Source organism: Amblyomma americanum, unplaced genomic scaffold (assembly GCF_052857255.1).
Source record: "Amblyomma americanum isolate KBUSLIRL-KWMA unplaced genomic scaffold, ASM5285725v1 scaffold_12, whole genome shotgun sequence".
NCBI classification, from domain to species: domain Eukaryota; kingdom Metazoa; phylum Arthropoda; class Arachnida; order Ixodida; family Ixodidae; genus Amblyomma; species Amblyomma americanum.
The window spans coordinates 2,673,661-2,742,974 of NW_027526484.1; the positions used below are offsets into that span (position 1 = coordinate 2,673,661).

Sequence of the window (69,314 nt, forward strand, 5' to 3'; positions counted from 1 at the left end):
AAGCTAAATTGTGAAAGTCTTGATATTGCATCGGTAGCTCAATGGGGACTTTCTGTGGCGTAAGCGGCGTTGGTGTTGCCCATCCGTAGCTTGCGGTGACCAAACACGCTTGCGACTAGGAACGCTATCCTAGTAATCCCATGTTATCCTGATCGTGCGCGAAGTCTGCTGTCTCGAGAATATGTCCTGATTATTCATGGGACATATGTGTGCTTTCGAGTGGGCGCTGTCGTGGCCAAAAAGGGAGGGGGAGAAACGGCGAACCGGGCGCTGTGAGACCTTTCGCCTTGATAAAGGCGGGAAAACAGTTGCTTTTTGGAGAAGGTGCCCAAAATTGCGGGGACAAAATGGTACATCCCTAGGGTGCCTGCTGTTGACAACCCGTTATAGTCGCCATTTTGTATGCTGCCATTCTTAAAGATTTTTTTGTTTATGGGGGTTTAACGTCCCAAAGCGACTCAGGCTATGAGAGACGCCGTAGTGAAGGGCTCCGGAAATTTCGACCACCTGGGGTTCTTTAACGTGCACTGACATCGCACAGTACACGGGCCTCTCGAATTTCGCCTCCATCGAAATTCAACCGCCGCGGCCGGGATCGAACCCGCGTCTTTCGGGCCAGCAGCCGAGCGCCATAACCACTCAGCCACCGCCATTCTTAAAGACGAGTTGCGCACACATAAAAGACAGACACAGGAAGAACACAAGAAGACGGAAAGTGCTCAAACTTTCAACTGATTTTGTTAACAGCACAAAGGCTTATATAGGCAGTGTGCACTCGTGCCTAAAAGGAGGAAAACGAGAGAAGGAAGGCAAATGAAGCCTGTGCACAGGTCAAAAAAAGATGCGTAGGAGCTTCTTTCCCGTATTGTACTGCATTACGGAAGTATCACTGATAAAGTCATCGCTTTTTCATTTCATGTGGTGCGCTTATAAAAGCTCACGCGCTAATTTTTCTCTGCTGCTGCCCAGAATCTTAACGCTCTTGCGCTGTGGCTCACACCCTGTACATGCAATGGAATGAGCGGGCAAGTTCGCTCCTTCTCTAGCCCGAATTGACCGAGCATGCTAAAGTGATGTTTCATTAGGCGTGGAGTTCATGAGGACAGGGAGGCAGACTATCCGTACTGGCGATCGTTAATGTTTATTTACATGTGCTCACAACACACCGATTGCAGCTAACGCAAGATTGAGCTTTCTTGTCAGAATGAGAAGAAGAATCGGTGAGAAGAGTAGTTGAAGAGTAGACGTATTTAAGAAAAATGGGAGGATGTTTCAGCTTCGTCTTTAAGAGTGGAACGCTACAGCGTGTTGCAGCGCTGCCAGGGAGTGCACGGAACGCCATCGCCTTGCCCGTTGGACAAATTTCTCGGAGTCTCTAAGAGGCCTCTAAAAAGAACACAGACGCTGCTCCAAATTAGCACACGTAGACGGCTGTAGTTCCATGACACCTGTTCAGAAACGAACGACACTACTCCGACACAGAAAGATAGCCTACGCGCGGGCCATCTGCCGGGCCAGCGCCGTGTCATGGCGAAGGGGTTTTCAGGGGGTGTCATATGATGGCGCTACTACTGCATGCCAAGCACGGAGGAAATTTGCCGGAAACGCATGACATTCGCCTGATTCCGACAACTGTAATTTACATGCTCATAATTACTCATTTATATCTCAGTATAGATCTCGAACGTACTTTTCCAGGAAACCCGTGCATTCACTAGACGCGCCTTCATTCTTGTTCAAACGTAGAGCTGTCATGGCGGAATGGAAGCGTCCCCGTTTCGAACGCCAAAGGCCCCGGCTAGATTCCCGGCCTTGACCAAGTTATTTTATTCATTGAATATAAGTGCATTTTTACGCAGCTCCGAATATTTCCGACGCATGGTGTGCACAACAAATTCTATAACGCCGACAGCTTTTCGATCAAACGAGCTGTATTCGCGCTCGCAAGAAATTGAGATCGGCTTGTGTGCCCACTGTCACCAGGATCAACGCGATCATTCTCCCTCGGCGCCTTAACTGGTCTGTTTTAAGGCGATCGGCCTTTAGAAACACACTCCAACCGGCGTTGCGTTCGGAAGTAGTGATATCATGCATGCTTGGAGGGAGCGCGTTGAGGATGACTGGAGGGCAGCACCGTCAAATGTAGACGAAGGGATCGCGACGGCCTGAAACGGACGGTGCAGTCGGTACGTGCCGAAGATAATAGCATGGGAGGAGTGAGGGCACGCTGCGGTCTCTGATAAGCTCAAACAAACGTCCCGTTAGTTTATGCCATATTGGGTGCGCCGCACTACACGTGTGGTGTGGCTATAGCTTACTTTTAAATCGTTGGATTTGGCATGGTGAAGAATGTGACAGTTTTCGGCTATGGTAGGTATATTGACGGGGAGGTCGCCTTCAGTTGTGCCAGGAAAGCTTCCTTATATCACTATCGCATAAATGCTGGCGGAATCCGGTCAGTGCACGTGCTGGGGATATCACCGATTTAACCGCGGATACCGCCCGTGATGCCTGTTGTTGTTGTTCCCCTGATAGTAATTATATGATGCGCTCTGCGCAGTCAACGCTTAATGTCCAGTACGTAAACACAAGTGGCAGCCCCCACCGTCGCAAGGTGCGAGGGCATATTAGTTTTGCAGCAGCAAAAAATCGCTGCAACTATTTTGAATTATTATGTTCTCAGCTTGTCTCTATGACTGTATATTGCTGAAGAAACCGCGCGTGTCTTACTCAAAAGGCATTTTTGAAACTTTTATGGCACCACACCAAACGTGCGTCCATCTAGCCCAACCACACAGGAAAATTACTCACTCATCACCTCGGACAATAATTCAGCGGTCACAAAATTTGCCAGCCTTTCAAGCGGCCTGATTTGTCGAGTACAACACCTGACTACGTGGTGACTACACCAACATTGCATGAATTATATTGCAGGAGTTTCTCCCATACATCGGCATGCGTCACCATTACCAACTTCACGCACTGCAATCTCTGCCATGTTTCGATTCGGTAGCGGCACCCTTCTGCTTCGTGTTATCGCGCCTGTACGAGGTGAAACACGCTGCCAGGATTGACCTTTTTTTGGAATGGCGGATAATCAGGCGATTCCTACTCAATACACTTCGGCGTTGTACATAATACTACTCGCATGTTATGGTGCGACAGCGTTGGAGTATTAAGTAGGTTGTGGGCGGATAATGAACGTGGCTATTACCTAGCACGCGAGAGATCTTCAAAAATTTAATGCACTTCTCGTTAAAATGTGAAGAGAAACGTATTAATCTGAAGTGATAGGAAGTAAAGTAGCTATATGACTTTGTCTAAGTAGAGGTGCCTCTATTTAGTTAGCGCAGCATAAAGACTTTGCCACTTTGCTGATCCTCGAGCGGCATTCTTTGCGTGTTTAACTTGTACTATTATTCAGTAATCGGTGATTATTAGTGTTCGCAGGTGCCTATTTTGTGTGCACTGCAATCACCCCGCGCATTCGGCATTTTTCATGACAGAATTACGCTTAGCATGATTTCCTCCAAGGAACCCTCAATGATATTAGTAGTCTTCCTCATTGTCCTAGACTCCTTTATTTTCCTTTTCATTTTCCTGAAATGAAGAAACATGCTCATAATATCTCGTGTGCACAAATCCAGGAATTCTAGCATGCAACTCTCAAGTGGAAGTAAACACAAAGGATTATTAGAATGTTTTATATATCTTATTTCCGTCGGCTGGCTATTGGTGTATAATATAGTGCAAAAAATTGACTTCTTTTTTCCAGCGTGTCACCTGGGGAATGAAATCCCCAGCATTTTTTTTTAACTCACGTTATTGACTCTGTCAATGGAAAGATAAATGGCGTCATCTCGTTGCCGGCCACTTGCCATGTTGCCACGGAACAGCCTACGAGGGACAGCACCACGAAGGCAGCCACTGCTAGCCTTAGACTTCATCGTGAAAAAAAAGAAATCTAAATGCTTCTCAGGAGCCGGGCATGCGCCTCGCTCACACTGGACAACAATATTTGGCCCCTTTTATGGCACCAGTATATTGATGACTTTCAAAAAATTCCTAGATCTGCGTGTAACATCTGCACGCATTTACATCTGCATGTAAGCGCCGCTGCAATACTTCTTGATGCACATTCTGGTGTTTCTTGTTTATTTATTCAGGATCCCTGGTGGCCAAAGTCGCGCGTTGTAATAAAATGTCACAGGTACCGCTGTTCTTGTTAACAAGCCATTTACAAAATTTTGCCCCCCCCCCTTGAAATCTGAACTCGGCCGATTTGAAATAAAATCAATATCCATCCATAATGGACCGTGCCCAACACGATGGTTACTTCCAAAAATGGCCTGGGTCATTTTCGAAATTAAGTAAAGCCAAAAATCAGTGCTTTCGCACTATAATACGTTTAACCAAGTTAAAACCCTGGCAACTTTGTTTCTTTGGTACCGTGACGAAACTCTAAACCGAACCTGCCTTTCTCCACCGAACCCTCTCTTCTCACTGGAATGATAAAGGGGCAAGCACTGGGCTTCCTTTCATCCCATGCGCAGCGTTAGTAGGTAGGTTTCTGTGTGTTACCGCACCACAGGCTACGCATATTCCAAAATGAGTGGAATAGGGTATGAGCGGCAATAGGGAATCAAACGTTTCTTACCTCTTCAGCAGCAGCAGAATAGGTAAACTGACAAGGAAGAACTGGAAGTCCATAGACAGGTACCATAAGTGTCCAAAAAGAGGCTGCAATCAAAACAAAACGATTATAGGTTCGCAGCCCATTGAGATCTGGCATATTTTGGTACGCTTAATCTATTCCTGTCTGAAGCGGCCGCTTTAGTTTCACAATATATGATAATTACTAAATTATTTCGCATTTCTAACGTGGAGTTCCTTAGTTGTAGAAACTGAGGCTCACTTTTGTGAATCTTACCGGCGTTTCCAACATTCTTGGAAAAAAATGCTGAATATTGAAAAATTGCAAGGCAGTGTTATGGAAATATTGAGGATAAATATCGATTCTTCCTATGTCCAGCAAAATTTTTCTTTTACAATTTTTCTATCTCTCGCATGGAGCAGTTAAGACTGCCATAAAAACCAATGGGGAACGCTTTTTACGATCGCAAAATACGCTAATAGGAAAGAAAAACTAGTTTATAGGAGTTTGCGTATATATTGATTAGTATGGCGAAATGGTACAATATATGAAAAAACTGCGTTCATAAACTCTTTCCTGTTTAAAAAAGCTTTTGCCCAGAATGATTGGGTATGCCTTGGAAACGTGTCAGACCATTTAGAGATTTAAGCATGTGATTTCGTGGTAAGCACAAGCACTGCGGGAGTGAGAGGTCAAACTTAGTATCATAGAACATTACTGGCAATGCACTGGTGGTTTTCTGCACTCTACGATAAATTCGTGAATCAGCCGACGCACTCACAGAGGTAATGAGACTGGCTCGAAGAGTTGTGAGGGAAACGATAGGCCGCAGCTCAAACTTTGATCTATATGTCTACTTTCTGCGGCATGCATATATCATTTTCTAATATGTGCAGCGGCCGGTATAAATTATGTTTCATGGTACAGAGAGGAAAATTACAGCATCTGCAGTGACCTTAAAGTCGTAATTTTTCACTTGTAGAAGCAGATACAGCCACTGTCTCTGAAATTCGTCCTTGAACTTGTGGAAGTACCCCTTATCGTCTGGTCCGGAGGTGATAAGAGGCATCAGGAAAATACACATGAGGACGAAGAACAGCGGAGCCATGGTTCTGCAAAAGAATTCGTTTTGTAATAACTTGCTGAAGCACATTCGAGAATGAAGATGCTCAAAGTGAGACGTTGCAATCGGCTAATGCTATGGGTGAGCTGAATCGGAACCGAACTCAGGCCTCTGCCTTTTTTCCCCATAGAACAACGGGGATGACCCGTCTGCGAAGCGACACAGATTGCTTAATATTTTGGTGAATTAAATCTTGGTATCAATAGCCGCGGCTGTTTGGCAGAAATTAAAGCGACGATCTGGGGCCGCGGGCCGTGTCAACGCCTGAGTGAACGGCGGGAACCTGAACCATCCAACAAGCGAAAAAGAGCACAGGAGATAACTAAAGTAGTAGGGCGCAATACAATATTTATAGGATAGAACTTATGAGGATAAAGAGCAGATGTGCAGAGACACAAGTATGCAAACGGCTGAAAAACATCACCAAAGGCTCATTCACACTCGGCCATCCGGAGGCGAGAGTGAGCGAAATCCGTCGGCTACAGCGTCGCCGCTCGCGGCGTACGGAGATATGGTTAGCGAAGATCATAAATCGACGCTGTCGACTTACCATGCGTACGCACGCTCACGTACGCTAAAAGCAGGTATTTTGCCGGGCGTCACGCCGTTTATCGTAGTCCGACATTTAGTTCAGCGTATGCAGAGACGCAACGATAAGATCAGCCTAGTGGCGCCCTCTGGTTCTGGGGATGGGAACAATTTGTCAACAAACGGACGCTCCTCTTAAGTGGCAGAAGCGTCACTCTGAATAAAAAATAAAGCAAATGTATAAATTATACGTTTTCTTATAGGTGAGATGAGACGAAGCGGAAGATCGGTGCCCCATTTATGGCCACCCAACGCACTGAAAACAGCAGTAACAGCGACGAATTAAGTCCGAAGTGAGGGATACTGCTTCGAAGGGCACCGCCATGTTTCTCGCCGCGGGAATGCAACTGCCTACTCACATACCTATTGGCCGATGGGAATCGGCGGAATTTTTCCGGCAACAGAAATCGGTCTTGGGCCGACTGATCTTGCCGTGCTGCTATTCTTTCCTGTTGGCGCCAAAAGCGTCCGAATTAGCTTCGCTCGCCGAGTTTTTGGACAAGTGTGAGCGGGCCTTAAAGAGACACTAAGGAGAAATTGAATTTGGCTTGTATCGATAGAAAACCACCTCCTCAACACAAAAACATCACTCTATCTGAAAACAAAGCTCTCGTAAGTTAGAAAAGAGCAAGAACTAAAATACAAGTATCGCCCCCAAAGGCCAATCTCGCAAGTACAAGCGTGATCATGAAGTAAAACAAAAGCTCCACAGACCTCCGAGGCTGACAAACTTGCATGAAATGTATATGCTTGATAAATGTTGAAGTATAGAAGTCTTGTTTTGAAAACACGAGTGCACTTTGAGCACGCGAGGAAGACGGGAAAAAAAAGACAACCTCAATGTTGGAAATCAAAGAACACCTGCCACTGACGGCCAGCTGAGTTTCCGTACGCTTTGGGGTGCTTCGCGGCTATGCGTGTTGCGTGCCCGCACGGTTTCGTTATGCGCGTCGATACACAATGGCGGAGCAGCAGAGCACCTCCAAGTGCCTGTCTAAGTGCTCCTCGGACGAAGTTCGTGCAATGGCACGCAACTGCGACAAGGAAATAGAGCTGCGCGTAACCAGTGTTGAACGTGTATTTACGTTAGCAAACGCACCGCTTGGAGTGTTCACTTCGTCAACGCACCAAGACGCAGGGCTGCAGAACCAGTCCTACGAGGAATATTATTACAGAATTTAAATATGCCCTCACGTACCAGTCACTACACATCAGTCGAGACGGTGGCTCAGCGGTGACAGCGACGCCGCCGACTCCTCTGCGCGAGGACTTTCTTGCCAGACCCGCCGCCTCAGTGCTCAAAAGCATCGCGTGCAGTGTCGGGTTGAGATCGCTGGAAGCAGGCCGCAGAACATCGTTGTTGGAATCGGGAACTGGATCTATCGTAATGTTGGTGGAAACGTGAACGAAGCGGTGATAGCTGAAAGAGGCCTTCACCGTTCGGCCGGCAGTATATTTAATTTCGGCTGCTGCTAAGCAGGAGCTCAGCGCTCGCCGTCAGCAATCACAGAGTACTCGTTTCCTTTTCCGCCGTTTTACGTCCTTCTTCTCATACATTTCTTCATCAGAGAGTACCGAGTTTGAATCGTAGCGGAAGAAAAAAGTTTTCAACATCCAATTCTAATCTCTTAGCAATAATTGCAGCTTTCGCTGCCGGACAAGCGGCAAAAAAGTCACAATTTGCCGAACTATCAAATTTTAGTAAGAAAAAAAACATCGATAGCGTTACCCTCAGTAACTCCAAGGCGAGGGCGGAGCCATGCGTTGGAATGAAAGAAGCACGGCGTTCTTAGCGCTGTCTGAAATACTGGTACGAAACGGGACACCCTGGCAAGCGCTAACGTCACTCATACTCCGACTACCGCTGATGGAGCTACGTAGCCGTTGAGAAAAGCACAGGTGCATCCAGCGACCTCACAGGTAGAGCAGATTGAAGCAAAACGTTCAACAAAATACAGGATGGGAGAGACACGCGGGGAAGCGCTGGGGTGCTCTGCAAGGACCAGTGTCCACTGTCTCAGCACTCGTGGCAACACGCGCCAGCAACGGTACGGCAAGGCACGCGCCGTCGTTTCGAATCTAAGATCACTTTCCTTGAGATAAGGATGCTGTCTTGGCTAAAACCTTGAAGACATTTCATTTAAATATGCTCCCCGCACTCCGCTCGATCTTAATATGCTCTATGCTTTTATAAAATTAATAAGAAGCTAGTAAGAGCCTCTGTTTACTATCTCTGAATTAAGCATTACTATTTCTTCAATTACTTTGACTGCTTGTTGCTTTACCTACCTGGAAAATCTTTGCTACCTCCGTGAAGGCAGAGCTTCCGCCTTCCTGCCTTGTTTCTACCTCACTAATAAATCTTTACTACGAGCTCAAAGAAGGGCACTGACGGCGCTGACGGCACTGACTCTTGTTGCTCCTTATTACCTTGCTAGTAATTGGTAGAGAGAGGTTAGTCAGATAGTCCTCACAAAGTGAACAAGGCTGGGCAAATCTCAGTGTTTTGTTTAAACAAATCATGCACATGGTAAGAGCACTTACTAGCACTTCATACCGCCGATTAATCGCTTCTTTCACTCTACCCTTCCGCCCCGACCTGTCCTTTACCCCTCCAATGACAATTTTGTTCAATTTAAATTTATCTTTTGCCCTGCTTCTCTTCCCATCACTTCTCAGGATCACGTGTCTTCCGCATTCCTTTCTACTCACCCCCCCCCCATTTTGCTTTCATGCTTTATCTGCTTGCTCTTTTTCCTTTATTGTAAGTTTTTCCCGGGTATTTCGTTCTGCCAAGCTGACTAATCCTTTATAAGTTTTTCAGATCAAAGCAGCCAGTCAATCAACGCCACATGTGGCAGCTGGACATTGCCTTTCAAGCCCACGCTCGCTATCTCTCCACGCTCTACTCCCAGGGATTCCTTTCTGCTGAGCTGGAATTTTTCTTTTCACAGTCTTGCAGGTCAACCGGGTAATCAAATTTATAAGCCATCATGCCTGGACAAGATTTGTCCTTCCCGTCATAACAACATTAACACTTCATACTCTCCTCCCCCTCACGGTACCTTCCTCCTCGGAGGCATGACCCTATTTAAACCCCGCCAATAATGAACGCTTTGCCCAGATAAAGACAAGTCCTCTTGTCGAAACGTTGGAAAGCACCCCGAGGTTTTCGCTCCCTTGTTCACTTTGTCTAGTAATTGTTCGTTTCACCCTTCTAAAAAAGGTTAAGATAAATGGCAAAGACGGTAGTGTGAATAACATGGTTTTTTAATGGAACGTTCTTGCAGCCTAATGTGGTTGGACACATTTTCCCATTTTTCATTCGCAGGTTGAAAATCAAGCGCAGTAACTTAGCTCAACAGGTATATGTAAAAGCCTTTCGAGGGTCAGTTTGTCGAGGCGTAGAAGTGAAGATGGGATTATTCAGTGCCTGTGCAATGAATTTGTTGCGTTTGTGACTGCCTTTCAGATCTTAGTTTATTTTTGCGCAGCTTTGCCTGTACCTCGTACTGATTTTCACTTGATGTCATTGCCTCTCATTGCCTCTCTCTTTCAATGTTTTAAGCTAAAATGATTTGTACTATAGCCGCACCGCGTCTCTACTTGACACTTTCACCACGGGAGCAATTTTCGAAGCCATAAATGCTGTGCATCATGGACCACCGGTGGGCCACCTTTAATTTTCTTGGATGCGTCTCGACAATTCACAGGCAGCGGCGGTTATGCGAAATTCTTGGAACCGCCAACAGATGGCAATGTAGACCTATTTGAAAAATCAGAGCTGTACCACGGCTGCATCGTGCGTCTCAATATTCGTGGCCGCACAGCATACTCACGACTTGTGTCAACGGCGACTCGAGACGCAGTAAATGTGTTAAGCACGTAAGCTGCTGTCACCATAGAGGCGGTAGCTCTCGTTGATTTTGAGCACTTATCCCAATTATTGCGTGACTCTTATGTTTTTGAGCACTGCGAAATTAGTACGTACCTGCAGCTGACTATACCAGGAACAATATACGCAGAAAGCAGTTACTAGGTTTTAATTCCTGAGGGTCACTACCTTTATTTAAAAGGGTACAATGCGAAATCGCCGGAATAAAATTGCCTTTGGTACACACACCGAGTACTTTTATACATTAACTTCTCCAAGGTCGTAGCAGATAGGTGTTTGTATTAATGCATATTTGGTTGGGGCTGTAATGTGAACAGTGCTTTCGCACACACGTTGGTATCGGTTACTATGATTTTTTCACAGTCATTCAGTAGGAGTTGATATATAGTTTTGCTGATATGGCTATTTCTTGTTATTTTCAAGGGTTACTAAATTTTACCACCACGCACCTTACTTTCACTAACTTGCATGGCAGTAGCAAACTGGGCGAAGAGTTACCAGCTTTTTGTTAATAAGCACTACGACATTTTTTTAAGGATCTAGTGTCACGGTTTTGCAGGCAGAAACAACATTTCAAGAACACTAATAATATTGTATAGCGTTACTTTCACAAATTCTCTCTCACTTAGTTACTTACTTTCACTACTTTGTAAGTTATTATCGTTTGGCTTGGAATAGTTTATCGGGTGTTTAACGTCAGAAAGCGACTCAGGCAATGATGGACGCCGTAGTGAAGAGCTCCGGAAATTTCGACCGCCTGGGTGTCGCGAATTCGTAACGCGTCCCCGACTTTCCAAAGCGGAACGCCATTGCGTGCAGATTCGAGCAAGAGAACAAACAGATCAAACAAAACAAAACGAAGCCGTATTTATAATTTAAAGGAAAAGAGCCAATAAGAAAAGCAAACAACAATAAAACACACTATACACGCGTACAAAACTGCAGGTCCAAGGAAAGCATTCACCAGATATTGAGCGTCCCGGGTGAAGTGGGGATGCCTTGCCGACGGGATGGACCGCGGGTTGATGAACTGCGACGCGTCGCTGGCGTTGCGTCGACGGAAGCGGCGAAAAAGAGCCAGGTGGTACTAGCAGCGGAGAGGATCGACTCCAGGAAGACGCCGGTGGTCTCCCGTCAACAGCCCGAGGAACTTGGCATCAGCAGGAAAAGCGTAGCCAGGACCCGTCGACGGTGTCTCGAAACACCGGAGGTTTAATGCAGGCAGGGGTGCCTTTCGGCAACACGGACCCTCAGTTCATCGGCTGCCACCTCGATGGTTGCAAGGAACGCAGTAGGCTTGCGTCGGTGATCGAAGGGAGGGCACGGCAGCACGGATCCAACGTCTGACGGCTGCCACCTCCACGCTTGAATGACACGATCTCCGCTGCTGTCTCTCTTCACACCTCGGTATCTGACACGTCAGCTCTCCGCTGCTCGTGCTCGCCACGCTCTTCGTCGCCGTCACCTCGCACAAACTATTCGCACGCGCACACGCGCAACTGTGGGCTGGCACGTGCAGCGCTTCGCTATTGACGCACCACTGTGGACGCACCGCGTTCGAAAATCCCCCGACGATCTCATGGGCACATTGCAAATGCCCCCCCCCTCTCCCTTCGGAAAAGTTTTTCACATAGAAAGAACTGCCGTTGGTGCACACAAGGCTTATGTTCATGTGGTAAACGGACAAGTTAGATGCTGCCGGTCACCGAAGGCACTTTTGACAGTGACACATGGAGGCACATGGAAACGCGCACAGAAGGAAGATGGGGTCAAACCTTATACATCTGGCAAAAGAGAAAATAAAATCAGTAGAAAAATATCAGACACAAACTTTAAACATGTCTGTGCGATGAAGGTGAATATGTACCCACTAAACAATCCATAATTGGAGAACGAAGGAAGAAGAAAGAAAAACAAGCCACAAACACTACCACACTGCATTTGCACAGGTAACCATTGCAAGCACCGGATAGTAGCACTGTACATTGGGCATTACCCTCCGGCAATTTGAAAACGACTCATGCAATCGGCGCCTACGTTTTCGGAGTCCTTGATGTACTTTACACTAACGGTATATACTCTTGTAATGTTAAGCTCCAACGCAGTGTACTGCTGTTCAATTGATTTGCCTTTGTTAAGTATTGCAAGAGTTGATGGTCAGTGTGAATGATGAAGAACGTCCTGTGCAAGAATATGTGGAATTTCTCAACCGCCCAGACTATCGCCAAACACTCGCATTCAATTGCTGAGTAGAGAGATTTGCAAGGTAACTGTCAAATCGCATATGATAATGGGTGGAGGATTCCATCATGCTCCTGCAAAAGACCGGCGCCTATGCTGACCTCGGAAGCATCTCTGCGAAGCATGAACTACACACTGAGAATTGGAGCTCTTAATACGGGCCTGGAGGTTAATACGTTCTTGAGCTCGTCAAAAGCGGTTTGCCGTTGTGGTGTCCAAGAGACAAGGTTGCGTACATTTTTGCGTGTCATCTTCACGAGCGGTTGGACTTTGTCGGCATAGCCTGGGATGAACTCGTGGTAGTATCCGGCAGGCCCAAGTAAGGAATGCACTTGCTTCTTCGTCTTTGGAAGCAGTATGTTGACAAGCTTTTCCACCACCGTTTCCAACGGTCGGATGGTTCCTTCTCCAAGCTGGTGTCCAAGAAAAGAGATGCTAGTGGCTCTGATTTCACTCTTCTGCGGCTTTATCGTGAGGCCGGCCTCGCACACCCTGCTAAAGAGTCTGTTTAAAGTCCAAAGAGCTTCTTCCCAGGTAGAGGTCGCTACAATAACATCGTCGATGTAATGAACGACATTGTCTATGCCTTGTAAATGAATGCGCATCAGGCGCGTAAATGTAGCCGATGTTGTCTTAATGCCGAAGGTCATATAGACAAAGTGATAGTGACCAGATTGGGTAGATAACGCTGTTTTTGGTCTCGAAGCTTCCTCCAAGGGTACTTGCCAGTAGCCTTTAGCAAGGTCAAATTTTGAAAAGTACACCTTGGTTCTAACCTCACTAAATATTACATCTCTCCTTGTAGTGGGGTCTGCATCAAACAGAAGAACTTCAATGATGCGTCGAAAGTTGATGCAAGTCCGATAGGTGTTGTCTTTTTAATCAGAACGAGGGGGAATTGTATGGAGATATTGAACGTTCATTGACCCATAATTTGATCATCTCATCTAGCTCCTTTTCGACCACATCCTTCATGGTAAAAGGCAACGGGTATTGCGGGGTATTCACGAATTCAGAAATCGAGAGCCTGAGTTGACACTCCACTATATTAGTCTTCCCGGGAATCTCGGAAAAGATGTCTGCATACGTCTTAAGTAAGCTGCGAATCTCCTGATGTTGGTCATCGTCGAGCTTGATGGAGATTTGCACGGCTTCAATTTCTTTACTGTGGTCCGTGCTAAGGGTAGGCAGTTGTTCGTCAGAGTCACCTTCTTCGAATACGACGTAAGATTACGCCTGCACGGTCTCTTCGGACGCACGCTCTTCTTACCATTTGAGAATATTGATGTAAATTGGTTCTGAGTGTGGCCCAAGTCGATCCAATAATCCACGTCGTTCTTTTTGCCAGAAACCACGAATGAACCTTTCCACTGCATCAAGAGTTTATTTTGGCTACTCGGCAAAAGAATGAGGACATGATCTCCAACCCTTAACTGCCGCGTCTTGCTGTTCCTCTCATAGTATCTCTTCGGAGAGTGTTTGACACGCAACAAATTTTAATGTGCCGCCCTCACAGTTTGATCGACACGTTCTCTTAGATCGAGAATGTAACCGTATGTCGTCTTCGTGTCTGCTCCAAGCTCTTCCCTTGTCCAGAACTTTCTGAGGACTGTGAGCGGTCCTCGCACATGTCGTCCAAATATCAACTCAAACGAAGAAAGCCCAGACTCGCTAGCGGCACCTCTCTGCATGCGAACAGAAACGGAGCCATATAATGATCCCATGTTTTGGGCTGCTCATGACTGTGCTTCTGCAGCATCTGCTTGAGTGTGCCGTTAAATTTCTCTACCATTCTAATGCACATTGGATGGTAAGAAGCGTGCTGAGATGTTTCACCGCCAAGAGATCATTCAGCACTCTCATCATTTCAGAAGTGAAGCAGGAGCCCTGGTCGCAAAGGATCTCTCTCGGCAAACCTATTCGTGAAAACATCTCCACCAAACCCTCTGCCACGGTAGTTGAATCTATATTTGGCCGAGCCACGGCGTCGGGATACCGCGTGGCAAAATATACGAGAGTGAGAATATATTTATTCCATTTCACCGATGTGGGCGACAAGTGACCGACAATATCGACAGAGACCCGATCAAAAGGAGTGTAGATAAGAGGCATGCGTTAAAACGGAGCTTTCCCTACTTTGCCTTTCGGGCACGTCCTTTGGCACGAGTCGCACGACATGACATACCTCTTAATCTCCTCCTTCAATCCTGGCCGGTAGAATTCTTTCAGAACTCGATCTGTAGTCTTCTTATTGCTCTGATGCCCCGCCAACAGGTTTTTGTGGGCAAGCCTTAAAACCTGCGATCTGCAATACTTTGGAAGAACTACCTGTCGAGCCTATCTGCCAGAGGCTAGATGATAGAGGCGGTACAACAAACCCTTTTCGACAGAATACGAGTGCGAAGTGCCGTGCTTGCCGTGGAACACCTTTTTTACTTTCACCCAACACGCCTTCAATGACCCATCCTCTCTTTGCTTTTTTTCTAACATCCCATTGGTAAACCTCATGGGACGAACGCTTAAAGCAATATTTTCCCTCCTTCGTCCGGAAACTTCCTTTCCAGCCAACAGCACTTTTGGTCCTGGCCTTCACCACTTGCACTGGCAGCCTCGTCATTCACTATGCGAGGACATAATTTACCAACGCCCTCCGATCTCTTCTAATTAATGTCTGGATTTGACGGCTCACGGGCCTTTGGTAAATTTCAAATTATGACATCGATCGTACAATGGTGTCTCCATGCACTTTATCAGGGCCGTGCCAGTGAAATAGGGCGAAACGATATGAACTGCTGCCTCGGGCACTTCCAGATTGCTGCCGTCCACAATGAACACCGTATATCTCGAGCCGGTGAGCTGAGTCAGGAACTAGGGCTCTCCGCACAACCACGGTATTGCTCCCCGTGTGCGGTTAAACACGTACGGGTAGGCCTCGGAGCCCTCCCTCTGCAGGCATGTGTTGTGCGTCTGCAGGCTTTTTCAGGACAAGTCTGACCACCACCTTACCCTCAGCTACTTAAAGTCTACCTGCTCTTGAAGACACCGTTTCACGCGCAACACACACTGGCTGAACACAACAGGACGACTGCTTCGGGTTTTCGTGCTTACTTAAACAGGAACTTACTTCATGCCCTGTTTTTTGGCAATAAATGCAATAAAGCTGTTTTCGTTTAAAGCGATAGTCGACAGCCTTATGTCTATGTCGGTTACAAATGATGCACCTTCCTAACTTTGTACTTGACGGGATAGCCTGTTATACGTAGTGGCACAGACAGGGGCTTAATTGTTTACATTCTTTTTAGGCTGCCCCACAATACTTTCTGTCTACTTGATGGAAAATTCTTCCCTCTTGGGATGCCCACTTCGAACGAGTCTTTGAACGAAGACAAGTTTCTTTGCCGCTGGGCCTCTAGAAAGGTTGTCTGCTGCCTCAACCATTTTGTCCTGCGTCTTGCACTCTTTTTCTCGAAGGAAAATCACCAGACGCCTATGACAGTTCCTCATGAACTGTTCAACCACTACCAAGTCACGTAAATCATTGTACGTTGTGGCCGTTCCCGGCATCTCGACCCATCTGTCGAAAAAAGTGAACAAGCGTACCGCGTTTTGCTTGCCTGTTTCTTTCTAGCGGCTTACTTTCACGAAACCTTTTGCGGTACCCCTCTGCTGCGAACCGAAAATGTTGGAGCAGGGCTAGTTTTGCCTTATCATAACCCATTGCATCTGCTGGGGACAGTCGACTGAACACACGAAGAGTCTCCCAGTCAAAGACATACTCAGTGCTGTAGCTCATTTCTCCTAGGGCTAGCTGTGCCCTTCTGCGATACGCTCAAAACATTTAAGGTAAGCATCCAAATCATGCCTACGATCATCGAACGGCGGAATCAGCTTGTGTGGGCCAACCACTACTGACGGCCCCGGTGCGGGTTCTCGATTACCCTCACCGGCTTCTGTGAGCCTAAACTTGGAGCTGCAATATACGCTCTTCAGCCTCTGCTAGCGACTCTGCATGCTCGCATTCGGCTTCTGCTAGCGCCTTTTCATGCTTGTGTTGAGCATCGCGTTCGGCTTCATGTGCTGCACGTTCCTTCTCTTGCTCGGCAGCCAACCACGTGCGCAGCTCGGCGTCTTTCAACCCCAACTCTCTCCCTAACTCAATTAACTCATTTAGCGTGCTCATTGTTTCCATATTCTTAAAAGTATCTCTCAATATAAGTTAAATGGCTTCGCCCTGTCGCGCGGACGCCAATTGCCGCGAATTGTCGCGTCCCCGAATTTCCGAAGGGGAACGCTATCGTGAGCAGGTTGGAACAAGAGAACAAACAGATCAAGCAAAACAAAACGAAGCCGTATTTATAATTTAAAGGAAAAGAGCCAATAAGAAAAACAAACAACAATAAAACACACTCAACACGTGTACAAAACTGCAGGTCAAAGGAAAGCGTTCACCAGATATTGAGCGTCCCAGGTGAAGTGGGGATGTCTTGCAGACAGGATGGAACGCGGGTTGATGAACTGCGACACGTCGCTGGCGTTGCGTCGACGGAAGTGGCAAAAAAGAGTCAGGTGGTACTAGCAGCGGAGAGGATTGACTGCAGGAAGACGCCGATGGTCTCCCGTCAACAGCCCGAAGAACTTGGCAGCAGCAGGAGAAGCGTAGCCTGGACCCGTCGATGTCGTGCCGAAACTACGGAGTTTTAATGCAGGCAAGGGTGCCTTTCGGCAGCACGGACCCTCAGTCGGTCGGCTGCCACCCCCACGGTTGCAAGGAACGCAGGAGGCGTGCGTCGGTGATCCAAGGGAGGTCCACGGCAGCACGACCCAACGTCCAAAGGCTACCACCTCCACGCTTGAATGACACGATATCCGCTGCTCTGTGTCCCTTCACCCCTCGGTTTTCTGACACGTCAGCTCTCCGCTGCTCGTGCTCGCTACGCTCTTCATCGCCTCACAAACACCTTTCTCACGCGCACAGGCGCAACGCTGGGCTGGAACGCGCAGAGCTCCGCTGTTCGATACACCACGGTCGACGCACCGCGTTCGAAAATCACCCGGTGTTTTCATGTGCACATCACACTGGGGTTCTTTAACATGCACTGACATCGCGGAGTACACGGGGCTCTAGAAATTTGCCGCCATCGAAATTCGACCGCCGCGGTCAGAATCGAGACCGCGTCCTTCATCTCAGCAGCCGAGTGCCATAACCATTGAGACACTGCGGCGGAGTTACTATAGTTTCATGCCAGTACAGCTTTACTGTTGGGCTCTTGTCTTTTGCACCGAACTGGTAACACCTACCGTGAGTGTGTAGGCTCATGAAGTGCTTTATTCTGAATGGGAATTTTTTAGCCACCAATATTTTTTTTTGTTCCCGAATCATGTACGTGCACAAGTTTGCCAACGCAGTTTCTTAGGTTGTGGCGTGGCAAGACGACCTACTTTGCCACACAGCACTGCTGACGCCGCTCATTCACACGTCTCTGTCACGGCTAAAGATTTTAGTCAGTTATTAAAAAAATGAAATAATTGTTTCATAACACAGCTCCTATCTAAGAGCAAAGAAAATAAAAAGTTTGGGCCTAAAATAAGTATCGTAAAATGCACAGCCTGCATTCAGGGCCTTATCTTAACTGCGGGTGCATGCAAGATTACGCTTACCTGATTACCCTTCTGACTATGGCAAGCAGGAAGACGATCACCCCATTCCTTTCTTGCTTGTACACAATGAAAGCTAAGAGAAATCCGCTGAAAGAAAGCATTGAGAATATAAGTACAATGGTGACTGGCTATACAAGAGGGAAGTATTTCTTCAGCACAAATTGCTGCAAACCACGTCTTCTGTACTGTATACACTTTGTTCACTGATAGGTCACTGCGTGGACGGGAAGACTACTTAAAGGAAATGTTACTGTTGTCTTCTACGCACAGAACGTGTAACTGTGTCGCTACTACCACGTTGTCATCTGCTGTTCAGCGATACAGACTTGTTAACTGAAAACTGCATTACGCGCGGCAACTCATAATTCTGGCTCGAGACGTGGGTCTGCCTCTCTGATACCCTGCAGCACGGTTAAAGCTACAGCTGCGTGGTGTCGGCTAACCGGGTGGAGGTAGCCATGCTAGCAAAGTTAACCTTGGGAAAAGCTACTGCTGACGTAAAAATGGTACCTATTAATCTTGACACTCTTTTAAGAGGGAATTGTAAAAATGTAAAGGCTCCGGGCAGGCACGACCGGCTATTACACTTGATAAACGCTTTGCGGCATAAAACCCAAAATTAACCTGGTGATTCGTTAGCTTCTGTGTGCAAGATCGGCGAGTTATTGCTCACCGCAAAACTTTCTTTGGTGGCTGTCGAAATCACAGGACTTCACAATACCCGGCTCAGCAGTGATTCCCCTGGCTACCGTGATTGGACAGCGGATCGCCGCCGGCCAGTCTGAGGGCAAAATTATTTACGAGGATGCGCGAACGCTTTTATAAGGCCCGCCCAAAAGACCTAAATTCATGAGGTTGTTCGTACGTGAGAAAAGCTCATGATTTCTCAGTGCGGGTTCACCCTGGGAATCCCGACAGGAATCACAGATACGGCGGAAGCATCGGGAAATCACCAACTTTTATTTCAAAACAGCTGAGTGAACTTGACCCCTCACTGCATGATAGTTAGCAGCCGCTTCGATATTGCTATACAGCTTTATAACGGCTTCAGTAGAAGGCGTGCGAGGGCCTTCTCGCACAAGCTGGCATAAGTGCGGATGGCATATGTGTTGAATTAGGTGACTGACTGGGCCAGGCTATTGTACAATTTGATATAGATGGCGGGCCGCCTTGAGAAAAAGATGAAAAAGGGGCTGACTGAAATCAGCCCCCCATACGAAGCCCCAGCTCCCACACTATCAAACTGTGATGTTCAAAAATAAAAAAAATCGTCCATGTATTCAAATCGCGGTGTTAAAGAAAACTTCCAAAAATCGTCCATGTATTCGGCCTTCCTGCCGATTTCCAGCTCTCAAGAAAAATAATTTGATGACGGCAGTGATCGGCTGTGTTAAGGACTTGCCAACGACTGCTTTTCATTAATTTTTGCGTATGTGCGTGCACAGTTACTAAACACAACTTTTCTCGCGTTTAGTGGGTTCCATTGCAAGTAATCCGGAGCGGTACTAAGGCGCTGTGCTTCCGCAGTGGCTAGGCTCCTTCTCTAACTGCATTTTGTTGTCACCTATTTCAATTTTCTCCTTGCGCGAGCTCGCACGACCGTTTCGTATACCACTGATGCGGCAACGTTGCTCGCCGAACATGCCTGCGCTCATGACTGTCAAGTTGTTACAAATCCATATACATCTTGCAATGACATACGGTAGAACTCGCGCTTATGCTCTGGTGGCGGATGAATCGCAATTAGTCGCCTCCATGGCTTGGCTGACGGACATGGCTGGACTTGCAGCCTGCCCATTCGACTGCCACAACGAGGCGACGCAGTCATGCGATGTTCCGGCGTCTGATAGAATCTCCCTCGCAGTTTCTGGTGTGATTGAGAAACCGCGGGGCTGTCGAAGGGATAGTGCACTAGCCAAGGAGAAAGTGGGAGGGCCAGGAGCGGAAGCAGTAGATACTGCAGGAAGATAAAATAGAGTGTGCGATGTGTGCATGCGCGGCGCTTGCGGCTGTAGGCTATTCTGATTAAGCCCGTTGTAACACGTACCTCAAGAAGAAGAAGAAGCAGTCGACGCTCTTAAATCCCACCATTGTAAATATGTTCTGCCAGTTGTTGATATACACTACGGCGTTCACCATGTGGGCTGATGAAGAGAAAATGGGTATAAGTAAAGCTGAAGCTTTACGCTGTGCTGCGCTATGAGTAAAAACACAGTTAAATGCATCACCGCTACAAATTTGGACCACGCCATTCTTTAATACACGCTGACAACGCACAGCACGTAGGTCCTTTTCAATGGCGCCTGCATCGAAAGGCGGAAGCCGCAGTCGCCGCGGATAAATAAGAGTAAGAATTTTCTTGTCTTTTTCAACGCACATGACCACGCCAAAAGATACTTGCAGAGCGGAAAACCAATTCGCGCAGTCTGAGCAGTGTATGCTCGCTATTTTTTCCACTGCACATTAGCTTTCCCTCGGGCCTTAGTGTCGTTGCCTTTACTGTCGTTGCCTTACGTGGTATTGTGTCTTAGGCAAGTAATTTTATAGGTGCTTGAAGCTAAAGATATGTACAACGCATATTTCTTTTATCCCTTGTTAGCGGAGCGCAAAAGTTATTGATTTCTGTATTTTACCCTTATAACAACATATAAAAGTATGCAAACTCTTCGCTTTAAAGCTGCATTGTTATTAATGGCACTGACACGCAAGCATTTATGGCTCCGAAGCATTTATGACACTTATCTGGCGTAGAGTGTCATGAGCCGAAATCCTCGTATTATACAGCCGCCAAGGCTCCCGCGGCAACAAGGCTGAGGAGCAGGTTTCGAAGCGTTACGTTTCCCACAGCCCCGGGCTAGAAATAAGTCCTCTGGTCACATGTCGACGAATTCAACGAGAATAAGACGGAAAGCGTGCTGATATTTGACTTCACGTTGACTAGCGCAAGATATTGGGAATTTATTCGGAGCATATAGTGCATCATGCGCACGGCGTTGTTCTGGCACATGAAATATCATTAACCATCGTTTGTATTTTTTGCATTTAATGCTTTTAGTCGCAGTGGTCCACGCGCAGCTGCAGGAACAGAGGAAGAACACAAAAGCGAACCTAAACGAACTTTGGCGAAACTTTCAGTGACCCCATGCTGCCTACGTGCTGCGCTGCCGCCGGAGCAGCGCATGCGTCAACAACACCATCTATATCATGTGCCCCGCCGTTTACTGAGCACGCGCGGGTCACGCAGCTCATCGCAGCGTCGGAATGAATACATATCCGAGTCGCAGCAACCATGTTAGCTCAAGGGATTGCTCTAGCCACAGATACCTCCTCCCCGAACCTCACTCTAACCTGGCATGCAAGTCGTTGAAGCTAATGCCAAGTGAATTTGCTTATAGACTACTTATCTTGCAGTAAGTGTGGCAATAACAATAATACGGTCGCTTACGACAGTATGAAGGTTCATACGCAGCAAAGCACTAAGATGAAAGAAAATAATTATAAAAATTTATGGCACACTTTCGATGTCAATCAGCTTTCGCTGATTACTTTGGCTTCGCTTTTCTTACTTTTGATTCGTCCCAACTGCACCGCGAAAAATTAGCTTTGAGACAAGGAAAAGTGCAGTATATTTATACTATCTCACTTCTATTTGACTAAAAAAAGCGGCTGATGGCTTCCCAAAACTCGACTGCACCTACCATGATATTTGAGACGTTCTGGAATGTGGTGCGCCCTTTCTGCGGTGCATTTCATGCTTACATCTACTCTCGACGGTGAGATATGGAGTCCATTTTTGTTTCTGTAATGAAGCGCAGCATAAGAGGTGCCTTGCAAACCGGCGTGCTTCCCTTACACTGCGTTTTGGTAAGCGGACGGCTTTTTAGTCTCACTTTAAATTATAGATTCTTACGCCACCTGATCATTGCTAACGACAATGGCCCTCATGAGTAAAGAGCTAAACGCAGAAAAATAAAAAAGCAGCTCCGATGAAAGCTCGAGCAGCATAGCCCCCTTTGACGCTGTCGAGTGCGTCTTCTCATTAGCTGCGGCATTACAAGGGACGTACAGGCCGCTGCTGCGAAGATGACAGGCTATAAACCTATAAAGTCTATATAATCTATATATACATTCTATATAAAGACTATATATCTGAGCAGGATCTTGTAATCGTTTGGTTTAGAGGCCAAAGGCTCACGCACTCCAAATTTCCGTAGGGGCACCGTAGCTGTGTCCAACAAGGATATAGACAATGCTGAAGAACCGGATGCCGTGCAGGAACCTCATGTTGTAGGCGTCAGAGCTCTTGTTTTTCGCAATTTGAAGCATCATGCGCGTATTAGACATCACAGAGAATGATTTCAGAATCGATATAAGAACACCTGCAATAAAGTAAGAAGTGAAGGAGACCTAGTTGAAAAATATTCATATGCGGCTTAAAGCTGTTCAAGAAAATATATGCTTTTTTTCGAATCAAAGTGCCGATAGAGAGTTTATAAACTTGGCTTTCCTTCTTTTTCTCTCTTGAGTTAAAATCAAATGAAGAATGCTTGCCCACGTTTCGGAAAGCATTACTCTTAATGTCCAGCATGGTAATATAACAGTATGAATAAAAGCAAATAATTTTTAAGTGGCCGTAATAATGATTACAGAGTTAATAATAGAGCGCTGATAAATAAGGAAGGTAACAGGCTCTAGAATTAAACGCGCGGCGCAGAAAGTGCGCATAATGTAACAGTGTGCAAAAATCGGAGATTGTTCACGCCCTTGTGCAAGAGCTCACAACTTCACTCCTCGGTAGTTATTTCCTTTGTCAGTCGTAACAATCGCTTCACAATTCGTAATACGGTACCTAAAATTTATCTTTGAAGGTTATATACTTCAAAAATTGATGTCAATAAATATTCAAAGATATTTATCCTTGCTTCTCTTTCTCGTTTCTTCGTGAGCTGTACAAATCGACGGCATTTCCAAGCACGATCACAAGGCCTAGAGTGCCAAGGAATGCTCTGCAGAAAGAAAGGAGCATTAGGTAACTTGCTGCTCTTCGCAGATTAAATCGGGCGAATTGCGGAGCTATTCTCAACGTTCCTGTGCAGTTCGTTCAACATACTTACAGGATAGTAACCTGAGCTGTTGTGATGCGTGGAGACAGGCCGGTGATGCAGTTCTTGATGGTAGCGTCTAGAGTTTCAGGAAGCACTGAGAAGACAACGTCAGGCGCATCAAAAATACAGATCTTGATCATACGGGTAGTCACTGTACTATTATTTTTCGTTCACATAATGCTGTCATTCGTTGCAGCAGCCAAATGAGAGATTTTCGCCCGAAGAAATAAAAACTGCTGATCATCACATTGGAGCGGGCAATGAATTTCGGAGAACCTTGCACAGGTTTAATGCTGCGGTGGCGTACCTGATTTTGCCATTTCACTGTAGTTCCTCCTGACTGCAGACATCGAGCACACAAATACCTAATCGCATGATTAGAATCGTCTGCTCATAGATATGCCCTCGAAATCTGGTAACCTGCCGAGAGAAAAATATCTGTCAAAGGCACCCGAGCTTTCGCTTACCTGATCTTTGTGTCTATGTTTCTTGCTACACGGGACATTGACACTAAAACCGGAGGCTGCAGGTGGTTTTACGAAAAACCAGCTGGCTGCCCGGCATGCAGTGGTCGAGAATGAAAATTCTCGACGACAACAAAATCAGGAGCGCCGTTTTTTATCTGCCTAGGCAGCTGCAAACCGGCTTTCTTGAATGATACTGGTCTTTTCGAAGTAATCTTGCAACATTAAACAAGATAGGGCTCTAGTGGTCGTTTCGGGCATTTTCTTTGTTACAGCGAAGGCCATGGGCTCGGCCTGTTGCCTCAGTAGTCTGTACTGTCTGGTAGAATGTTACTAGCAAGCATCCGGCTTCCTGTATTCGTTTGACTCAGAAGAGAAAGTTGGCTCCGATACGCATGACAACAGTTTATTGTTTTCTTGACTAGTCTTATTTGCTATCTTAGAGTGACAGACATTAATCAGTTATGGGAAATAAAGGGCGTGTCGAACGTTCAATTATTCGTTTCATTCACTTTCCGGAAGTTTGTTTCCCTTGACATTTATTACGCACCACAATATTTACTCATGCCAGAAACTAATCATTGGCCTGCAGGCAATACACTGAGAGCATATTTGTAATCAAGGCTCCAAGGTATCTGATCCCACCGCTTTATTACGGCGCAGCACTTCATGAAGCCATGCCTCGTTCCCTGCGGATATCAGCAGGAAATCTTAATTGCGGGCCAGTTTAAGATGTCTATTTATTTCCTTGCTTTTGTATTCACACTCATGCGAGCGCTCGATTTAACTCATGCTCCTTGTCATGCCAAATGGGTTAGCAGGTATATGCAAGCCGGTATTGTGCGCGTCTACGAAGTGAGCGGCACTACTGCCTATTCGGTATGTGTACATCATACAGGAACATTTGGACGCACGTATGTTTGCTTACTCTTGTGCCTACAACGCCCAGATTGAAATTATTACGTCAGAATTAACACTCAGGAAAGAAACATTTGCTAAGAATGTTTTACAGAATCAGTACTAACCATCTCTACAGCTGGTTTTCAGCAAACTCAAACCCATAAAGGGGAGCTTTTACAACCGTCCTGTTTCTCTCGTACCCCGAACAGTGCTTCTGGGTGGGGCGAGTACGCGATACATGAGCTTTTCGGCGAAATAAATGAACGTGATGCAGAGTATGGTGCAAATAATAGTTCGTTTATTACTTAAAATGTATTTAAGATGGCAAAAGTATAGAGAACTATTATGACCATGATTAAGGACAATTACGGCAGAATTTAATTCGTAATCCCTCAGAATTTTCTTACGAAGATGCGTATCGGTAGAAACGTGCAGGCTGTCAATATGAGCCGCTAGAGTTCTAACTGCAACAGTTGCTATTAGGGCCATTCATTCAAAGGATATAAAAATGCAAAATACTTCTAAGAGGTTGTCCTGTTAGATTTCTGCACGAGGAAGTTAAGCGAATGCTTTACTACGCCAACCAGAGAGCCATTTCGGCTCGTCGCGCACTTCAGCCGTATACCGTATGCCGTATGCCATGTGCCGTATGCCGTACGCCGTGTGCCATTTGCCGTGGCCGCCGAACGAGCTTGAGCCGCCGTTGGCTAGCAACACCGCAGGCGCTCTCCAACAGATGGCGCCGCCGTCGACGCCGCTGCCGTCGCCGTTCACTCCACCAGATGTGTATATATATATATATATATATATATATATATATATATATATATATATATATATATATATATATATGCGCTTCGCCTCAATCACGGAGGAAGACTATACAGGAGTGAAAACACCGCTGTCTGCCGCCACCAGATAAGGTCAGAAGCCCGCGGCGCCACTATCATGCTGGCGGCGCCTAGCGGCCGTTTCGGTTGCCAAGGCAACCGGTCGAACGCGTTGCTCCCGTTCGGCCGCGAGTGCCCGACTTCTATTGAGAGCACTCACGCGTGCTTTTTTACCGCTGGTAGCCCGAAGATAAACTGGTGCTAGGCTTCAACCATTTGAGCACAGTAAAAAATAAAACGTGTTCTTTTCCATGACCGCTATAAGATGACCTGTAGCTTCTGGTTTTAAGCAGGGATTTTGTTTGACACCGGCGCGATGACTTTGATTGGATGGGTGTAAGCGCTGTTGGCATTCGTCGAAGGCAAACATGCCTTCATGTTCGTCGAGTATGTGACCACGCTAAGTTTCATCTACCGAAGGAGAACGCGGGCGTCGTACGGCGCAGCGTTTATGACTACACGCCAGTCGAGAAGGAAACAAGCGGCTACAACTTCTCACCTCGCTCACCTTCTCCCTGACACACTTGTAACCGCTTTTGCAATTTCGAACAGAACACCTGCCTCCCATCTTATTCTAGCAAATTCCGAAGGAGGCCGCACTGCGCGTAGCAACGCTGTTAGTATTACGGACCTTAAACAGACACCGACAAGAACTGTTGCTGTATGACTTAAGGGCTCAGAAATACAACGTCATGGCGTGCCCGCTGAAGCAAACACCCGTGTCGTCTGCTTGTCGTCTGCTTTGAGCATGCACTGCCGGAGAGCGCGCCGGAGCTGCCAGCCCGGGCGCTGCATTTTTGTTTCGCTGCGGCTTCAACAAGGTGCCGCATGGCGCCACTGCATGCGGTCCCGTCGGCGCATACAATTGTGACTTTAGAGAGTTTTAGTTTCATGTACGTAGAGGCTTCACGTACGTAGAGCTCTTACGGGTGACCAGTGCGCATGCGCAGAACGCAAAGGGTATGCGCGAGTCTCACGTACGTACGTGAGATTCGGATTTTTACGTTGCGGTCTTTGCGTTCCTTGCGTACGTAGCGTTGACAAACATGGCGGCGCCCTGTCCGCCGCTTCACAGCAATAACAGCTTCGTCGCTAGTCCCTCGAAGCGATATCGTGTTCTAAACTGTTGTATTCGCCTTCGATTTGTCCATTCTTACCCTAGCAAAAGGTTTCAAGCGTCAACTAGCTTTTGTTTTTCAGACAGAAGGGCGATTTTTCAGCTCTTAAGCCTGACGGAGTAGCGTTGGTCGTCGTCATAGCAACGGTCTCGCGAAATCACGAACTGAGGGAGCCCCAAACCAGCCAAACATAGCCAAACTGCCAAACACGAGGACAGACCGAATGGCCTGGCTTAAAGACCTGTCTTGGATGATTTAGGCTACAACCAGTGTCTGTGTTTTCTAGTAGATGGCGATAGGAATAACGCGCGGCGTGTGTCGCGTAAGTGTAACTATAAGGGTTTCAAACGACCTGCGTGCAGGCTACGTAGACTTCTCACATTTGCGTACGTGAACCCTCTACGTACGTGAAACTAAAACTCTCTTTTATCTGGTCGCCTGCGCTCGCTCGCGCTGACGGGAGTTTAACCTCCTATATAGTCTTGCTCCGTGGCCTCAGTGCATTGTAGTCGTTATGGAGAGCGCGAAAGAGAGACAAGAACGAAAGAACGAAGCGAGGAAGAGACAACGTGCTGAGGAGACGGCAGAAGAACGCGCCGCACGACTCGAGAAGCGTCGTAACGAAGATGCGGCCTGAAGAAGTCGTGCCACGTCCGGAGTGACTCTTCAACTGCGGAAGAGACCGGTTTGAATTCTCGAGAGCGTCGGAATGAGACGCTGTGTGGACGACGTGCCGAGGAAACGAAGCTTTCGCAATTCAACATGGGTTTACCAGAACTAAACCACAGACAATTTTTTAAACTTTTTTTCCGTACCTGGGTAATGAATGACGATTTAGTGGAGCGACCATATAACCTCCGAATAATTTCGAACTATCTAGCAGGCGTACTTCTCACCCGTGTATGTGTAATAGACATAGCTGCTGCGATGAGGTCGTCTAGGTCGGTTTTGTTTCCGCCGTATGCCACCACGTTGCAGTACTGGCCCCGCGCTGTCTTCTGACCGAATTCATTGTGCCCCACAGTCTCTACGCATTTGTCGAAGGCACCCAAGTTTGCCCGGGCAGACGTCAGAAGTCCGCTAGGGTACTTTCCGGTGGCGTCAATCACTGCGCATAACAGAAGAATTTCTCAGATCAAGTGGAAAATCTTTTCCCCGTAGTCCTACTGCTGTACCCTGCTGAGAGAAATAACGCACAAATTTTGGCTGCGAAGTCTGTTTTACACCTTTACCAGGCACAGGAAAAGTGGTCAAGTCATTTTTTTTTCGAATTCTTTAGAACCCAAAGAAGGAAGCTATAGAAAAGTTTGAATACAGTTTTTCGAGATGTGCCAAGCGATTGTTTCACAAATGTCTCAATCCTGTGGCACAAAACTTGTGACATTGCTCAGACGCATCAGTGCATTAACTCTGTGTGTCCTCTGAATAACGATTACCGCTACTAAAGATGTTCACCTAGCGTACCACTGTATGTGCCGCGTCGCTCCATATTTCGTTCTTTTGGGAGAGACGCGCGAAATCCGTGAAATCCTCTAGGTTGTGATACATTTCGGTTTCTGCATTACTTAATTAATTACAAATATCTGTAGCATTTGCAGGCAGTCTTCTTTCTATAGTAACAAGTTTTGATCCATCTTGCACAAACTTAAATCGCTCTGACAACCCATTAATACTGCGAGAAGGGGTAAAAATATGACTTTCGTTCTGAACTACGTACCAATGCGGATATTTACGCGGGTTCTCACCTGCCAGTATACTTAATGATGACTTTATAGGTACTGGAGCTCACCATGGCTCCATTTGAGCTCCGGGGCCAGAACAGAAGCTCCATATTTTTTTCCAGCTGCGGATTATATATTTTTGTCGCCTGCTTCAATAGATGAAGTGGTTTCCATAATAAATGCTCTTAAAAACACGCTTTTCTCTGATGATGAAGAAACTGCTGTTCTTCCTACTAAGTGAGCTGTTATTAGTGCATAGAAAACATAAAACAGCAGCAACAACGTATGAAAAGATCGTTGATTTCCGTAGTTACGCCAAATACAAATTAATTGCGCTAGCACTTCGGTTTTCACTTCAGTTCCGTTGTTCAGATCTAGTGTTCACGGAAAGCATTGTAAGGTTAGCGATAAAGGATTAATGCCCATCTATGCGCAATAGGTCATTCTCTCCTTAACATTATAGATCCGTGGGAGTCCTCATACCACAGCTGGTGCAGTGGTGAAGTGGTTAAGCGATGCGCCACTGCCCTTCTTTGGCATGTGCTGGCCTGATGGAACTTTGGTTGTTTATTGGCTTGAGTTGAATCCCAGGTTGCTACTCCTGAGCAACATCTCGCGTTTAACTGAGCTACCACATGCCCCGGCAGGTAGGCAGGTATAAACGAGCCCCTCATTTCCTTTACCTTTTCTGCTAATATATATATATATATATATATATATATATATATATATATATTAGCAGAAAAGGTAAAGGAAATGAGGGGCTCGTTTGACAAGCATATTAAGGAAGCCAACAGTCACGGAAACCAAGGGGCATGGGGGAATGTTTTTAATCTTTTTTTTATTTGTAGTGCGAATCAATCGGTTTAAAGAAAATTACTTATAAAGCAGCAGAAAAAACAACCATGCCGCCGGTGGGATCCGAACCCACGACCTCCGAATATCGCGTCCGGTGCTCTTACCAACTGAGCTACGGCCCCCTGAGTGTACTTTCCCGCGAGGCACCGTGCAGCGGCAGTCTCACCTCGAGGCTGAGCGCATGCCCTTGTCAGTTACATTAACTGGCAAAAGAGGGCGCCAGCATCGCTGCGCGCGAGACTGCCAAAGCCCGCGCGCGGGAGAGGGGGCATGGGGCGCTTCGGCTGGAATCGTCGGCGTGATCGGACGTGTCTCTCGCGGCTCCGCTCTTCGCCGGCGGGGCGAGGAAGCGACGTGGAGACAGGCTCCCGTACTTGTCCCGTACGGCCTTCGGAGTATATATCCCTTGCCCTAGCGCGGGCGAACATTCGCTCGGAACCTTGCTGGTGAGTCGGACGACCTTGATTCATTAGCATACCTTGTTGCTAGCTGGCGTTATTGTTTCTGTAGCAATAAATGCCTGTTTGTGTCCACTAATGTGTCGTACTTTTGTTCCCCCAGAGCAAGGCCCGCCGTGGTCGGCGAGCGCGCGGTAGCGTACGCGATTACGGGGTGGGTTCGGGCGCCTTTGAACCGTGTCAGCCGCGATTGAGTGGGGAGAACGTACTTGTCTCCCAAAATCAAACCCCCACATCTGGCAGCACAACGTGGGGCCTGTTCTTAGAACATTGGACGACTGTCGGTTCGGTTCGAGGAACGTTCTTTGTCCGGACTTGACAAGTGCTAGGCCTAGAGTGAATTTTGATCGCTAGGACCTGCGGCATGCTTTCTTTAGTGCGAGGTGTATTGCGCTGCAGCATGTTTGAACTTTTCGACATGCTCAGCACATTTTTAATTAAGATTTCCCTGGAGTTTCTTCATGAGAATCACTTGGTCCGCATCGAGGGAGCGCGAGGCCTAGCGCCCGCGGAGTCGCCGAGCCCGAAGCGAGTGAGTACGGAAGCCGCGTGGGTGGTCCGAGCTTCTGTATATACTTTGTCTTCTGTCTCTTTTTCGGCTATGCGAGTCGCGGCTCCGGGTGCCGGGTGGCCTGAGGCCACGGGTGCCTCTACGAGCTCGCTGGTATTGCAGCTCGGCACCGGGCGCTCCGACCCCGTCCGATGCGGTGGGCGCCGACCGCTCAGAAGCTGCTTTGTGCAGTGAGCGGGGTAGGACCACCCCACAAAGCTGACGTCTCCTCGCGGCTGCGCGCACATAACCCGTTTCGGGTCTTTGTTGTGGTCACGATCGTTGTCGGAGTGGTAGTTAGGCCTGAGGCTTTTCGGAGCTGCCTGCACCACGTTAAAAGAGACACGACCACCGGACCGTGTCGTTGAGAGGGGGCACATTATGCTGCCCGTCTGTTTTTTTTGTAACCTCGCACGAACTGAGCAGTCTCGTTCAACTCAAGAAAGGGCTTTGTTCACTCGAACTTTGCGCTTGCACAGCCACCGACACGTTTTGCTAGCGAGTTAGGCATTGTGCCACGAGGCCCTTGCGGATGCCACTTCCCCTCCCGTGACCTACGTTAAAGGCACGCCGAGAGCGTTTCGGCAATTTTGCAGATCCGGTGGAGCCACCCAGGCTTGCTGTCCGGTGCACATCGTCTCGCTGCCACCTGCTGCGACGGAGCGGATTGTATACTGTTCGCCGCATCCATCCGGGGCAGCTGTGGCGAGACCAGTCAGCAGTCACCTCCGGCTGCTGCTGCCCTAACGACTACTGCAGGATCCTGGCCTGCAGTTTTCCCACCGGCCTTCGATTCGCGGGCCTGCGGACACGGTAGTCCGCGGGCCATACGAGTCGTCCCAGCGGAGACCTTCACGCCGCCTTCGGAACACCGCGGAAGTCGGCGTGACCTCCGCTGCAAGACGTGCCTCAAGGACATGAAGACCAGGAGACTCCTCCATAGCATGTACTTTCAGGCGCGTGGGTCTATTTAAGTTTGGGGGGAAGTGGGGACCTGCCCTGCTGCCCCCTGAGTTTGCTTTCTCGCGAGGCACCGTGCAGCGGCAGTCTCACCTTGAGGCAAAGCGCATTCCCTTGTCAGTTACATTAACTGGCAAGAGAGGGCGCCAGCATCCTGCGCGCGAGGCTGCCAAAGCCCGCGCGAGGGAAAGGGGGCATGGGGCGCTTCGGCTGGGATCGTCGGCGCGATCGGACGTGTCGCTCGCGGCTCCGTTCTTCGCCGGCGGGGCGAGGAAGCGACGGGGAGACAGGCTCCCCTACTCGTCCCGTCCGGCCTTCGGAGTATATATCCCTTGCTCTAGCGCGGGCGAACATTCGCTCGGAATCTTGCTGGTGAGTCGGACGACCTTGATTCATTAGCGTACCTTGTTGCTAGCTGGCATTGTTTCTGTAGCAATAAATGTCTGTGTCAGCCAATGTGTCATTCCTTTACTCCCCCAGAGCAAGGCCCGCAGTGTTCGGCGAGCGCTCGGTAGCGTACGCGATCACGGGGTGGGGTGCGGGCGGCTTTGAACAGTGTCAGCCGCGATTGAGTGGGGAGAACGTACTTATCTCCCTAATTCAACCCTACAATATATATATTCTCTCTGAACAAGAATGGTCCCCAATCGATCGAAACGTCAGTTCTTAAGCGTGCGTCAGTATACTTAAACACACATATGTATATATATATATATATATATATATATATATATATATATATATATATATATATATATATATTGTCACGCGTGAATGCGGTGATCCCTGAAGACAGGAACGCAGGATCCGACGAACGTCTGCACCACAGCTCAAGATCGCTGACACCTCCGCTTCCTCTTCTTCGAGACGGCGCGTGATTCAGGTCAGCGCTAAGTGAAAATGCGGAATGCACTGTGTCACTGGCCCCCGGAAAAAAAGAGCATCGTCCCGATGCGTAGCCGGCGTGTTGAAAAAAAAAAGTTCACCAAGGGAAGTTCACGTGTTGTGCGGCCGTATGTCCAGCTCTAGCGCTACCGCTCGTGGTAAGGCTTGAGGCGGACAACGTGTACCACCTCAGGGTGCTGGGAGTGCCGAGTCTTCTGAAAGCCGTCAGGAACGACCTCATAGTTCAGGTCTCCAAGTGGCCTGATGATTTTGTAAGGTTAAAATACCGGCAGAGGAGCTTTTCGCTAAGTACGCGTCGGCGAATGGGAAACCAGACCCACACACGGTCTCCTGATGGGTACCGAGCATCACGGCGTCGGAGGTTATAGTGTTGGGCATCTCGGCATTGTTGGTCGAGAATCCTCACCCTGGCCAGCTGACGAGCCTCTTCAGCGAGGTGCAGGAAGGTGTGAAGATCCGCATTCGGGTCGATGTCGTCCACATGCGGTAACATGGCGTCTAGCATCGTGGTCACGTCGCGGCCGTAAACGAAACGGAACGGTGGCATGGTTGTCGTTTCCTGAACGGCCATATTGTATGCAAAGGTGACGTATGGGAGCACTTCGTCCCAAGTTTTGTGCTTAACGTCGACATACATGGAGAACATGTCACCTAGCGTTTCGTTTAAGCGTTCCGTTAAACCGTTCGTCTGAGGGTGGTAGGATGTCGTCCTTCGGTGGTCTGTATGGCTGTGGAGTAAAATCTGCTGCAGGAGGTCAGCCATGAAAGCTGTACCCCTGTCGGTGATTAGGGTCTCCGGGGCACCGTGTCGCAAAACGATCTGATGGATGAAAAATTTTGCTACGTCAAGGGCTGTGGCACTTGGCAGAGCTGATGTTTCTGCGTATCGGGTCAGATAGTCAGTTGCCACGATGACCCACTTGATTCCCGATTGAGAAAGGGAATGGGCCCAGCATGTCCATCCCGATCTGCTGGAAAGGCCGCGATGGTGGTGCTATAGGCTTTAAGAATCCAGCAGGTTTTGTTGAGGGCGCTTTGCGACGCTGACAGCCTCGGCACGTTCTGACGTAGTGTGTAACGTCCGAATGAAGGCGGGGCCAGTAATACTTCTCTTTGATTCTTTCAAGCGTGCGGGCTACACCCAAATGTCCAGAAGTCGGTTCATCGTGTGAAGCTTGAAGGATTTCGTCCCTTAGGCTCGTCGGTATAACAATAAGGTATTGCTGATTGTTTGCGACGAAATTTTTCTTTACGAGGACACCATGGCGAACGCAGAGAGACCCTACCGAGCGCTTGAAAGCCTTCGGGGCAGTCGGGCGGGTCCCGTTAAGAAACTCAATGAGGTCGCGAAGTTCTGGGTCGGCGTATTGTTTGTCAGCAAGGCTCGTTGCACTGATCGCCTTTAAGGTGATGTCGTCGTCGTAGTTTCCGTCCTCCGTTGGGGATTCGACGGGGGCACGCGAGAGGCAATCGGCATCCGAGTGTTTCCGGCCCGACTTGTACGCCACTGTCATGTCGTATTCTTGGAGGCGCAGACTCCATCTGACAAGGCGGGCTGATGGATCTTTGAGGGTCGCAAGCCAACACAAGGCATGATGGTCCGTAACTACAGTAAAACGTTTTCCATAAAGGTAGGGTCGAAATTTCGACGTCGCCCGCACGATCGCTAAACACTCTTTCTTAGTTGCTGAGTAGTTAGCTTCAGCGCGAGACAAAAAGAGGCTGGCGTAAGCGATGACTCGCTCTCGACTGCTGTGGATTTGAACCAGAACGGCACCCAGGACTACGTTGCTTGCGTCAGTATGAAGCTCCGTATCTGCGTTTTCGTCGAAGTGAGCCAGAACTGGAGGTCATTGCAGGTGGCGTTGAAGAGTTTCAAATGCTTGTGCTTGAGGGGCATCCCACGTGAAAGGCGTGTCTGTCCTTGTCAAACGCGTCAGGGGCTCGGCGATTTGAGCGAAATCTTTCACAAAGCGACAGTAGTAGGCACATAATCCTAGAAAGCGGCGGACTTCCTTTTGGTCCTGCGGTGGAGGGAAATTGGCAATAGCATTGGTTTTGTCCGGGTCCGGCCGAACTCCCTCGCAACTGACGACGTGACCAAAGAACTTTAGCTCAGTGTAAGCAAAGCGGCATTTCTCATTTTTTAACGTTAGCCCAGAAGACTTCATGGCTTGCAGCACAACTTCAAGGCGCCGAAGGTGCTCCTCGAAAGTTGGGGCGAACACACAACGTCATCAAGGTAGACGAGGCATGTCTGCCACTTCAGGTCTGCCAGAACTGTGTCCATCAGCCGTTGGAACGTCGCCGGTGCAGAGAACAAACCAAATGGCATTGCCTTAAACTCATAGAGCCCCTCCGTAGTAAACAATGCGGTTTTTTCTCGGTCCCGTTCATCTACTTCGATTTGCCAATATCCTGATTTGAGGTCCATGGATGAGAAATATTTTGCATAGCAGAGGCGATCGACAGCATCGTCGATTCGAGGAAGGGGATAAACATCTTTTTTAGTTACTTTGTTTAGGCGACGGTAGACCACACAAAACCGCAGTGTACCATCTTTTTTCTTCACGAGGACGACAAGTGCCGCCCAGGGACTGCGAGAGGGCTGAATGACGTCGTCTCGAAGCATCTTCTTAACTTTACGGCTGATTGCGGCGCGTTCCGTGGAAGACACGCGGTAAGGTGACTGTCTGAGAGGGTGCACGGCGTCATCCGTAATTATCCGATGCTTGGCCAAGTGTGTTCTGCCGACGCGGGAAAAAGTCTAGAAGGTATCGCCGTACCCCTGGAGAAGAGTTTCTACTTGGCCTCCCTGCTGCGGCGAAAGTGCGGGGTTAATGTCGTACTGGAAGTCGGGAACCCCGGTGTGAACTTCTGTTGACGACACCATGGCAAGACTGGGAGCTCGTCGAATGTCGGCGATACCATGAACGTGGGCCACAGTAGTCCGAAGGCTAAGATGTTGGTGCTCACTGCCAAAATTCGTAAGCAGGACTTTGGTTTCTCCGTTTTCGAGGTAAACGACCCCTCTGGCGACCGCAAGGCACCGGTCGAAAAGCATAATTGGTTTGCTTTCGACGACACCTTCAAACTTTCGCAGCGTCTTCACGCCGACAGAGACCACAACGCTCGAACGGGGTGGAATGGTGACGTCATCAAGGATGGAAAGAGCCGCGGGACGTTCGAAAGCACTGTGGGTTACGTTGTCGGTGGAGAACGTCACTGACTTCGATTTAAGGTCAATGACCGTGCCATTTTCTGTCAAAAAATCCATTCCGAGGGTTACGTCCCGGGAACACTGGTCGAGTACGACGAAGGTGGCCAGGTACGTGTCCTCTTCGATGGTTAATCGTGATGTGCACGTGCCAGCTGGGGCGATCAAATGACCCCCGGCAGTACGAAGCTGTGGGCCCGTCCAAGGTGTGGTCACCTTTTTCAGAGTCGCGGCAAAAGGTCCACTGATTACCGAGTAGTCGGCGCCGGTGTCCACAAGTGCGGTAACGTCGGTACCGTCGATTGAAATGTTCAGATCAGCAGTTGTAGTCGTGGGTGTACGGGAACGTCGTGGAGTCCGCTCACGGCTGCGGTGCGGCACCAGGCGGTTTCGTTGCGGCGAAGAATTGATGCGGCGAGGCGTGTTATCGGTCTGGTGATCGTCGGTTCGTCGTATAAGCGGTCGGTCATGTTTGTGCAGCAGTGGAGGATCTTGGACATGTCGCAGGTGAGCAACCTTGCCCCCAAAGGTTGCCGCTTCTAGTTTTCCCGACGGGGACTAGGAGACCTTCCACGCGAAATTTCGGCGGAAAAACGTCGCGGAGACGAGAAACGACGTGGAGACGGCGACCGGGCATAGCAGTGTGGTGCTTCGGGTGTCGCGGCCAGGTAATCGCTTATTTCTGGAGGCCATTGACCACGCTGCGGTCGGGGCGCATCGACACGATATCCCTGCAGACCCATACGTCGGTAACGACAGTTGCGGTAGACGTGACCGGGCCCGCCGCAGTGATAGCACAGAGCGCGATAATCGGCGGTACACCAGACGTCGCTCTACCGAGGGAGAACCTGAGAAGGGTGAGGTGGGTGTGGTTGGCGGTGAATGTGGCCAGGTGCATCCGGGCGACTTGGAGGCGGCGGTGGACGGCGAACGGCTGCGGCGTACATCATCATCTGGGGTGTTGTGTTCGGGTGAAGAGGGGCTGGCGGCGTGAACGCCTGTTGGACCTCTTCCCGAATAATGTCCGAAATGGAAGAAACTTGCGGCGACTCCGGGGCTGGAAAGAGCTTTTGAACCTCTCCGCGTACTACGGTTCGGATGGTTTCCCGAGGGATGTCGTGGCTAGAAGCATCGACACCGCTGGTAGACATCAGCGACGGCGGACGCTCGTTCTGTCTGGATCTCATGTCGAGCATCTTTTCCATCGTAGTGGCTCCGGAAACAAATTCGGCGACCGTTTTGGGCGGGCTTCGAGCTAACCCAGCGAAGATCTGCTCCTTGATGCCCCTCATAAGAAAACGCAGCTTCTTCTCTTCGGACATGTTGGGATCAGCCCGGCGGAAGAGCTTCGCCATGTCCTCGGAGTAAACGAGGACGGTCTCATTTGGTAGTTGGACGCGTGTCTGGAGGAGCAGCTCGGAACGTTCTTTCCTGAGGACGGTGGTAAAAGCCTGCAAAAACTGAAGGAGCCCCATGTTGTTATTGTGGCTTCTCGGTTCTCAAACCAAATACGAGCTGCACCCTCCAGTGAAAAAAACACGTGCTGCAGCTTCGAGTTGTCAGCCCACCTGTTGTATTGGGCTATGCTCTCGAACTTCTCGAGCCAGTTCTCCGGGTCCTCACCTGGGAAACCTTGAAAGGTGGGTGGTTCGCGTGGCTGCTGCAGCACGACAGACGGCAAAGAGATGGCATCCGGCATACTGACGGGGGTGTTTGTGGGCACTGCTGGTCTCGCTGAGGTCAGTTTCCTGGCGGTCGGACGAGACTGCAGAGGCCCGAACTCTGGTTGCAGTCCTTGCAGCCGCCGGCTACTTTGATGGGTGGGCGTAACTTCGACTCTCAAGGTGTCAAGCGGGCTGGAGTCCCGGCTTCTTGGAGGGGTCTTGAGCATGGGGTGCACTACCCAGCACCTCCACCAAACTGTCACGCTGAATGCGGTGATCACTGAACACAGGAACGCAGGATCCGACGAACGTCTGCACCACAGCTCAAGATCGCTGACACCTCCGCTTCCTCTTCTTCAAGACGGCGCGTGCTTCAAGTCAGCGCTAAGCGAAAAGGCGGAATGCACTGTGTCAATATATAGCAGACAAGGAACATGAAATGAGGGCCTCGTTTGACAAACATGTGAAGGAAACAAACAATCACCGAATCCAAAGTGCCTAGAGGAATATCCATTTTTTTTATTTGTAGTGCTGATGAACGTGACAATAGTACATACATTAATCTGTCGCTTAAAGAAAATTACTTATAGCGCATATTACTTATATAAAAAACCATGCCGCCGATGGGATCCGAACCTACGACCTCGGAATATCGCGCCAGGTGCTCTACCAACTCAGCTACGGCGACGGCTGTCCAACCTGCTGCTTACGTGGGTAGTGCCTACCTCGCAACTGTTATATATCTGATGAACTAAAGCGGCTGTTTGGGCTTGTTGGTCAGTGAACATGGTAAAAGAATGCAGCGCGAAAAAAACAAGGACGAACAGAAGTGGACAGGACAGGGCGCTGACTACCAACACATTTATTCAGAAAGATGAGCAGCTTATATAACGCAGTCCAACACCCACGTGACCAAGAAAATAGCAAACGCGTTCAACTATCTAATACAAAAAACAAAACGAAGTACACAATATCAAAGTGATAAAACCGAGAGGACCACGACGAACCGTAAGGTGCACGCATGGAAAATGATCAGTCAGCGACCTTTGCCGCCAATGCAGCACGAGGCAAAACGTAAACGAAAATAACACTATAGTCACCGAACACTAAGTAAAAGACGAAGCTAAAAGCAGGGTCGGGGCCAAACGCATAACAAAACAATACAAAACGCAACGCAAAAGCTGAGTCAACCGTTCACAGTCAAACTGAGTCAAAAAAGTTGAAAGTTCTCTAGAACAAGAATTAAAAGCAGACGTGTTTATAGTGGGCCTAGAAAACTGGACTCCTTGTCTGTAATTAAAATTGAAGGCGTGCTGACGCACTTGTCTCCAGCTTTGGCTATCATCCTTGCCTCAATGATGACCCTTTCAATTTCTGTCCGCGCCCGTGCTCAGACAACCGTGCGCGTGTGACATGGTACGCACCCTTTGCAAGACTTGCAATGGTCGTCCAGGTGCCCGCCGCTTTTGTTACGGACCCTCCGGCGGTGTTCAAACAATCTCTCGTTGAGACACCTGCCGGTTTGCCCAATATACACGCGTCCACACTTCAAGGGAATCTCGTAAATGACACATGTAGCACAATGTGTGAGTGGTTCTACATGTCTAATAGGGCAAACCTTTTTCTTTTGCTTTGTCAGCAGTGTACACGCTCGTGACAATTTGCACGGGGCTGAGAAGACAAGGTTTACGTTGTTTCTTTTTGCAACCTTCTTTAAATTGTGAGACAGCTTGTGAAGATACGGGATGACGGCCAAGGGAGGTCGTCTGGCCTGTTCTAGCTTGCCTGCGTCTTTGCCTTGCACTTTCAATTTCTGGAGAAGAGTCTCTAAAACGCTACTCACTAGTGTTGGTGAGTAGCCAGCACTGTAAAGACGTTGCACTTGGTTGTTAACACTGCTTTGCATCGTATGGGGACAGCTTTTTGTGAGCGCTGCCTGGATGGCAGAAGAAACAATGCCTCGCTTGATCAATTTCGAGTGAGCGCTGTCATGCGGAAGAAGACCTTTCTTAGAGCGAGGGTTGTACGTCCAACAGAGGTGGGTTTGTTTAAAACTAAAAGTACGTCCAAAAACTGAACGTCCTTGCCTCTCGGCGGTTCACATGTAAAGTTCAGTCCCCCAAAATGGGATTTGAAAAGGGCGACAATTTGACACTCTCCACAGAACCAGGTGGGCAACTTCTGAGGACGATCATAAAATCATCCACATACCGGAAGACCAAATGGACCACATCACCCGGGAGAACCTGGCTAATGCGCTTATTGGCTGCCGCCAGGTAGATATCACACAGGACTGGCGCGATTGATGACCCGATGCATGCGCCATTCTTTTGCACGAAGTACTGACCGCTGTACTGAACAACAGTAGATTCAAGGTAGAACTGAAGAAGGCGAAGGAAATTGTCGCTACTCACACCCGAGCTGCTCTGGAAACGCACTTCACCCGACTGTTGGATCACGTCGCGCACCGCTGCGTATAGACCACCGTGCGGAACGGAATAAAACAAGTCTTCAACGTCAATTGTAAAGCTAGTCGTGGCGTCTGAACTGCCTTTGAATCACTGTAACACCTCAGACGAGATCCTTACCAGAAAAGGGTCATCTAAAGGTAGGCCATTCAAGTGGCGTTGTAGGTAGGCACCAACTTCAGCCTGCCACGTACCTCTTTCCGAGATGATGGTCCTCAGAGGGCAGTCAGGCTTATGGGTTTTGCCTGTGAAGAACACTTCCAAGAAGCAGTCTCGGGCATTTTCTGCCGATGATCTTATTCTATCGAGATGGAAACTTGTCAGTAGCTTCAAAGCCAAAGTTTTCTGTCTGCTGGGCCGGAATTGAACCTTCTTGAAATTCTTTTCGAGCGCTACCTCAGCCTTCTCCTTGTACAAGTGGTTAGGGAGGATGACAAATCCGCCTTCTTTGTCGCTTTGCACAGCCATATGTTTTCCCTCCTTGAGGCGTTTAGCAATGGACACGATGGGAGGCTTAGCATGCGTGAGCGAGGCCCCACAGCGACGTAGAACATCGATGCCATCCCCAATGACTCGTGCCTTGTCTTGCTCTGGTACTCGTTGTGCCATCTGCCGCACCATAGCCAGGAGCTGGTACTTGTTTGAAGGTGGCTGAAAGCTGAATTTGGGACCCTTCGCCTTCTTCAGTTCTACCTTGAATTTACTGTTGTTCAGTACAGCGGTCAGTACTTCGTGCAAGCAAAACGCAGCCATAACCTGCGTGAACCTCATCGCTATTTCTTTTTGCAAGGCCAGGATCCTCTCGTTCCATATCAAAAAGAAAATTGTGCCGTTCGAAGTGCGAGTGTTGTTCGGCCCTGTGGAGCCGTCTTGGGGGCATGTTCGGCGTATGTGCAAGATTCTGAAGTCAGAACTCTGGAGACAAGTGCGTCTTTTCCAAGACTGGCTAGGTGTGTTCGCGCCCCAGAGGCCACATTCGACGGAGGTGAGCTGCAGATATTATGAGTACAAAAAGCTCGCAGCACAATCGGCTGAATTCCTATGGCACCAGTACCGTCTGCGCCTTCCAGAAAGGAAGAAGGAAGTGAAGTCGTCTACGACCAACGTCACCGTTCTCGGAGGTGCATGCATCTCGTCTAAGGACTTGAAGGTCCTACAGAAGGGTCCCAAATTCAGCTTTCAACCACCTTCAAACAAGTACCAGCTCCTGGCTATGGTGCGGCAGATGGCACAACGAGTACCAGAGCAAGACAAGGCACGAGTCATTGGGGATGGCGTCGATGTTCTACGTCGCTGTGGGGCCTCGCTCACGCATGCTAAGCCTCCCATCGTGTCCATTGCTAAACGCCTCAAGGAGGGAAACCTTATGGCTCTGCAAAGCTACAAAGAAGGCGGATTTGTCATCCTCCCTGACCACTTGTACAAGGAGAAGGCTGAGGTGGCGCTCGAAAAGAATTTCAAGAAGGTTCAATTCCGCCCCAGCAGACAGAAAACTTTGGATTTGAAGCTACTGACAAGTTTCCATCTCGATAGAATAAGATCATCGGCAGAAAAGGCCCGAGACTGCTTCTTGGAAGTCTTCTTCACAGGCAAAATCCATAAGCCTGACTGCCCTCTGAGGACCAACATCTCGGAAAAAGGTACGTGGCAGGCTGAAGTTGGTGCCTACCTACAACGCCACTTGAATGGCCTACATTTAGATGACCCTCTTCTGGTAAGGAACTCGTCTGAGGTGTTACAGCGATTCAAAGGCAGTTCAGACGCTACGACTGGCTTTACAATTGACGTTGAAGATTTGTTTTATTCCGTTCCGCACGGTGGTCTATACGCAGCGGTGCGCGACGTGATCCAACAGTCGGGTGAAGTGCGTTTCCAGAACAGCTCGGGTGTGAGCAGCGACAATTTCCTTCGCCTTCTTCAGTTCTACCTTGAATCTACTCTTGTTCAGTACAGCGGTCAGTACTTCGTGCAAATGAATGGCGTATGCATCGAGTCATCAATCGCGCCAGTCCTGTGTGATATCTACCTGGCGGCAGCCGATAAGCGCATTAGCCAGGTTCTCCCGGGTGATGTGGTCCATTCGGTCTTCCGGTATGTGCATGATTTTATGATCGTCCTCAGAAGTTGCCCACCTGGTTCTGTGGAGCGTGTCATTCTTGAAATTGTCGCCCTTTTCAAATCCCATTTTGGGGGCTTAACTTTACCTGTGAACCGCCGAGAGGCAAGGATGTTCAGTTTTTGGACGTACTTTTTAGTTTTGAACAAACCCACCTCTGTTGGACGTACAACCCTCGCTCTAAGAAAGGTCTTCTTCCGCATGACAGCGCTCACTCGAAATTGATCAAGCGAGGCATTGTTTCTTCTGCCATCCAGGCAGCGCTCACAAAAAGCTGTCCCCATACGATGCAGAGCAGTGTTAACAACCAAGTCCAACGTCTTTACAGTGCTGGCTACTCACCAACACTAGTGAGTAGCGTTTTAGAGACTCTTCTCCAGAAATTGAAAGTGCAAGGCAAAGACGCAGGCAAGCTAGGACAGGCCAAACGACCTCCCTTGGCCGTCATCCCGTATCTTCACAAGCTGTCTCACAATTTAAAGAAGGTTGCAAAAAGAAACAACGTAAACCTTGTCTTCTCAGCCCCGTGCAAATTGTCACGAGTGTGTACAATGCTGACAAAGCAAAAGAAAAAGGTTTGCCCTATTAGACATGTAGAACCACTCACACATTGTGCTACATGTGTCATTTACGAGATTCCCTTGAAGTGTGGACGCGTGTATATTGGGCAAACCGGCAGGTGTCTCAACGAGAGATTGTTTGAACACCGCCGGAGGGTCCGTAACAAAAGCGGCGGGCACCTGGACGACCATTGCAAGTCTTGCAAAGGGTGCGTACCATGTTACACGCGCACGGTTGTCAGAGCACGGGCGCGGACAGAAATTGAAAGGGTCATCATTGAGGCAAGGATGATAGCCAAAGCTGGAGACAAGTGCGTCAGCACGCCTTCAATTTTACTTACAGACAAGGAGTCCAGTTTTCTAGGCCCACTATAAACACGTCTTTTTTTTTAATCACGTCTGCTTTTAATTCTTGTTCTAGAGAACTTTCAACTTTTTTCACTCAGTTTGACTGTGAACGGTTGACTCAGCTTTTGCGTTGCGTTTTGTATTGTTTTGTTATGCGTTTGGCCCCGACCCTGCTTTTAGCTTCGTCTTTTACTTAGTGATCGGTGACTATAGTGTTATTTTCGTTTTCGTTTTGCCTCGTTCTGCATTGGCGGCAAAGGTCGCTGACTGATCATTTTCCATGCGTGCACCTTACGGTTCGTCGTGGTCCTCTCGGTTTTATCGGTTCTTGGCTGACTTTCCGTTACCTAGATATGTATCACTTTGATATTGTGTACTTCGTTTTGTTTTTTGTATTAGATAGTTGAACGGGTTTGCTATTTTCTTGGTCACGTGGGTGTTGGACTGCGTTATATAAGCTGCTCATCTTTCTGAATAAATGTGTTGGTAGTCAGCGCCCTGTCCTGTCCACTTCTGTTCGTCCTTGTCTTTTTCGCGCTGCATTCTTTCACCATGTTATATATATATATATATATATATATATATATATATATATATATATATACAGTGTCGAAAACAAATACAAGATATGATAACGCGACGAAAAATGAACAAATAAAAAGCAAAATCAAGGCAATGGAAGGAAAAGGGAAAAAATAAATCCCAAAAAAGGAAAACATTTCCGGCAGACATCAATAAGACAGCGAAAACGAACACAAAATAAAACTGAATAAAATATACAAATACATATTACAAAGAGCAGTCTTAATAGATCTTGGGATAGTAGTATCGACAATGTACCGTGGTCACATGACCGTTTTTCGTTTAAATCGAATTTTTGCATGTGATGGGCAAATGCGTTGATGCAAGGCAATCGTACTTAATTTTTGCTAGAAACCCTGTCTAGGCTGTGCTTGCGTGCGCGTGCTTGTGCGTGCCTGCTTGTGTGTGTGTGTGTAGGATTCCACACTCCGCTGGGTACACATCCGGGGTACACCCACGGATAAAATGTCATCTGGCACCTGCGATCCTCCACTCGCATTCCCACCAAAAAGCATCCCCCTACCTCAACCCGGCGGAAGACTGCCACCCGCCTACTCACCTACACCCACCCCGCAAAAGAACCCCAGCTACCAGGAAGTCACCTGCACCTTCTACTCTGCACCATCCACCAAAATTCCAGGCTACACCCTAATGAAAAACCGAGCCGAAATAAAATTTTTGGAGGCAATTAGAGGCGATCATTGTAGAAGCGAAAATGAAAACCGCAATGTAAAACTAATTCTGCTAAATAAGATTTGACGCATCATATCGTATGACTGCCCGTCAATATTTTTTTTTATTTTAAGGCTGCAGCAGTAATAATGGTGCTACCCCAAATCCCGGCGTGGTGTTTCTGAAGTTCCTGCCAGGGATGCCTGCCTCCTCCAGAAGCACCATTCACCAACCACGCCCTATTCTCTCCCTCCTACATGGGGTTCTGTCCATCCATCCAGCCGACCACCTCCCCATCCCACAAACCACCATCCTCAAGCAGCACCCAAAGCCCTACCCCCTTCTTCCGCCCACCGCCACCCTCCAGAATATTATTGCGTCGTGTATGTGAAGTGTGTATGTTGTGGACAGGTGAGTGGGTCAGTAGCCCCTTAGTTAAGGGGGAGGGGTAGGGAGGTGGTTGGTGCTTCTGGAGGGAGGAGGCTTCACTCGCCGAGGCATTACACACACTACGCTCGGGATTTTGCGGAAACATAACTACTGATACTGTCGCAGTAGAACAGAAAAATTGATAATCTCACGCCACCCCCCACGTACCGTAGCCGCGCCTCGATAGGCGGCACACGATCGGCTCACTGATCACAACGGCTATCCCAACGGATGGATGGACGGAAGAGGAGAGCGTCCCTTTTAAAACGGGGTGGCGGCATTTTCCACCATGCTCGGCTTTTTTCTCATTTAGTTTTTTTCTTAAAATTTCTTTAACGGTGTTGCAAATAGGTTTATGCTCGCCATTTTATGTACATACATTTTTATCCGGCACTTCTAATATTATTCATCTCTCTGCTTTTGAGCCACTAATCTTTCAATCACTTTTTGCTAACTCCCATCTCAGATTCATTCTCATGGTCATCGCTATCTCTGAAACCTGGGTCTCAGGGAGAGTGATGTGCCTGCATCGACAACCGGATGGATGCCACCACATTCCAGAAAAAAAAATGTTGAATTGTTTCCGCAGATTTACTACACGCTGTAAATGTGTGATCTTCTTGGTTATATTTCTTTTTTGTAGCTTTGTGTTCTAAGACACTCTGACCTAGCTTCACAGAGTACGGAACTGCCTCTTGAGTTATTATAGAACGATCCTTCCTGATCTGCATTTTCAAAATCGGTGTATCTGAACAGTCTGCTTCTCTTTCAAGGAAGTTTTTACCTTCTGCATTTTTTATCCGTTGTTTAAAGCCCTTTACTTCTCGGTCCTGCGTACTTACTGGATGGTTTCCTGGTTATTTTTTCTCATTTTGAGTCAAAGCGCTTTCTGTACATGTATTTAGATACCCTAGCTGCTCACCACTTATCGTCCAATTTCCTTAGGCGTTCTTCACAAAATATTTTACTCTGAGCTTCCAGTGCTTCGAACAAAGCCCAGCCCATAACCTCCTTTACTGCCTCGTTAGTGGTTTTGCATTGGGCATCTGGTGGCAATATTCCAACATCTCCCTTATTTAGTTCTAATCTCTACTGAACCTCTGCCTTTATAGGCACAAAACCCTGTTCCAAAATTAAGTATTGGCACTATTACCTCAGTACTATCACTATTATCTCTCAGTACTTCATATTTGTTGTACCCCCATAATCCTCTATGTTTCACTATCCCGGCATCTCTTCGCTCTTTTGCCCTAACAGACTGTTCGTACTTTTTCGTGTATATGTTGCCTTCGTTTACCCACACTCCAAGACTCTGGGCATTTCATGGCCTTGTACTGTAAGCACGTGATCTGTTGTATTGTTAACAAATCATCACACCTGACTTAGTTGCGCTAAAACTGAAAGTCAGAACGTCTCCTTCACCTTCACAGCAACTAACCAGAGTTTGCAAATCTTCCTGGCTATCAGCTAGCAGTAAAATAACGTCCGCATACATTAAACCCGGTAGCCTTTGTTCAATGACCTATCTGCCTAACCTGAATAACAAATTTTAACATAGATTACTTCTTTCAGCCTGCTTTTCATATTTATCATATAAAGCATGGACAGCAGCGATGATAGAGGATGATCTTGCCTTAATCATTTGCGTACTTCGACAGTTGTCGCACTTCTTATTCCTTGCCATGTAATTTCAACTTTATTATTTCGGTAAATTTTCTGTAGGCAATCAATTAGCTCATCACCGATACCTTCATCCTTTAGTATGTTGCTCAGGAGTTTCATGTTCACGTTGTCGCATGAACTGCTCATGTCCAGAAGGGCTAAATACAGAGGTCTGTTTTCCGCCTTAGCTGTTTCAATGCATTGGGTAAGCACGAACAGGCTGTCATCTAAGCGCCTACCCCTTCTCAACCCTGTCAAAAGTTCTAAGAGTACATGATTACTTTCTACCCATGGCAACTCACACCGTCATGTGTGCCAACTGGCTCACGAAGACGAGAAACCACCGCCAACATATCGGCCTACCGCTGGTGAGGGGCCGTCGGGTCAAGGGTGCAGGTGATTTCGTTTGCTCAAACCACGTTTGAGAGCAGCACGATAGTGGCGTGCAATTGCGTTAGTCACGTGGTTTATTTTGTATTTCGCGGGCTTTCCTCGGAGCTGGGAAAAAACACACACGTGAGGATTTCCTTATCGTAAATGATTGAAGGGGGGTTTCTGAAGGTGCTCGACAACTCTTCAAATAAAATTTGTTGTCTAAAGTCAATATTTATTAATTGAGAAAAAAAATGTGCCTGTAGAGCGCAAGATGGCTGCCGCCAATATGCAACTAGTTTCACTCACATGTCTCTAATAATTCCTTTTTTAACCCTTGGGTCAAATTAGCTGACACACCCGTATACAGCCGTTTGGATAATCTGAGTTGGTCTTGCAATCCGGTTTTTTGTGTCCCGTTTTTCTTCGCTGTTCCTGCCATCCGGAATTTATCTGCTGAGGCGCAAGCGGGCATAATCTGTGCTCTGCATCCATTGAATTTACATAAACTCACAATTCCACCTTCATGGCTCTTACACTTGTCTCCTCTTTTCAAGCCTCTGGGTCCTTCCTGAACCAAAATGGTGACCCCAATCAGAGCACTGCACGGGCCCATTTTTATCGGCACGACCAAGCCAGAGCCCGCTGATCCCATGTCTCACCCGGCCCGGGCCCGGCTGTACCGAAGGCCGCTTTGGACCCAGCCTAAAGGGAAAGGTTTCATAGAGTCTCGCAATGCAGTGGCTACATGAGCGGCCTTTTCGAGACACACATGTAGGATGTGGAAGCAGATCACTGGGAGGAAGGTTTACGTATCGGGCTCCAATTTCAATCAGTTTGTCGGCGAGCTTAACGAATCCATCTCCATGAACAAATATAAACGGCCGCATATCGTTGACGCATAAGCCCACACAAGCAACCGTCATGCTCTCTTTAATTCTTTCTGGAATTGTGGAAGCATTCGCAACAAAAAATAAGTGATGTTTTAGCAATAAAAATATGACACACACACATTTCGACTCAGGGGCGAGGTTCCGCTTTGGCTGCAGTGGTACCTAAAGGAAGCTTTGCATTCACCGCATTTTACAGGTCTTATCCGTGCCGAGTCGTCGATTGACAACTTCAAGGATTTTTTTTTTCAAACACCATCTTTTTCAGCATTCTTTACAACAAGTTTGAACTACCCTGACGAAAGTCCTTCCTGGATCTTTCCAATGGTTATCTTGGACAGCAATTGCACAAAAAGAAAAAACCCGCTAATGAGACAGATTTGAACCAATGTCAGAATTCCTTGCAATTCTCAGGCGCCATTTCCCCTGTCCTTAGTACGCCGCTGTTCTAAATGCCCTTACGCTCTTCTACTACCCTTAGCTCGTCTTGATGACGTCTTTCAGTTCTCTTAGGTCTCCAGTCTTGTTTTCTTCATGATGGTATGCTTGCGTTTCGTCTTCTTTTCAATTCTTCCTGCTCTTTCTTTCTTTTCTTTTTTATTTGTATGTCCTCCTTCACTACTGTCGCAACTCGCTTTCGCCCTTAAGAATTTATTACGACACGTAAAAACCTGTAGGCACGTGGTGCGGCTGCTATTTAGGGCAGCCTTCAGCCCTTATAAAGCTTCCCATCGCAGCTTAGCTGACCGAAAGTGACTATACATTCGTTTCAGTTCTTGCGTATTGCTTCTCCCTTTGAAGAAATCGACAAGCCCCTTGGGGTCCCAGAAAGCCGCGTTCGCTGCTTTGCGACCATGAGATCTCATGTAGTACGACCGCGGCCGCATCACGTGTCGCATAGTTTCGGAGGCGGCGCGGTTTGCTGCACCTAGCGTGCAAACGCGGCACTATTGGGAATGTATGACACGAGCGACTTCAGATGAACGGGACAAGCGTTTATACACTTCCACTGCAGCCCCTCGTGTCGCGCTACATGCATTCCCAATAGCAACACGAACCAACTCACCCAGCTGAAAGTATTAAGAGGACTCGGCACTGTTTCCGTGTAGTCGACGCCAGCCTGCTCGCCACTGGCTGTTGCATACACGCATACCTGCTTCAGCCTCACACGCACGTGCGCACACACATGAATGCACATATTTATGGGCGCACATACAGATGCGCGCGCACGTAGTACCTCGATGGAATGATACGCGAACAACCCGATGCCAACACCCCCCGCTGTTGAAATTTATTTTCATCGCGCGTTTACCTAGGTGGTACAAGAAAGACCTTAGGGTCGTCCTAGATTGTATCATGGACGAGTATAGGGTCTTTTTGCTATCACCGAAGTAAAAGCGCGGTGAAAAAAAATTGAAACAGCGGGGCGCGTTGGCGCCGGGTTGTTCGCGATTTATTCCATCGAGGTAGTACGCCCGCCGCTCTGTCTAAACGCGGGAAGGTATCGCCAAACTGCACAAGATAGCTTGACTCTTTCTTTTTCTTTTAAGGTATCTCTTCTCTTTTTTTCCTTCGGGCAGCGGTACTGCGGATTTCTTGCAAGAGGCCGACAACAGCACTTGGAGGCTAAAATCTGACCCCACACTCAAACCTACATAGATGGGATGCGCGAAAAAAAAAAGATTGTCTCCCTGCTCCCGCGTGGCCCTCGGCTTGTGTCTTCCATATTCGCAAAGTTACCTCGCCGTTGGGCATCCTTTGGGCGCGACAAGAAAGGTTTCATACTGCGTGCTGTTAGAGATCCAGGGAGCGGAAAAAAAAACAAGACCGAGTGGCTACAGTAGTACCGAAAACGTGCGCAAAGCTTTAGTTGTAAGAAGGTGCGCGTGGTCGACTCCTTCCCCACGCCATTGCATCCGCCTCTGACACGAAGGAAGTCGGGACGTTGTCTAGTGTGATGAGAGGGATTGCAACTAGTAGGGACTTAACTGATCCCGGAAGAAACCTGCGCGGTTTGAACCGCGAGCCAGGCTGGGCATGGGCTTTTGGATGGACCCTGGCCCAGCCCAGGAGCTAGGAAAATCCGTGTATCCCAGCCCGGGCTCGGCCGGCGGGCAGGCTGCTGCCTGTGCTCTCGGGTAATCCAGCCACCGTGCAGTGTTCTAACCTGAATGCTGGCGCAAAACCTACAGCAAGAGCTTTTTGATAATGGGCAATACGAACGCTCTAAATAACAGGCAAATGTAAGAAAAAATTTCCAGTAAACTCCTAATGGAACAGAACAGTTTGGATCGGAAGGTACTATAGTTCGAAAAGCCTTGCTGGATTTTGTTTTCTGCTCTGTTCTGCACTGTTCGGTGCTCACCGAAGCGCCGATTTTCACCTTCTGTCCTCCCTTTACACGCACCGCCTATTGTTAACAGTCATGCCACTGGTGTCCACAACGAAGTTAAGCTACTCTGCCGATCGGCACCTAGGATAGGCTTCTCACCCATATACTATGCCTCCTAGCCCGATGCGCGCGACGCTCGAATCTAGAGTAGGAAAATATTGCTAGACTGCCATTCGCAATCTATCCTTCGAGCTTCTTTCGCACCTCGAGGTTATCAGAATTCAGTGCATATTCTTCTAATCTGCTGCGCAAAAACTACGAAGTCTCACTTTATGGTGATGGGACTTGCTTCGGTGCAGCAAAATTGCTAATATTCGAGAAGGAATTAATTACAACAATAGCTTTGCAAGCCACATAAAATGATCTTTGATGCCCGAGGATATCACATATTCAAAGATCGTATGCCCAATGCTATGTGCGGCTTTGGGCCTGCGCATTTTAGGCTCGCATTGCCATTTAGCGAGCGAAAATAAGCACTGTAATGCCGTAAAAGTTATTCGCTCAGTGAGCATTGCACTATACGCAACAGCAAGCGACAAGGAACATAATCTTGGCTATTAGGTGATGGGCTCCGAGCGAGACTCACGTCGCAGTGCCAGGGGCTCCAAATTTCGAATTCCGCGCACCAGTGTGAGAAGTCCAATGCTGCACTCGGCCGACACGTCGGCCTCCAGGAGCTTCCTCGTCAACGACGGGGCGGCCCGGTCCATGGCACTGGCGATCCATTCTTTCAGCTTGCTTACATAGCTTACGTTTTGCTGCTCCTTCACTCATGCGGAGGAATCCCCGTCGGACCCGCTGCCACTGAGTCAACACGGGAGGCACCCGTAAAGAAGCACTGTCACCACGATGAGAACCACTTTTTGCACAGTCATGATGTCGCGCAAACCTCCTAAAACATTTGAAGGGGTGCAAGTTGGCAAAATGACATGAAGGCTGCTTGCAGATACTTAATTAGGCTGATGCATATCTTACAAAGTTGTTTTCTGGTCAACTAAAATTCAGAAAACACCTTACGCGTTCGCAACCACCATAAGCACTTGGCGAATGATCCCCCTTGGGAAGTGAAGCCCCAAACAGCTCAACGGCATGAGAGACCCAGCAGGAGCGTCAAGAGAATAGGTTCACACGTGAGAAAGGTGGCTACTCGCCTTTAACTCCTCTTATAAAGCGCCGTCATGACGCTCATACGGCACGTGGCTTCACAAAGAGGCCCTGCGGAAGGTGAGACGGTAAGAGGACCAGTATGATAGGCTCTTCGCCATCGCCTTCTTCCTTGACAAAGACTTTACGATTCTTTGTGGCTTGGGTTGATTTGGCACAAAAAAAGCGTTCAGCTCTTTTATTTATGACTTTATTAGGCATTGTCAAATCGGTTTGGCTCAATGGCCGACGTTTCCTGGCAGGATTTCAGCGCTTGTGAAACATACTTGCAACCTGCTCGACTACTAGGGGCTTTCCGGCGCACAGCTTACGTAAAGATGGTCCGTGGACGCTGGACGTTTCAAATAACTTCCCCATGCGCTGGGCCTGTTTCGTGCCCGATAGACTGTGATCCTAACGACTTCGCTGTGTTTAGCTTTTCCTGTATTACGCACCTTCAGTATAGTGCCGACAACGCTGCATGCTGCGAATTCCCGTAACAGTTTTTGCGTTAGGTGCGAGAGCATTAACGCCGTATTTTGTGCCAACAATGAACTGCCACTCATAACTCGCGTTTATACAGTTAATTCTTAATTAATCAAACTCGATTTAATTCTAACTTCCGGTTTTTACTAGCTAACTCCTTGGCCCCATAAAAATTAAGTGAAATGAAGAGGCTGAACTTTATCTGAACTCCGCCTAATTCGAAATAAGTTCGTGCTTCCTTCGCGTTGGAGTTGCAAAGGTCCGGCTTACCTTTTTTTCTAAATTGATGTTTCTGGGTCGTCTTTATCACTACTTATAAAGGCCTTGAGCTGGGCGGGGTAAATTGGAAAATTGCAATTATTTCACGTTTCGAACGTACTACTACACTGGGAACATTATTTTTATCCTATAAAGTTTACATAGATTGGAAGGTAGTTGCGAGCTACAATGAATGAACCACCGCGTCTGCAGTTGCCAGTAGCCATTATATCTTAATTTAACATTCGCCTCACGGCGGTTTCTATAAGGAAGTGAAGTTATAGCCGCTTATTTTTATGCGCTGCGTACCACACGTACACTCGTAAACAGACATTATGGACTACGCTTCGGATGTTAATGGGTATTTTATGCTTATCCAAGTAAAAGCCTCTTGCGCGTTAACGCATCAAAGTGGCGGGCATATATTTACGAGAGGGGAGATATGCAACTCCGAAGTGTGCCCTGTATCATTCTGTGCGCGACTTTACGTAATGGCTTATTTTTTTCCACTGAGCTTTTACCTTTTGCCAAGCGTCATTTTTGCTACTTATTCTGCCCTTCGTTTCCTACTCCATTCGCTCTCTTCTCCACGCTTTTGCTGTTTGCGTCTTCGTTTAATCAGTAAGATGGAATGATGTTTTTTTTCCAAAATGTAGCTCTGTGATGGCGTCGTGCGTTTAATATGTCTGTGAGTTCTGTCTACGTGAAGCGCTCTTAAAGTCCAGCTGTCCCTTTTGAATCAGATTTTACTAAAGCCCTAGCAACCGTCCCTTCACCAACATCTTGATGGCTACCACAGTTTTTCTACTCTTGTTTACATAGTCGGTAAGGATTTTTTCCTTGAGTTTCTGTTAATATGGTTATTCTGATTACGGTCCACTCCAGATAATTAAGCAACCCGGAATTGAATTGGTATTGGTCTGTTCTTTTTCTGAATTTCGTGAGCGACTACAATGTCACCGTTTTTTATTTTATTATATTACATCAAAGCACCACTTTTGTAATGGCGCCTCCTCATTTTGAAGTCATGGCGCTCAATTGCGCAATTTAAGATTGCTTTCTTTTTTGCTTTATTGCAAGTAGCAGCAGAGTCAAAGATGTTTTAGTTAAGCTGACGCACTTGCTAAACAGAGCTGGTGGCTGCTTTGCTGCCATCCTGGAACATATTGCGCAAATGTGGAAAGCCTATCAGGTCGCTCTGCAGGTTACTCTTGTCAAAGATGTCTGCGCACCTTATGATTTCGGAACAACTTCACAAGGCATTTCGTTTCCCAATTTCGCCTAAATGGAATACCCTGATAAAAATGGCTGTGGTTTAGCTCTGGTTAAACCTGGCATGACGTGATAGCTACAGCGGGCCGAGTGAAACTCGCTCAGTCGAATTGCAAAGTCAGTCTTTCACCGCTGCGTTTCGCTGGGCGTTCCTTCTTCATCTTCGTCCCTGCACGAGGGTTCACTATCTCCCCCTCTCCACTCCACGCCCACTCGGTTTCGCCGCCGCGCCGCGCCACTGGCAGCTGCCATGGCGGCCACGGCGCCGCCAGGCTGAAGGCTCCAAATGCTATCGTAATGTAGGCGAGCGGCGCGCACACCAGCTGCGTGCTCTGACGTCACTCCGCGCATGCGCACAACTGAGGAGGAGGGCGGCGTCTGCTCCGCCGTCGGTGCAGCAGCGAGGCGCGCACACCAGCTGCGGGCTATGATGTCACTCCGCGCATGCGCACAGCTGGCGAAGCGTTGGTGCCACGGCTTAGCGCGCATCCACGTTGACCTCGCAAAGTGGCTGGCATAGTGCAGCTATCACTACAAAAATATAAAGTACACGAAACCGCTCACCAAATCTGACAACTTCAATTTTACTCAGCTTCTATACTTTCTGATTCAGAGTGCCGCAAGTAAGTGAAAGGGCAAGAAATGTGTAAACATTTGTGAGCCAATATGCCCGACTGCATGCTGCGATTAGTGCTCAATTGTTCCACAGTTGTCATCATCAAAATCAGCCACCTTGGATAGTGTACAATGGTGAAATTAATTTTGCACTTCTTCAGTTTTGCGCACCTCAGTGCCTACTTAGCGCCCCTCATTACTATTCAGAGCATACGCCTTGACTTTGACTGCCCGCAGTAGTATGGAAGGACGCCGGACTAGAAGGATGAGTCGTCGCGAGGATAAATGCATATATTTTGACTCGGATAGCCTGAAAAGATCCATCAACTACTTTCTATCTGCTGTTGCTGCTTAATCAGACTTTTTCGCAAAGTCATACATGGATAGTGCTCTACGCGCTTTCGTAGAGCGCTTGGGTTGCGAACTCCACACTTTGTAGGCATCATTCCCGAGTGGCCTCGGGGTCTGAACAATAACCTATTGGACATGAGCTCCGGTACGGAGAGCGACTGACTTCCAAAGATTCAAAAAGTACGTCGAGGCCCAGGATGCGCTGTGGTGACAGCTTACGCAGAAGAGTGCATGCTGTTCATGCAGTCGAGCCTCTAGTCTAGTCTGGGGAGCATGTACGGGTTATTCGCGAGAAAAAGAACTGGCAAAGTAGGAAATTATTTCCCTGTTCTCTCCCCTTGAGGTTATCAATTCATGGTGCCAAAGACAACATCCATTTACTGATCTCTTGAAAATTTTTTGTTGACACTATGGATGAATTCGACTGTAAAACGGGCCATACATTCATTGAAAATTTTCTCATAAATGTTGCTTTATAGCAATTCAAACATAATTAACCAGAAATCTGTTTATTAATTTGTTGGCACTGGAATATAACAACTTATCTGCATTATTACGCATGTGCGCTACCGTATACACTCGTGTAAGGGCCGCGCTTTTTTTCCGCGATTTTGATGGGGTGCGGGCCTTCCACGGAAGTGTGAAATTTTTGTTCAATTTTCGATCCACGTATGAAAAAACTTTTTTAATTGTACCGTATATACCTAACGATGGGATATCTGGCGTCTAGCTGCTAACATCCTCTGTAGTTGTCTTCATCGGTATCGCTGCTCGGGCTCGGCTCGTCGCCGCTGCTCGCGTCATCCGCACGTTCATGTATCCAATCGTCCTCAGTGCCTTTGATGGCATTGGAAACCCCGGTGACCTTAAAACCGTCTACAATAATGTCTGTGGACACCGCAGGCCGCGCGTTTAAAATCCAAGAGCAGATCAGCTGAACTGACGCCCTCCTTAGTCGTCCGGTCGGCGTTTTCTCGTGGTGGCCCACTGTCATTCATTCAGAGTACCGGCGTCGGAATTCTGCCTTAAACGGCCTATTAACAGACGCATCCCGTGGTTGCTGCATACTTTTTAAACCGCCGGCGATAACCGCCAGATGCGTACGAGCTTCTGCAAGACGAGCCTTCACGCGTTCTGTGAGGTGGCCCCGAAAGGTGTTCAATACGAGCAGGGCCTTCCGTCGGAGCAGGGCTCCCGGCCGGTTAGCCCACGCCGTTTTCACCCAGCCAACCACTAGTACCTCGGACATCCAGCCCTTTTCTTGCACTCTGACGATTATTCCATTCGAGAACCTCTTCTTGGGCAGCGTCTGTCGCTTAAACACTACGTACGGGGGCATCTCCCTTCCGTCCTCTGTGATAGATAGAATTACAATGCAACGCTGACGCTCGGCACCGCTCGTGAGCGCAAGGACGCTCTTCGCGCCGGCTTGGCTGACCGTCGTGTTCTCAGGAGCACCGAACTAAACAGGTGTTTGGTCCGTGTTTCCTATGTGGTGTAGGTGGTACTCGTGCTCTGCTGTTGTCCGGCGGCGGATGCTCAGTTGTTGTGGCTTCATAAATCTCCGAAGCCATCCCTCGCTTCCCTTGAAATCCGTCGGTGAAAGGTTCATGTGGCGTGCGATTCCAAGGGCCTTGACGTGGAGCGTCCCTGTTGACAACGCGTAGCCGTCTTTCCTGATGTCCGTGACGTATTTCATGATCTCCTTCTCGAGTGTTGGAAATTTGCAAGGCTTGCCGCGGAATGCTTTCCTAGTCTTGTTTGTTGGGGCAAGCTCCTCCATTTGGTCACACCAAGCACGCACTTGTCGTCGACGTGGAAACTCCGGCCGGCTCCACGTTTTCCATTCTGTTCGGCGTATGCCACAACTTGAAGTTGGAACGCAGCATCATACGCGGTTAAGCGTTTTTTTTTTTTCCATCACAAGCGGGTGTCGTCAAAATGAACGGCGGCACAACGGATCAATGACGCCGACGAGAAAAGCGACAAGATCTCCCGGATAGTGCCGCGCGCCAGAAGCTCACAGATAGCGCAGCGGGGAAGCCGCAGTACAGCTGTTGCCATCTGGTGACTCCCGCGAAATGCGCCGTACGCGAGACGCGACGACGATGCCATTTGCTGGCGAGAATTTTTTCTTTTCTAAATTTGGACTGCCAAGTTAGGGGGAGCGGCCCTTACACGAGCGCGGCCATTAGTCGCGTGTATACGGTATGTGTGCTGTTAACAAACTAATGAGAAGCGCTGAAGCGCTTAAGTTTCAAACAGAGGAAGAGGCAACAGCCTAGTACTTAGAAAGGACGCTTCATGGGCCTTGATAGCACAAGACTTGTGGTCTCAGAATAAATGTTTTCCACACTAAAATAACAGCGGTAATTTTTACGACCGGATGGTGTCCCGCAGCAGTGGAGTAGTGGTTTAAGCATCCGCCTTGTATTGCAGGAGGTGCGGAGTTGGATGCCTAGTTCCGCAGAGTTCTCACTGCTGATAGAATGGGTCCAAGCTTTCCATTGTTCTGGTGCCCGGTTTATTTAGGGTGAAATTGCTTAAAAAAATGATGTCATCAAACTTTGAATAGAAGAAAATATCTTACGCCATGGCGCACTGTGGCCACAGATGCCCATATGCCATAAAAAAATATTAAATATCATCATGACCGAGTGGGCACATGATTTCTATTTCGAAGAAAACAAATGTCAGTGTTGTTGGCCAATGATTCATGCGGCTTGATGGGAGTTGCAATAAAAACGTAACAATAAGCATCGGTAAGTGCAGTGGGCGGAACGCGCAGCTTGAGGAAGTCGACTCGAAGTGGTAAAGATGATGCACAGAGCCTTCGGTCCTTGGTGGCGATCTCGCGGCGCCAGTTTTCAGTGAGGCAGTGAGCATCTGAAATCTTAAGAAAAAAAAATTACAGCGACTTAGACTAAAAGTACCACGAGTTATGAGCTCTCACCGGCTCGAGAAATGATTAGCGCAATGACGCCGTCACAACGCCCCAACGAAATTTCCGCGAGAAATACGCCGACACGGAGTAGTGGGCTTTGTTGTACAGTGTGTTTGTAGGCCCTGTCCTCTGAGCGTTGATCCTCTGTTAGGCCTGCAGCACGTATAGGCGCTGGCGTCCGGCACACGTGCAGCGTTCCGATAGCGACACGACAGATGAGCAGCCTCGCCGCTAGTGGTGTTACGAGAATGATCCGAAAAATTTCTGTGCTTACTTTGTTGATAAAAAATGTACATTACACGCTTAAATTGGAATAGCATAGCCTAGAAAGTAGCCACCTTGTGCAGCAACGCACCCTCCCAAGTGTTGCTGCCACTGCTGGGAAGCGGCCTGGCAATCTTTTTTTGCGTAATCACGTGCGAAATATTTTCAAATTTTGGGGTCGGCCTCTGCAATCATATGAAAATGGAAGCTATTGAGCTGCACCTTCATTCGCGGGGAAAGGAAAAAGTTAGCAGGCGATAAATCTGGGGAGGCTACAGAAGCCACAACATATTGTGCGTGACGATAAATTCGCCAAAGAGGTGTGCTCAGTGGTAGAGTACATAATGCTAAACGTTGTCTCCTCAGCTTAGGGGTCAGCAGTTCGAGGACCAACTGGACAGCGACACGCAGCCTGATCAATACCACCTTTTGGGTTGCCTACACGGACCCGTTTGTCATTATCTCTAGTCCTACGTTCCTCAACCCAAAGTTCCGTGATATATAGGTTCCATGTTTTCCGCGATGTCGCGCATGGCTTGTGTTCGAGATGTGTAATCGTCTTCAAAGGACGCTGAGCTCTGAAGCTCGTGCCACTTGAAACTTTTGGCACGACTGATTGCCCCATCACTGTACTCTTGCGACAGGATAATTAACGTCTCTGTGGCCGAATCGTTCAGACTAACGCAACATTTCATGTCAGCTCATTGTTTCCACTTTTTCTGCCTGGTGCAATTGAAAATTGCCCCACACATTTGCCTACGAAGCTACGTCCAAAGCAACTCTCCATCTTGCCTCAGCAGAGTATTTTGGCACAGTGCCTTATTGTTTTGCGTCATTACTCCCGTGAGCGCACCTCTGTGCTGCCATTTGATGACGTGTAATGAGCTTGTCCAGAGTCATTTTGATACTACCTTGCATCATAAATGCGGTAGCCACTACTGCACGCGCGCACTGCTTCTAATCGCACGGGGAGCAATTGAATGAGGTTAGGTTCGGACGATTCCGGTGTGTTTTCCTGAGAGGCGTTTGGCGGGCCTTGTTCCAACAGCGCGTCTCATTTGATGATGACGAAGGCCCAATGAGGCGCGAGGCATGGGCGTCTTACATGGTGTGGTCACGTGATCGTGGCTCCACCATCGTAAGGTGGATCACGCAAACACGCTCAACCCACCACAGAAAAAGTAGCGTGTTACACGAGAGGCGAAGAGTATGGGAACGCACCGGCAATAGAGTTCTAGTATTTCGTTTACGTGCTAGCGTAGACATACACGAGATCACCGTACGCCTGCTGCACATGCGCAGTAGCCCCATCTGGCCCCGGACACTGCCACCGCGCCCAAGTAGCCCAACACATCGGCCCTATATTAGATATCTCCATGCAAGGCTGGACCCTAGGTAGGCTCAGAGTTGCCGGTGTGTTTCTGATATTGTATATGCGTGTCATTAACACATGCAATGATTGCTTGCCCATCACATCCCGAGTATTGCTTTAGGCTTAATGAAACTCTGGCAATCATGGGCCAGGTTAGCCAGGGATCCCTCACTGTTTTGCCACAATTGGCTATGCCATTCTAAGATGTTGATTATATTAGCCTAGGTTTGCACTGACTTATAAAATGTTTATAGCGTGCTGGCAATGCTTAGTCGACTTTGAGCCGTCAGGTAAAATGGCCTGGCAGCTGGCATTCGGTATTGTGACCGAGAAAATTAATGTCATTGTTACGAGCACGATCTTGACAGTTTATAATTTTCGAACTCGCGGGAACTGAAATGAGCTCTGTAGGAGGTGTAAGAACAGGAATGACTTTTTATATCGGTTCACGTATAATTGGCATGCACTGATCCAGCCCTGTGGTTTGTAGTGCTCAGTCAGTAGCTGTTTAGAATCATTAAAACAGGAGAAAAAATAATTTTTTTACGAGCGGCATTCTGTTCTTTCTTTTTACTTTTCTGAGAAGGAAAATTCACTGGCTTCAATCTTTGAGAGGCCAGTGAATTTATTTGACATAATTCCATGAAAATTTCGCGCAAAGCATTAAAAGCGCTCCTAGAGCTTGAACACTTGCAGGCAATGATTGAAATTGACATAAGACAAATGAATTCTTCGTGAAAAAATTTGCTTATAGAAGAAAAGCATAATAAAAGCCTCGAAGCTAGAAAACGATGAATAAATGCAGACATGAAATCGAGGCAGCCAGAATGAGCGGGAACTAACAACTAAAATTTGTGTGTGTGTGTGTGAAAACCTCCCGCCAATCGAGGATGTAACGACTTCGCGCTGGCATGTCGTAGGAGAAAAACGTAATATGAACAGGTTATTCAGCTAAGCTGCTTTTCAAGAAATTCGTTGTTTACCTGACAGGTGCACAGACACCGCAGTCACGTAGTTCCCCATGCCTGATTTCAGAGCATAATAATGTTCCCATTTTGTCATGGAACGCAATGCCTTTGAATGCATTTTGTGGCTCCGCTCGCGCAAGTATCTCAAAAACACCACGAACGCGCTTCACTCTAGACAAGTAATTTCACTCTCACACTATCGAGCCGTTTTCTGTGTAAGCAAAGTGCTATATCAATCGTAATGACTCGGCTGAGTGTATTGGCTGAAGGGCTTTTGCGGGCAGTTTTAGCAACGACCAGGTACAAAGCAATCGCTTCATGAGTTATAATTTGTATACATTGAGCATGTGCGAAATATTTCGCCGTTTTTAAGAAGAGGTGCGGCCATTTGTTAAGAGAAGATTACTGCGTCCGAGCATCGTACCATGTGATTATATATTTTGTATTCTTGTATTTTGGTTTATGGTTTACGTGGTTTAACGTCCTAAAGCGACACAGGCTTTTGGGGACGTATTCTTGAATTTTATCTTTCCGTCCATCCCTGCCAATTGTATTGTTCTAAATCCTTCTTTCTTGTATATTTTATTGTGCACTTACATAGCTGCTTTTTATTGCTCTTGCATACATCTTCGCTCATTTTTGTGTAGTATCATATATGAAACCATAAAAGAGCATACATTGTGCATGCATAATATTTTATTTATTGTTTCATAGTTTTGTTACTATTATGTCTGGGGCCACATCACACAGCCCTACACATAAGGCGATTCTTTGAAGCCGTATGATCGAAATCGACCTCCAAGCTCCCCGTTTGTCACTTTAAAGGTTTCAGGCGGTGAACATGATGCTCGCAATGAACTGCTTTTCCTACTGCACTGGGAAAATACTCTGAAGCCTGCGCGTTTCTCATTTCCTTGTCTCTTATTGATATTGCCTTGGGAGCTGCCCATGACGCATTCTCCGAGAATTTCAAGCCGCTTTCACAGGATCCGCCAACTCCTCTCTTTTTCAAGTCCCATATCTCCCCACCTTGGCTCCCGGCCGCGTCTTTTTCAAGGAAGTGTGCTAGGCACAGTAAGGTTTCTGGCGACAGCCGGTGGTCTGATTCAGCTGCGTATTCGGCCAGGACACCTGCAGCCGGGGTCCCTGCACGGCGATAGGCATCTGGGTTCCCACGCTCGGTCATCGCGAGGTTTATTGGATTAAAGACGGAGGATTCCACTGCAGAAGACGTGTCCGGCTGGAGGGTGAGAACTGTCGCCCTTTCAACTGTGCCTGCTCGCCGGCGCCTCGCCCATTCAGACTTCCCAGAAGACGGGTCCGGCTTGAGCGTGAGAACTGCCGTTCGGAAGCGAAGACACCACTCTCTCTGATGGGGGGGGGGCGATTGTCCAGCGGCACCCTCTCTCTCCGGCGAGGCATGTGACGGGGCCGTGTCTCTATGTGAAGTGGTGTGTGTGTGTGTGTATACGACAGCGCAAGTTAGGCCACGCCCAACCTGGCGAAGGCATTCTCAGACCTGGGGAATTCGAGGGACCGGACCCTTTTGAAACCGGACGACGAGTGCCATGAGGAAGGAATCCTCGATCATCCTCAGATCTTCTCAGGTCCTCCGACCTTCCCCCATCACCCTCCAATGGGTTCCAATATCTTGTAAATAATGTAAAATAAACCCCCTGTACAGTTTCCTTCATAACCAAGTCCGACAACGTCATTCGGAGAAGGGACCTGCGGCGCTGAAAGGGTCAGCTCACTCAAGGACCCCTCGTCCCCAACAACTGGTTGGCAGCAGCTGGGATGGACCGTGCGACATCATGATTTCTCAACCGGTAAGCGTTTCGGCATTTTGCTGTAGGATTCGCCAGGCTTCAGATTTTGAGAGAATAATCTAGAATCACTGGGAAGTGTATGTCAATTGAGAAAGGGTAATCTCACGACATTTTTGAAGATAGCATTGCCAAAGCGGAGAAGGCATTGTCATGGACCTTATGAAATTGTCAAAGTCGGACTTGCTGTTGTTATGCGAGGAACTGTCAATAGAAGTACAGGGAAAAATTACAAAACTTGAAATATGCAAGACAATTGAAAAGCACGTAGATTACGATCAGCTGGTAGATACGTGGAATTTGGGACAGGAAGAAAAAAGAAAAAGGGAAGCGGAAAGAGAAAAAGAGAAAGAACGGCAAAAGTGGGAAGCTGAAAAAGAAGAAAGAAATCTAAAGCGATTGCAGCTTGAAAGCGAAAATCGAAAAAAAGGCGACAGTACGAGAGCCGGGTCTCCTGAAAGAGCAAGCGATGTACAATCATATAGAATGAACAGATTCATGCAGCCCTATGAAAGTGGAAGGGACATAGGATTGTACCTGGGAAACTTTGAGAGAACTTGCGAAAGGGAGAACTTTGCTTGCAGTACGTGGCCGCAACGGCTTCTGACACTCTTGCCATGTGAAGTAGCTGAAGTCATAGCGAGACTTAGCACACAAGACGCAGCTGACTACGAAAAAGTCAAAGCCAGCCTGCTAAAAAGGTACCGGCTGTCAGCCGAAGCTTTCCGACAGCGCTTCAGGAACGCAATGAAAAACGATAGCGAGGGCTATTCGGATTTCGCGTATGGCCTAAAGACGAATCTGCTAGAGTGGCTAAAAGGAGCCGAGGTTTATGAAAGCCGAGACAAAATCATTGAGTGTTTTTGCCTTGAGCAATTTTACCGAAGCATTCCCCAAGTGGTGAAACTGTGGGTTCAAGACAGGGAAAAAGTCGACACAGTTGAAAGGGCCGCTGAGCTAGCAGAGGAGTACGTTTCGCGTAGAAGGTTGAGCACTGAAGAGGGTGCGTCACACGCTCGAAACGCGATGCGAGATAAAGGGCCTAGCAGAAAGGCGCGAAGTGCTAGAAGTTCGGAGCAATCAGAGGCAACGAAGGTAGCGCCAGAAAAGCGTGAAGAACAGGCGAAGAGACAGGGAGCAGACAAAGCCGCGAAAAAAGAGTTTGAGGCTAGTAGGCCATTTCGTTGCTACAACTGCAATGGTGTCGGGCACTTTGCAGCCAAGTGTACAAAGCAACGTTTGGTGTTCTCGTGCGTCGAGGATAACGACGAGAATCTAGAGCTCCTTAAGCCATACCAGCACGAGCTGCACGTTAACGGGAAACCGTGCAGGGTGTTTCGTGATAGCGCTGCGACGATGGACATTGTCCACCCGTCTTACGTGTCAGTGGACGATTTTACGGGAGAAGTCTCGTGGATAAAACAGGCAGTAGAAGAACACAGTGTATGCCTTCCCATAGCTAGAGTGATAATTTGTGGACCGTTTGGAGAGCTAATCACTGAGGCCGCAGTTTCGAAGGCCGTGCCACTTCAATATCCTTACCTCTTCTCGAATCGATCAGACCAATTGCTACGCGAGAGAGGCCAGAAACTCGGAAGCGGGGGGATACAAGCTTTGACAAGATCGAAAACTCGTCAGCTTGCATCTCAACTAAGTCAGATTCCAGAACCTCAGGTAGCCAGAGTTGCACCAGCCAGCATATCGTTGCAATCAAATGAGGAGGGAAGTGAACCAACGAGGAATGAAAGCCAGACAGCTGACCGAGCAAATGAGCGACGAGGGACTTCAACCACTAAGTCGGATGAGGAATCAGAAAACGCTGAAGGATCCGTTTTATCTCCAACATCGCGTAGTTTTGATCGCCTTCTGCAGGTGAACAAGGAGTCCCTAACAAAAGAACAGAAGCAGGATCCCACTTTGGAAAGGCTGCACCTTACAGCTAAAGAGGTCATCGCGAGACGCAACATAACGATGCATTAGAAGGGAGGCTTACTATACCGACACTACCAGGACAGAAAAGGCAAAACATTTGATCAGCTGGTCGTGCCCGAAAAATACAGAGCGGACATTCTGAGTCTCTGCCACGGAAATGGCTGGGCAGGACATCTGGGAATCAATAAAACAAAAGAGCGCCTATTAATAGAATATTATTGGCCGGGCTGTTTCAAAGATGCAGAACGCTACGTAAAATCATGCGATGCGCGCCAGCGCGTGGGCAAGCCGGGAGAGACATGGAAGGCTCCACTGAAAATTGTTCCATTGATCTCGGAACCTTTCCGCCGGCTTGTAATAGACACAGTAGGCCCTTTGCCTAACACGAAATCAGGCTATAAGTACTTGCTTACTATGCTATGTCCCGCCACAAAATTTCCCGAAGCAATTCCGTTGAAGGACTTGAGCTCCACAGAAATAGTTGATGCCCTTTTGTTAGCGTTCGCGAGAATAGGATTTCCGGCCGAAATCCAAGCCGATCAGGCGACGGTCTTTACAAGCGCCTTGACGACCACATTCCTAGAAAGATGCGGAATAAAACTGTTGCACAGCTCCGTGTATCATCCGCAGTTCCACAGTGTAGAGAAATGGCATTCGGTGCTGAAGCGGGTGCTACGCGCTCTTTGTAATGAGCATAAAGCAGACTGGGAGGATTGTCTGCCGGCCACACTTTTCGCTTTATGAACAGTCCCCCACGAAGCTACGGGGTTTACGCCAGCAGAACTCGTGTACGGAAGAGCCCTCCGCTCTCCCCTCCGAATGCTGAGAGAAATGTGGGAAGGGACAGGAGAGAACCAGACAGTGGTTGAGTACGTGCTTAAGCTACTGGACCGCCTTAACAACACGAGGGAATTAGTAAATCGAAATATGAAAGCTGCCCAGGAGGCCGCCAAGGTCTATTATGACAGAAACGCTCGCCTTCGAGGTTTCACCGCGGGCGATCGCGTGATGATCCTCCGGCCATCGAGAAAAAACAAGCTGGAAGTTCACTGGGATGGTCCAGTAGAAGTGTTGCAAAAACTTTCGGGATGAATTACGCGCTAAGGGTTCCAGGCAGGGGAAAACAGGTGAGAATCTATCATTGCAATCTGATGAAGCCGTTCGTGGAACGCAGCGGGATCGTCAATCTGACTCTAAATGAACCAGAAGAGCTCGACAGCGAGAGTCAGGGTTGGAAGGGAGGTGCGGACGCTATTTACAACGTGGAAAACATTCTGGCTCACTCCGTGAATGCAGATTTCCTAAGCGGGACACAGGTCGACACGCTAAAGCAGTTGTTGAGCGAATTCGCTGACCTATTTAGCAGTCGCCCGGGAAAGACACACCTCCTGACACACGAAATCGAGCTCACCTCTGATGAGCCGGTACGGTCGAAACCCTACAGGGTATCACCGCGGCAAAAAAAAAAATAATGGACGCGGAAATTCAGCGCATGTTGGAGTTAGGGGTTGCAGAGCCAGCGGAAAGTGACTATACCTCACCGCTAATTCTTGTTGAGGCCCTAGGGAAAGATCCTCGTCCCTGCGTGGATTAAAGAAAGCTTAATGCAATTACCAGGGATCAGCTATACCCGATTCCCAACATAGAGGAAAGGATAGAAAGGGTGAGCGGCGCGAAATTCATTTCCACCCACGATCTCGTACGGGGATATTGGCAAGTTCCCCTCTCAGAAAGCGCGAGCGGGTATGCCGCTTTCATCTCCCCAGCGGGCACCTTTCGACCCTCCATGCTTAGTTTTGGGTTGAAGAATGCCCCCTACAGCTTCTCGAAATTCATGGACATCGTACTGAAGGACATGCAGTGCTTTGCACTCCCTTATTTAGACGATGTGGCAATTTTTTTGGAAACCTGGCAAGAGCATCTAGAACACCTAAAGACCGTGTTTTCCAGTTTACGACAGGCTGGACTGACACTGAAGGCAGAAAAGTGTAGATTTGGTTGCGCACAGGTGACGTACTTGGGCCACGTTGTAGGCCAGGGAACTAGGAGCCCATTCGAGTTAAAGATTGCCCCGATCGCAGCATTTCCGCAACCACGGACGAAAACGGCCATTCGCTCATTTTTGGGATTAGTTGGGTACTACCAGCGATATATTCCTAACTACTCACAGCGGGCTAGTCCCTTAACTGACGCCTTGCGAAAGGGAGCACCTACTAACGAAAGTTGGGATAACCAAAAAGAAAACGCCTTCAAAAGCATGAAGGAAGCACTCGTGTCCCGACCCTTCCTTAGACCCCTGACTATGGGAAAGAGTTCATAGTCCAGTGTGATTCCAGTGATAGAGGGCTGGGTGCTGTCTTAAGCCAAGTTGGCTACGACCATGAAGAACACCCAGTTCTCTACATCAGCCGCAAACTGACCAGTAGAGAAGAAGCGTACAGCGCTTCCGAAAAAGAGTGCGCGTGTTTAGTTTGGGCAGCGCAGAAGTTGTCGTGTTACCTGTACGGAGCAAACTTTGTATTTGAGACTGACCATTGTCCTTTAACGTGGCTGCGACAGATGTCCCCCAAAAATGGACGCTTGCTCAGATGGAGTCTGGCTCTCCAACAGTACAATTTCTCGGTGCGTTATAAGAAGGGGAAACTGCACGGAAATGCTGATGGCTTGAGCAGACTGATGTAAGCGGGAGAACTAAGAGGAATCTCCTCCTGTGTGAGTGTTTTTTTTTATTTTGTTCCGAGTAATCCGGCTGTGGCAGTTTCAAAAGGAGATGTTTCGCGCTCAGTCGGCACAACATTAAACCAAATTTGAACACAATTTTTTTAAAAGTGTATTGTTGTCAATGGAAGAAGCCTGGTGATTCTTTGGCGAAGTCCGAGCGCTTGCGGGTGGGGCAGTGCTTTGCTGTTTGGAACGTCCCACCTGCGCTTTCCTTTGTTGGTGGTGCTTTGGGTTCTGCCTTGGGGGCGATGATATTGCAATCCAGGGGACCAACACAGACGCCATCTCATCTCTTCCTGCCCAGCGGTCGTCAACGCTGGACATTCGAGATTTTTCGGGCCGCGGAGGAGCTGTAAGGTTTCTGGCGACAGCCGGTGGTCTGATTCAGCTGCGTATTCGGCCAGGACACCTGCAGCCGGGGTCCCTGCACGGCGATAGGCATCTGGGTTCCCACGCTCGGTCATCGCGAGGTTTATTGGATTCAAGACGGAGGATTCCACTGCCGTTTGAAAACAACATTCTTCCCGGAAGACGTGTCCGGCTGGAGCGTGAGAACTGTCGCCCCTTCAACTGTGCCTGCTCGCCGGCGCCTCGCCCATTCGGACTTCCCGGAAGACGGGTCCGGCTTGAGCGTGAGAACTGTCGTTCGGAAGCGAAGACACCGCTCTCTCTGGTGGGGGGGGGCGATTGTCCAGCGGCACCCTCTCTCTCCGGCGAGGCATGTGACGGGGCCGTGTCCCTATTTGAAGTGGTGTGTGTGTGTGTGTGTGTGTGTGTGTGTGTGTGTGTGTGTGTGTGTGTGTGTGTGTGTGTGTGTGTGTGTGTGTGTGTGTGTGTGTGTGTGTGTGTGTGTGTGTGTGTGTGTGTGTGTGTGTGTGTGTGTGTGTGTGTGTGTGTGTGTGTGTGTGTGTGTACGACCGCGCAAGTTAGGCCACGCCCAACCTGACGAAGACATTCTCGGACCTGGGGAATCCTAGGGACCGGACCCTTTTAAAACCGGACGACGAGTGCCATGAGGAAGGAATCCTCGATCATCCTCAGATCTTCTCAGATCCTCCGACCTTCCCCCATCACCCTCCAATGGATTCCAAAATCTTGTAAATAATGTAAAATAAACCCCCTATACAGTTTCCTTCATAACCAAGTCCGACAACGTCATTCGGAGGAGGGACCTGCGGCGCTGAAAGAGTCAGCTCACTCAAGGACCCCTCGTCCCCAACAGCACCATGGCACGAATCTCGCTTTCTCAAACCTGTTTGCTCTCGCTCACAGCTAAGCTGTTCGTCGCTCATGCACCGTTCTCCGATATCAATTTATCCATTTTTCGGCTATAAACTTTCCTTTGCGACAACAAAAGTTCTAGAAAAGATAAGGACCATTCCCCCCCTCCCGTCAACTCCCCCATCTCTCGCCTTGGAATGACGCGATACATCACCATTCCACCGCTACGGCTGCTCTATATCCTGTGCCACAGCCATGGCTCCACGCGTCCTGCCTATGGCTGGCACGGTGGCGCCTAGCCGCACAACCAGCGCGCCGCGAAAGCATGCACGATCGAGCTGGCGCCGTTCGTAGTCTGCGCAAGCGAAAAGCCACACCTGACACCAGCTCCAATGTATTTCATAACCTTGACCTGCAAGGTCCACCATCCTTATATCTTGTGATAAGTTTGAAAATTAATGCGCTTTTGAGATTAATTATTGCTTTCACTACGCGCCACTTCATTTTTTTCAGCAATCGGCAGGAGAAGAGAACGAAACAATGTGCGAGGACGACTGCTGTGTGCCTACTATCACTGCGAAATGTCTAGCTTGACGTCGTGCGCAGTGCAGTGCTGCCCGAATAGTAAGAGTTTTATTTTCGTCTTTGGTGAGATGAATTCACCAAGCTTTGACCACCTTCTCTATCAGCTCTTTGGAACGTCATGTGCTCTAACATATGATGCGTACGGGAAAACATTTGTCATCTACCGCTTATGCTCGACCGTAATCATAACCTCTTGTTCTTCCACTGCAGGGCAGCCCGCAAATATATGTGCAATTCTTGCGTACTGTTTCGCTTTGGCCTTCATAGCTGCAGGCGCGCTATATGCGGGTTCAACTACAGTAACGATGCGGCAAATGCTTCACAAAGGAGCCCCTCCAGCCAATGGCGCGGACCGATTCTCTCCTGCCCCTTGGCCGACCCCCTGGACCTGCTATCGTGAGATTGCAGGGGGTGGCTGATGAATCACCATGGGTTAATCGCAGTAATCGTGACGTCAGAAAAATCGGTAGATGCCATTGGCTTAAGGGTCTCCTTTAAGAGGCATCTGCCGATCTTTCTTGCATTGTATGTGCCTAAAGAAATTGAGCAATTTCTAGTTTCAGCTATATTTGCTAAACTTATCGCCAATGAAAAAAAAAAAGATGTAACTCTGGACTGTCCGACGGGTGACTTTGTGTGCTTTTAAAGACAGAGTTTCGTTTCCTGCGCTACATGTACGGCAAGCGACAAAGAAGAACTGTTTGATTTTTTTCTCAAGAGAAAGATGCTCTCAGTTACCTGCGTTCAGTGTATTTCGAAAAACTGTGCAAGCCGTCTCTTTCACTGCATACAGAAACAACTTTGTTCAAAGATGTTGTTTTGATGTCCATGTGCAGGAGATGCTACAGTCTGTGCCTTAACTGCACTTCAATAGAAAGGTTAAAAAACATGTGGTCCCAGTTTAAAGGTGCGTAGTTATGATACAAAAACAAGACAATACGTCAATTTGCTTTGAAAACGTGATTAACTTGATTTTGTAACTTTGAACAATTTTTATTGGGGGTGCGACACGGCCTATTATGATTATAAATCAACCATTTGACAAATTCATGAAATTCAAATCCGCTTTCTTCAATTATTATGATGACTGTTTCTAAGTATCAAATAAAAATTATTCTGTAAACTGTCTTGCGAGTATCTTCACGCATGCGGTGTCTCACAAAATTCAGTGTTATTTAATCATTTCTCTTTTTGCCCTGTGACGGCCATATTTAGGCTCATCATGACATCATGCATCTCTTTGCAGGTTTGACGTATAAAGAGGTCATTGTACAAGAACTGGAGGAGGAATTTGTTTGAATGCAGTGCAACGGTCCTCCTGCAAGAGGAAAGCAATGATTAGTCCCGATATCACTAATCAGTTCACTGAAGTACAGATTCATTAGCATGAATGCCTTAGCCGTGCCACAACAGCTTGCCAAGCTTCGTACGTTGTCGAACCTGAATTTTCAAAAGCTGGATACCAGTGCTTGAAAGCTGGAAAGCCGGTCTGAAAGCTTTATTGACCCATGTGGCGCGATGAACGTCAAGACAGCGTTGGGCGCTCCATCACCCGAACGCTAACGTCATGTCAGCTGGAAAGGCGGGCCAACTTTAGAAAAGAAAGCGCTTTCCCGAAATGCCAATGTGGGACCGATCCTGATGCCAGTTCTTGCCATCGTTATGCCGTCTGCGATCCAACGTGGGTGTTGAGCTTGGGCGTGCGTGCACGGGAAGCGTCCGGTAATCTGGTTTATTCCTATACGGTAGTACGTCTCCGCTATGCTAAAAATGTTTAGCTCACGGCGACGGCTACGCTAAAATAGAACTTAACCTGGGGCAGCTAGTGCTGGAAAAAAAGGACGGCGCCCTTTTTGCACGTAGAAATAATATTAGGTCCAGCTATGCAAATTAGG

The 69,314-nt window shown here is 48.1% G+C and overlaps 1 protein-coding gene across 1 annotated transcript; it reads right to left on the reverse strand.

Moving 5' to 3' along the window:
* Positions 1–23,071: 23,071 nt before the first annotated feature.
* LOC144111890 (uncharacterized) lies at positions 23,072–54,925 on the reverse strand. The gene is made up of 6 exons (XM_077644918.1): positions 54,827–54,925; positions 50,048–50,225; positions 27,533–27,744; positions 23,590–23,684; positions 23,274–23,375; positions 23,072–23,165 (listed from the first exon to the last, which is right to left on the reverse strand). The coding sequence occupies exons 1-6, from the start codon at positions 54,923–54,925 to the stop codon at positions 23,072–23,074; spliced, it is 780 nt and encodes a 259-aa protein (XP_077501044.1).
* Between the last annotated feature and the right edge of the window lie 14,389 nt (positions 54,926–69,314).

Excerpts from the sequence above, each read along its gene's own strand:
- LOC144111890 (XM_077644918.1), bottom strand. The coding sequence starts at position 54,925 with ATGCCCCCGTACGTAGTGTTTAAGCGACAGACGCTGCCCAAGAAGAGG. Across the intron at positions 50,226-54,826 it reads AAAAGGGCTGGATGTCCGAG|GAGCAGCAAAACGTAAGCTA; the intron begins GTACTAGTGGTT and ends GCATGAGTGAAG. Across the intron at positions 23,376-23,589 it reads TGCAGTCAGGAGGAACTACA|TGACGTTGTCTTCTCAGTGC; the intron begins GTGAAATGGCAA and ends TTTTGATGCGCC.